Here is a 72089-nt window from a genome sequence, read left to right on the forward strand (position 1 = left end):
AAACTACAACAAAATAATAATAATAATAATAATAATAATAATAATAATAATAATAATAATAATAATAGTTTGAGCTATGTATTCTTCCTCTATAAATTATAAAATTAACAATGTTTTAATAAATACATTTGTACTATGATAAATTATGAATATAATTTTTTATTTTAATAATAAACTATAAAATTAAATTTATTAAATTAAAAAATATTCAAGTGGAAAATTGAAATTAATAAAATTTTAAATTAATAGTTTAATAATATTTAAAAGTACAATGGTAGATTTTAATAAAATCTTGTACTAATAATCTAATAAATTTTAATAAAATTTAATTTAATATATTAGCAATGTGGTTTTTCTTTATAAATTATAAAATTAAAAATGTTTTGATAAATGAATTTGTACTATGATAAACTATGAATTGAATTTTTGAAATATATATTTAAATATAAAATTATATTTATTAAATGATAAAAAAATTCATATAAGTCATTATTAACTCATTTATTATGTAAAGTTCAGGAAATTAATAATTTATTAATCTTTTTATTATATAACTTCTATGAATTAAAGGTATTGTAAAGTTTTTTAAATGAATTTATATTTAATATATTTAATATATTTTTTTATTACTTCTCTATTATACATTATTTATATAAAGGATCGTATCACATAAATTTATGAGTATAAAAATGTGACTACTAAAACTATATTAACTTTAATATTTAATTTAATATTTTAATGTATTATTTAAATTTAAATCTGAAATGTAGAAGAGAGATATTTAATTAGATTTTACATTAATAATTTAATAATATTTAAAAATACAATCGTAGATTTTAATATAATCTTGTACTAATAATCTAATAAATTTTAGTAAAAATAAATTTTTTATCTTGGCATATATGATTTTTCTTTATAATTTATATTATTCAAAATCTTATCACATAAATTTATGAGCCTAAAAATGTGACTACTGAAACTATATTAAATTTAATATTAAATTTATAATTTAAAATTTTAATGTATTATTTAAATTTAAATATGAAATATAAAAGAGAGAGATTTAATAAAATTTTACATTAATTATTATTATTGTAATTGAGTGATGGAGTAGTTATGGAATATGAACAAAATATTTAAAATTTGGTGCAACAAAAAATAAAAATTATTATTCATATAAAATTAATATTTGTATTAAACGATTATATTTAAAAAATCTTAATAATAATAATTTTTGTGTGATCCAAATCGTGAATATTTATAGAATAAATTTTAGTCCCGTATCAAAATTAATACTATGAAGTAAAGGAAAAATAATGACTTATAGGATTTTTATTTTTAATTTATTTTAATTAATATAATAATTTATTAATATTTTTAGTAGAATAACACTTAATAAATGTTGTAACTGGTATTTTTAATATTTAAATGTTTTTATTAAGAGGTTAAATGTAGTGCACTGACAGTGTAAAAAAGTTTTACATTGTCATCCAATACAAACAAATCTTTTTTCTATGTAATATAAATTTTTTAAAAATTAAAGTCTGATTTATCCTGATTCATGGTTGTGATTGGTTGACAGTGTAAAACTTTTTTCCACTGCCAGTGCATCAGCCATTTTCTCTTTTATTAATACAATTAATGAGTTATTGATTATAGTTTTTTTTAAAGAAAAATAATGGTTAAAGTTAAATTGAAAAATAACATAAAATATATATATTTAATTAAATTCAAAAAATATCTAAAGTGTTTATAATAAAATATGGGGAAAATAATGATTTATAGAATTTTATTTTTATTTTCTTTTGATTGTCATAATGATTTATTAAAAAAATTTAGTACAATAATACTAAATAAATATTGTACTTGATAATTTTCATATTCAAATATTGTAAAAAAATTCATTAAAATTTTATTATAAAAAAATTTGTGTACTCATTTATAAAACACGTAATTTTCTAAAAACGTATTTAAAATAGCATATCTTTTTTTATTTTTTTATTTTTGTCGAGTAGAAATTATAAACACATTTATTTTATTTGTAATGTTTATATATTATCATCAATATAGTATATCAATTACAATTTCTGTATTCATTAAAATTAAAAGAATTCTCATATTTGTGATTTTTATTTATTATTTAGAAAACTAAGTAATTTATAGTTTATGTAAAAAATTATATATTATTATTATTACTATTATTATTATTATTATTATTATTATTATTATTATTATTATTATTATTATTATTGTAGTAGTAGTTTGTTATATTATTATTATTATTATTATTGTTATTTTAATATTATTATTAGTTAGATATTACGTAGATTATTATTATTAACAATATTGATGGTTTAATTTTATTATTATTATTATATTATTTTTATTATTTATTTATTTTAATATAGAGTTTGTATAATTAGGGTTTGTATTTAGAATTATCATCGAATGACATGTGGCGATGATTGTTAGTAAGATGACATTTGGCGAGGATTATTATCAAGTTGACATGTGGCTAGGGTTGCCATCATGACTTCTTTACATTTATATTAAGTAGATTAAGTCGCAATTGGATTATAATTTCTTTGTTGTCAAACTTTTGTCTCGTTTTTTTGTAATCGAGATTGAGAATCCTTAATTCTCTTATTAATTTATCTAGCTTACAATAAAAAATTTTAAAAAAAAAGTGAGCATCAAAATATTAATAAAAAAAGAAATATATCAAATTTTTATTTGAAAGATCGAGAGAATTGGAAAAAATTAAGTGCTAAAAGAAACTTACTTTTCACAGACAACTAATGGAGTTGCTGTAAAACAACCATATGAAATTTCTATGCTACAAAAGATTATTTTGTTTACTATTGATAACTTCTATGGTTGTTGGGACAAATTAAAAGGATTTTCAAGAAAGATGAGAGAAGAAAAAGAGAAAAAAGAAAAAACTTTTAACTAATTTTGTAAAGTTGTTATTGTTATATTTTGACCGAATGATGTATTCGATCTATCGAATACAACTGACTCCTATTACTCTTTGACTTGCTACTTTGAAACAGTCTAATACTAACTTTTAAAATATCGAATTACAACTTCAAACGGTGGTTACATGTGTAAAATTAAAGTTCATTAAAAAATTATATATATATATATATATATATATATATATATATATATATATATATATATATATATATATATATATATATATATATATATATATATATATATATATATATATATATATATATATATATGTTGTATTCAAGTTTTTTTTCTATCTCTGGCTTGTACAGTATATGGACAGTGAGAATATTCCACAAGAGTATAAATTTAGCAGGATCTTGAGAATGATGTATATTTTGAAACATTAAACGAATTTTTAAAATTAGAAGGATCAATGGCACAAGCCAAAGACTCCAGTTTTGTAATTAATTTTTTGTTAAATAGCATGTACATAATTTTCAGCATTCCATTACTTTTCAGTTACTTATGTTTTGTATTTGATACATAGTTAAGAAAGTGTTAATTGTCATTCATCAGCAGCTCAATAGAAATACCCCACTTAGAGACTTATTTGACCTAAAATACATGATCAGAGTTTTTTCTGCATTTCAAATTCTACCTTTTGTTTGTTCTCATCTGCTTTTATTTTATTAGTAATTTGGCTCACAAATTAAAAAACTAAAGCAAAACATTAAGCATAGTGGCATTCAAACAAAGATTATCAAGCTTCACAGATATAAGATCCTTAACATAAAACCTGAGACAATTGAGTAAAGGCAAAGATCTTTAACATAAAAACCATATCAATTACATAAGTGGACTAAGAGAGTACAAGGTAAAATTCATATAGGCCGCCCTTCAAAACAAGAAGATAATTTACTAAATATTCCTCCATTAGGAAGAAGGGTTTTTTATCGTAATATATCATTACACGGTCTTCTGTTGTAACACCGGTCTCAATAATAGTCTCAGTACTTATATCAAACCAAGCTAGTTTGTTGTCGTTCTTTCTGATCAATATATCTCCCTTTTTCCCTATTCCAATCGGAGTCTTAAGAAAAGGCAAAGGCCCAATACTAAAAAGTTTAATCCATGATTCTTTTACACCAAGTTCACCCAAAATTACAATATCAAATGTATTTTTCTCTCCATAATTTGCTATAAAAGCAATAGATCCATTTAATACTGTCAGAATTTTCGGCGTTATCCTGTTGTTAATGTCCTCTAAGTAAGAGGGCACGAGTGTTGTAATGAAAGATTCTTTGCTAAAGTCAAACGACACCAAATATATATGTTTTTTCCTACTTTCCCACCAATGAGACACTCCATCCATGTACACTTCATTACAGCATCTGTATGGTGAGTAAGGATATTTATCACAAATTTTCCTCCAAGAGTTATTGTTTAGGCTAAATATCTCCCAGAAGGAGGGAATTCCGCCGTTACTTTCGGGAGGACAATGAATGAGTCTAATCATCTTATAGTCATCTTTAACATGATCATAACCAACTTGACAATAATTATACCTAATCTCTGGAAAATAACAATTAGAACTATCATAAATGATATTGAATTCCGTGGTAGTTGAGTTCCACGACGTTATTTTGTGAGAGTTGTCATAATGTCCTAAACAAAGAGTGCTATTAAAACTAATTGGACCCAAAATGTCAAAAGAATAGTTGTTTGGCCAATCTAATTTAACTATTTTCTCAAATCTCTCACCGGAAAGAGAGTACAATGCATATTCATCTTGGTCGTCGTCTATCACGTGTAGGAAAAGAGATATACCATCATAAAAAGAATGATCCTTAGATACAAAATAGTTGCGGAACATAGCCATAAAATAAGAGTTATCCAATAATAAAGACCATGGTTTGCATACGCATTCGAATCGCTTCAAAGATTTGAAAGAAAGTTTGGAGAGAATAGAGAAGATAATATCATCAGGTATATAATTGCTAACCTCAACAATTGAATCAGACAATGTTATATCCATCTCTGCCACGAAGGAACAATAAAGCGGCGCTGCACACTGCAAGGAAGGTTTCTAATCAAATTGGTTTTGGTATTGCTACTTTCATGCTCATATTTATGGAGAAATTTTCTATACATTAAAACAAAATAATCTGTTTTCAATTTAATCGTCTAAACTAAATCTAAATAATTTTCAATTTTTTGAAGCAAAGAATTGGTCTCTCGTTTATTCCAACAATTTTAAATTCAAGTGTACTATTGGAAAATATGATTAATAAATTATATATAAATTATAATAACATTTAATAACATTTAATATATAATATTCTGATATAACAAAAGAAATATATTATTATTAAAAATATTCAAATTTAAAAAGTAGTATGCTTCAATGTAAAATGCCTAAACCAAATCTAAATCTCACATAAATTAATGAAAAATATCCATCACGTACAAAATATCAACTCTTAAATGTAACTTTTTTATGAAATAATTTGTTTCTCATTTACTCCAATGGTTTAAAATCCAACTTTACTTTGTCTAAGGAAGGGACGACTCGAGAACACTTCTATATTGTAAAAAATGAGAACAATTAATGGATTAGATTATAATATCATTCAAAAACTAAAATTATCATATATTATTTAAAATCATTAATATAATCAAATATTAATCAAAATTACTGGTAAAATTAAAATATTCATATATTATTTTATATAAAAACAATTAATATGATTATTTGTCATTCAAAAGCATTTATATCTAAAATTTCTGTATCCATAAAAACTGTATGATTATTTATTAATTCTAAAATCTCATTTGTTGCCTATTGAAAAAATTATCATAACTAAATATTACAAATATATTTATAAATATGATTTTTCTGGTAGTTTAAATTAATATATAATTATATTAATATATACGTTTTAAATAAATCTAATATATTTATATAATAATAGAAGTAAATTTTTATAGATTGAAATATGATTATTTTAACAATAATGCATATTTATATAATTTTTTAAATGAAAAATGTCAACTATAAAATATATTATTAATTTAATTTGATAAATACTTGTGAATTTGAAAGGTGTCAATTTTTATTTAAAATTTAATATATAAATATGTATTATCATTGTATTAAAAAATTAAAACAATTATATATTAAATCGATAAAATATTCACAGACTAACATATATAAATTATTTTTAATGGATTACTATTATTTTCAAAACTAATTAAATATTTTATTTCTTAAGTTCCAAATATTAATAAGTTACATGGTGATGAATTAAAATATCTGATACTTTTGAAAATAATAATAATCTGTTAAAGATAATTTATTTCAATCTAAAAAAATTTACTTCTAATATAATATAAATATATTAGATTTATTTAAAACATAACGATTAATATAATTATATAATTATTTAAACTACTAGTAAAATTATATTAATAAACATATTTATTGTATTTAGTCATTATAATATATTCAATAGGCAATAAATATTGTTATATATTAACGTTTAGAATTAATAAATAATTATTTGTTTTTTTATACAAAAACTATAGATATAAATACTTTTGAATAGTATATAATCATACCAATTGTTTTTATACAAATATATTATATTAATATTTTAATTTCATTTTTTATTCTTATTCATATATGATTATATTAACAATTTTGATTAATACATGATAATTTTAATTTTTGAATACAACGATAATAAATATTTGAATTTTATTAATTAAATTAAAAATATCATCTATAAATTATTTCTAATTAATTATTATTATTTTTAAAAAGTATCAAATATTTTGTTTCTTAAAATATAATATGAATTGATTTTGGTAATGATTATCAAAGAGGATTATAGAATGAGATTGCAATCTAATCCATTCATTTTACTGAATCAAAATTTAATGGTTAGGAACAATTGTTCTCATTTCTCACAATAATCAAGTGTTATCTGTAACGTCCGGAAATTTGATTATCCGCTTAATCTAGACGTTCAGAGTGTTTAGTGAAGTTTTCGTATTTTGAGATGATTTAGTCGGTATTAGTTCAGGATAGCGGATTGATATTTAATCAAGAGTTTTTGATATTTTCAGCATTAGAAATATTATTGGAACAATATTTGAAGTTTTGGGAATTTTCTGAGTAATTAAGATTAGACCGGAAATATGATATATTGGTCCAATTTGGATTGCCGGTGTTATTTAAGAGCGTATTAGGAATTATTAAATTGAAGTCGGAAAATAATATTAAGAATAATATTATTTATAAGTCGGAATTATTACATTGATGGAATATTATTAAGTGACGTATTGGTTATTTTGGATTAATTATCTTATTGGGCCTAAGTTGGTTTGTGAAAAATAGTGTGAAGGCTAAGCCCAATTGCAAAGAATAAAATTAGGGTTTTAGAGATAGAAGAGGTGTGTTGTCATTTGAAGAGAAAGAGGCAAGTCTTGGAGAAGAGGAATGAGCTTGAAGATTTCCATTCATGGTACCAAATCGGAAGAGCAATTGGAGACCCATTGAGTTGTTTCAATTGATAAGGTAAGGGTGAGGTTCTCTTCTTATAATGGGGCTCATGAACAATTGTATGTGGGGAATTAGGTGTGTAGAGTTATTGCATTGATGTGTTTAATTGTTGCTGGAAAATTGAAAATCTATGAATTATGTAGTTTTTGCCGTTGCTTGTATGAGTTTGAGTAAATGCTGTGTGTTTCTATTGCTGTTGCTGCTATATTGAATCTGAAAAGACAATAAATTAGGAAAATGTGGTGACGGTGAGCCAACTGTGGGGACGGCGGCAGCTGGCATTCATATATGCTGCGACGCGGCGCACATATACTTCCAATCATCCTTATGCCACTTGCAATATATATAGACAAATTATAAACTAGAATAATATAGTATTAATTAATCAACAATAGTATTAAGTATTAGTAATGTAGTCAGTGACTCATTTTGGATAATGTGCTTCACGTTTTGGATTTTATTAAATAACAACATTAATTATATAATACAAAACAGTTCCGTTTGATCGAAATAGTCGAATTAAGTGGTATAATTAGTTGATCGGAATTTGATGAAAATTTATGTGGTAGCTAAGTTTAATTAGTACATTAACGTGGTGGTGTTATTTTGTTGAAATTGTGATATTAATCGGTCCATTAATTAATGATTGAATAATGTTCAATAAATTTAAATATAAATATTTGGTTTCTTGCTAATGAGTTGCAAAGACATGAGAGACACAACTACAATTGATAATTTAAAGAGATGGTTTATGTTTGTCTTTATAATTTAATAGTTGATTAAGTAAAGTAGTGAATTATGTGATTGAGCATTAGATGTTAGAAATAGAAATGAAATAGTGAATTGAATTCATATATTGAGACATTAATGAGTTGATTAAATTAGTAGTGAATTAATTTCAATTAGTCTATTTAATTGGAAAATACTTAGACTTAGATTAATTATTCGGTTGTCGGTAAATAACAGTATCTTGAGAATTTAACCGAATGAATCAAATAACCGGTTAAGAATAGACTTGTATCCGAACTAATCGGTTGAGTTAGGTTTTGTGACTTGGGAGTATAACCCAAAAATTCGTAAAGTCGTGAATATTAAAGATTTAGCCGGAAATTAGATAATTGGTAGTGACGCGTGATGTATCTGATTAATTAGAGAGTGTTAGGTGAATAATTTTGGTTAGTTGATAGTGTATTAGTGAGTTAATTAAAATAATAATTCATAGAGAATTATGAGGCTAATGTGAATTGACTTAATGTGTTGATTTGTGATGACGTGCCGACCATGATGATAATTGTGATTATCTTGTTTATATGAGAAGTTGTATAATTGCGATGATGTGTTGAAACATGACGATGTTTGTGATGATTGATAACACGTGATGTTGTATATATCTGTGATTATAATTTTGTGACTAAGTGAAGATGAATGATTAATTGTGACGTTGAATTACCTCTAATAATTGGTAATTATAAGTGACGTGGGCGTATGCCTAGTGATGATGTGTGATTGTGATGAGTATGTTGTGCATGTTTTTCTTTGTCGAGTCACGTTCATATGCATACTCTGTGACGGCCTGGATGGGCAAATTAATGACGAAGGCTTATGCCTTGTGCCTCAGATTCGGGCAATTGGTGACGGGGGCTGAAGCTCCGATTGGTACCACATGCATATACATGAGTCATGTCCCATGTGTCTTATGTGATTCGTAGTTTGTGATGTTTTGTGACTATATCGTGATTGTATTTCGTGACTTATTAAATGATGGAAGTATGTGAAGATGTGTATTGATGATTTTATGAATAGTATGATGATATCAATATTTGTGAATGCGATTAAGTGAATATGTCTGGTGTGACTTATATGTGATGTTTTGTGACTAGATGTATGACTTATATGCGGTGATGTTTGAGACTAAAATTGTAATTTATACTCGTGATGCATCATGATTTGACTTGCAAGTGAATGACTGATATGTTTATATATAATTGATGCGAATGTGAAGTAGTGTGACTTATGATGCGATGAGAAGTATGTGAGATTTGTGAATTAGTGAAAGTATGAAGTGTATGGCAATATTAATACTGGTGATGTGATAACTATATATGTCTGAATCCTAATATACAATTTATCATACGCTCACTTATATGATTTGATATCTCACCCTTTTCTCTTGTTCGCCGTTGCCGTTATATTGGTAACGTGCAGGTATTCAAGTATGAAGATTTAGTTATCGTTAATCGAGTCAGTTGTCGCTCTGATACGTAGCACTCGGGGGAACGATTTATGATGTTATGATGTTGTTGTTTATTGTTTTATCTTAGCTGAATAAGATGTTATTGATTTAAAGATTGAGAACTATGATTCCACCATGTTCTAATGAAAGAAGTTATTTTGTTTTGAAAAGTATTATATGCTGAGTATTTGTTGATTGATTAAAGAAAGTGCTATGTATCCGCTAAATGCGATGATGTGATTTATTGTTAAATGAATATGTGACGCCTCATTTGTTTGTCCAGAAATTTTTAAATACTCTGATATTTTCCGCATTATAATTGCCGGGTAGAAATGGGGTGTTACATTATCACTTGAATCGTCTCGTTTAAATATATATATATATATATATATATATATATATATATATATATATATATATATATATATATATATATATATATATATAATTAACTAATTAATATAGTCACTATAATAACAACTACTTTTAGAGAATAATAATTTCCAGTCATTTTAAATCAAGCTTTACCTTTTCAACAATATAAATTTTTTTCTTGGGAGTGGGGAAAGCCGAAGCCTAGAACAAAATAAAACACTAAAAGAAACTCACCCGAGAAACATAAATCCTTGTAACATCTCTCTCGAGTAACTCAACAAGACCAATACGATATAGTTTAGTAATATGATAATTATAATATCATGCAGTGACTTAATTTTAGAAAATAATAATAACATTTAACCGTTTAATTTTTAAGTAAAAGAGAACTTCAATAAAATGAAAACCAAAAGAACAATAATACGGAGACCAAATCAAGACCCTTACGAAGAAGATGAAAATTTAAGTCTAAGTCTAGAAGCATCTAATTTGTCTAACAAGAAATCATTAGCAATGTTAACATGAATATTATTCTACCATGTTTGATGAGTTTCTAATAGTTTGCATATCTTCCTCATAGTTTTTTACTCATTTTCTGTGACTATAGTTCCCAAGGCTAAGAAATCCAACTTTTTTAAGGTGATTTTAGACACATCTCTTTATAAATTGATTGTTAAAGTTCGGCCTCAGATTAGAAATTGGGAGCGGTTATAGACAAGTTGATTAGTCTTAACCAATTAACCTTTCTTAAAGGGAGAATTTCGATTGATGGTGTTGTAGCTGTCAATAAGGTGATTTTAGAAGGAGTGTCTCATTTTCCAGTAGATTCTTTTTGTAGTTGGTTTTAAAATAGAAATAGCATGATATGTGTTGCTTATTTGTTTATTTATTTTGATACATTTTTCTTATCGTGCTTGAGTCATTTTTATTGTTATTGGTCTTCATTTATTTTATTTTTTGAACTGTTTGGACTTAAGACATGTTGAAGTTCTATTATGCGTTGTTAAAAAATATCTTTTGCCGGTGGGCTCTTTGGAAATGATTACAAAATTTATAAATTATGTAATAAACTAAATTGTAAAATAAAAAAAATTGGCGGGCCGGTCCGCCAACCCGCCAACAGGTTAGTAAACGGGGGGCGCTTGACTTTTAAACTCGGATGTCTAAGTTGGCCCGCCCCGCCCCATCCCGCTTTTGGAGGGGCTTACACAGAGCGAGCCTCCCCTTTGTCTCCTCTACCCATGCCAATACCCATTTAGTGAGTTTTTATCCTACTCGTAGGTAATTTTTACTCATTTTATCAGTCATTGTAATTCAGATATGATTAAAGCAAAAGTCAAACACTTCTAAAAATTCAACGGTTATAATTAATTGACCGTGTGAAATAATATATTTACATTTAATTGTTGATGCATATCAAATAAATTCTATAAAACTAGAAAAATACTCGTCCGACGTGTTTTTTACGAATATAATTATATGTTAAGTTTTAGTAAAATATAAAAATAATACGTTTAATTGATTATAAAAAGATAATATAATATATTATACAACTGACATAGTTCAAATTAAATACATAAATAATAGAAACTTAATTCAAAATCAAACATTTTAATTATAATATTTTTTATAGATTAATCTCCTTCCTTCCGTACCAACTAATCCACCCGAGAGGGTTACTACCCCACATAGCCGCATTACTGTCCCACGTAGCCTCCAAAAGTTGGTTCTAGGCACCTTCGAACTCAGAACCTCAAGGGGAGCAAACCCTTGAGACCGAAGCATCCTCCCACTAGGCCAACCCTCTCAGGTTATTTGAATTGTAATTGAATGAACTGTTGTAATTAATATTATTTGAGGAGCATGTGAATTTCAAATTCAAATATTTAATTAGAGTTTCTTTTATATGCTAATATATATATATATATATATATATATATATATATATATATATATATATATATATATATATATATATATATATATATATATATATATATATATATATATATATATATATATATATATATATATATATATATATATATATATATATATATATATATATATATATATATATATCATTTTAGAAAGGTGTCTAAAATGCCTTTTTTTTTTCAATTAGTTTCACGATGCAATCCATTTAATGCATTATTTCTCATCTCCCAAAACCTAATAAATGTTTCATCAATGTCAAAGGTTGGACTTTGAAGGTAATGTCTTTCAAATTTTTGTATTTTCTATTTACTCTACATGTATAAATATGACCTATTTCTTCTCCAAATTTTCATGTCCGTCGAATCCTTCTCTCAGGTATTTCAATCTTTTGCAATGGCTGTTGCAAGACGTGACTTCGTTACTGAAATTACTTCGGCAAAAGAATCATAGGATGTTGTTGTTCAAGTGATTCGCTCATGGTTTGTGCCAGACATGAATTCAAAAAAAAAAATATTATGCGATGGAAATGGTTCTAATGGATGAGAAGGTTGTTGCTGTAGTTTCATTTTTTTCTATGATATTGTCGCACTGTAATTGCCCTCACGTCTTCTTATTTTAGCTTAATTTTGGTTTAATTTCGTTAAATTATCAACTTTTTTGATAACTCTCTAGAAATCCTGTTATGGTTCTTGAGTGTTGTGCGACTGTTTCACACAGTGGACGTCAGGTTAGTTAGTAGTTTTATGAACATTTTTGAGACTGTTGAAACTTGATTCAAATATTTTGATGCTCATGTTTTTTTAAATGTTGTTGTGTGCTTCTAAACCCTATTTTGTTATATAAATTTTATTCTGCAGAATACGTGTTGCAGCAGCTGCAACTATGGTTTTAAATTGCGGTCCGCAACCGCAATTGCACCCGCAATATTGCGGATGCGGTTGCCTCCGCAACCGCATCGGACCGCAATTGCGGTGTGATTTTCAAATCTCGCCTCCGGATGTATTCAGAATCCCATCGAACAATTTTCATCATGTTTTTTTAAGTATTTTCATCAAAAATCAATATATTAGATTTCTAAAACTCAATTTACTTTTTATATAATGAAAAAACATAAAATTAAGTGTTTTTCAATATAAAATTTCAAATACTTCCTTTAAAAAATTCACGTCGCAACGGCCGCAATGCGCATCGCAACAAGCGCAGTGACCGCAATCGCAACATCCGCAACCGCAATTTAAAACCATGGCTGCAACAGCTTCTTCGATGGCACAGACTCCATCAATTAGAAGAATTACGTCAAAAGGGAGCAGTGAGTGGTTTACCATTGTTGCAAAAACATGTCATGGATTGTGTCAAATATATTTTCTTTTTTGTGATAATTTTGATGTGATCATCATAAATTATTGTAGGTCTACTTCTTATATCCTTAGCTGAGTTTCTCAATATTATCTAGTGCAGTGAGAAGTTTTGGAAGTGAAATCAAACAAATTAACTCCGTGACAACAAGTTAGCTGGATGCAATAATTTGAACGACAAGCTCAGAGTGATAGATGCGACTATAGAGTGAGACACTTAATTCATATGTTATTGAAAAATTACAGAAAACATCATATGTCAATGACAAGTAATTCAACCTTTTATCATGTCATGCTGATTTTCGATTTTATGTTTTCAACTGCTAGATATGGCTTATGCTCATTTCAATCATGTAGGTGTAAGATTGATAACATTGAAGAGTTGTTGTTATTAGTTGCTATGATATTAGAACTTCTGAATCACAGGGCAATTGATAGATCACAAGGCAATTGTATAAAGGTGTAAAGTAGAAGAAAAGTTTATTATAGTTTTATTTTTGATACTAAATAAAGTTCAATATTTTTATTGTTACTTGCAGGGTGTAAATGAAAATTACAAATACAAGCAAGAATATGTATATTTCCAATCAATGAATCTTTTTCTACTTATGCATTACAGAAAGCAGCGATCTCAGAAAAAACTAAAGCATAAATTAAGCATTGATACTTCAAGTAGAATGAAATGAAATTCAAACAAAGATTTATCAAACTTCACAAATATAACCTATTTATACAAAAAATCTGAGGCAATTGAGTAAAGGCAAAAGATCATTCATACAATTGAAACTGAAATAAAAATCCTATCAATTTGCATACTTAAATGAACTAAGAGAGTAAGCCTTCAAAATAATATTGATAAAGCAAAAATTCTTATCATCAAACTGTTTCTTAATTTCGCTTAAGCTTGATAGTAACAAAGATATGGGCATCTGACAAGCCACTTTGCGTACAAGGTAAAATTCAAGTAGCCATAATCATATTGCTTCCGAGTGGTGAAAACAAGAAGAAAATTTACTATATATTCCTCCATTTGAAAGAAATCTTTTTTTATAGAATAATATCTTCCCATGAGATTTTGTCGTAACACCAATCTCATCAATAGTCCCGGTACTTATATCAAAACAAGCTAGTTTGTTGTCTTTCTTTCTGATCAATATATTTCCCTTCTTCCCTATTCCAATCGGAGTCTTAAGACAAGATAAAGGTCCAACAATAAAGAGTTTAATCCATGATTCTTTTACACCCAATTCACCCAAAATTGAAATATGAAATGTATTTGTCTCCTCAAAATTTACTATAAACGCAACAGATCCATTTAACACCGTCAAAATTCTCTTCCTCGTCCACTTGATCGAATTAAAAACAAAAACATCATCTGTGTAAGAGGGCATGAGTGTTGTAATGAAAGATTCTTTGCTGAAGTCAAATGACTCCAAATATGTAAATGTTTTCGTTTTTTCCCACCAATGAGACACTCCATCCACGTACACTTCTTCACCGCATATATACGAGTCAGGAAAAGAGTCATGGATTTTCCTCCAAGATTTATTGTTTAGGCTAAATATCTCCCAGAAGGAAGAAATCCCATGATTACTTGTTGGAAAATAATGAGTGCGCCTAATCATCTTATAGTCATCTTTAACATGATCATAACCAACTTGATATTGATCCGACCAAACGTTGGAATTTCTATAAGATTCAGCATAAATAATCTTGAATTCCGTGGTAGTCGGTTTCCATGCGATAAATTTTCGATCGTCACCAATGTAATGATATTGGAGAAAAAGAGTGCCGCTAAAACTAATCGGACCCAAAACGTCAAAAAAGTAGTTGTTTCTCCCATCTCTCAGAGAAAGCTTTGGCCAATCTAATTTAACCATATTCTCAAATCTCTCACCGGAAAGAGAGTATAATGCATTTTCGCCTTTCAAATGTAGGAGAAGAGACATATCATCATAAAAAGAATGATCCTTGGATAAGAAATAGTTGCGGTACATAGTCATGAAGCTAGGGCTATCAAATAATAGAGACCATGGTTTGCATACGCATTCGAATCGCTTCAAAGATTTGAGAGAAAGTTTGGAGAGAATAGAGAAGATAATATCATCAGGTATATGGTTGCTCACCTGAACATTTGAATCAGTCAGTGTTATATCCATCATCACCACGAAATAGCACCGACGCCGTAAAGGATCAAGAGAGTGGCGCTGCACACTGCAAGGAAGGTCTAATCAAATTAGTTAGGTATTTGAAATTTATATACACACCCAAAATATGATTCCATGCAATGCCTGGAAGGTTTCTAAAGAAAAAGGTTTAGGGCTATGCATTATAAAAAACAACAAAGTAACCACGTCACAATCATAGTAGAGTTATTTATTATAAGGAAATTTCTTTACCCACCTCCCTCTTTTCTTGACCACCTCTGGTGAAAAATCCAAAATACTCTTACTTCGGAAATACATTTTCGAAACGCTTATTTTTTTTTCAAAATTTGTCTTATTTCGGAAATGCACTTCCGAAAATACGAAAAAAAAAGATGTTTTCGGAGATGCATTTCCGAAAACACCCCTTTTTGGGATTTTCGGAAATGCATTTCCGAAAACACCTTTTTTTGGGAGGGGGTGTCTTCGGATATACACTTCCGGATTTGTTTTGGGAGGGGGTGTCTTCGGATATACACTTCTGAAATATTCTAAGACCAAATTGGTCTTGGAATGTTTCGGATATACACTTCCGAAAGAATTCAATAATTATTAAAAAATTAAAATCAAGGTGAATCAATACAATTAATAGGTATAAAATCAAGGTGAATCAATACAATTAATAGGTATAAAATTTCCTAAACAATTTTAAAGTTAAAAATTATTTTACTAATTTATATAAATCAAAAACATCTTAATTCCATAAGTAAATTTTGAATTATTTAAAATCAAATATAATATATAAATATAAATATAATATATATATTATAAATTAAAACACTCGTTGTTTTAATTTTTATAATTATTATATAAATGTATAAGTATATTTATAATTAATATATAATAATTATTATATAAATATATAATAATTTTTATAAATATATAATAATTATTATAATTATTATATAAATATATAAATATATAAATTAAAACACTCATTTTTTAAATTATTTTTGTAAATATATAAATATATAATAATTATTATAAATATATAAATAAAAAATTATAACTCATTTTGTAAGTGAAATTATTTTAATTATTTTAATTAAAATTATTTTAAATTTTAAAATATGAATCAAAATAGAAATATATAATAATTATTATTCATAACTCATAAATTATATCAAAATATATAATTATTATTATTCATTATTCATAAATTATATCAAATTTATGATAATTGAATTAATTAATATCCTAAAATTAATTTTTTGGATTTTTTTTGTTGTTTCGGAGATGCATCTCCGAATTAGTCAAAATCCCAATTTTTGGGATTTTTTCGGAAATGCACTTCCGAAGTCTGGAAAAATTTAGAAAAAAAAAATTTCGGAAATGCATTTTCGAAGCGGGGTAAAATGAGGTTTTCGCTGGGGGTGACCCCCATAGGGAGGTGGGTAAAGAAAAAATCTTATTATAAAACTTTAATATTTTTACATAATTTATGTGTTTTTCTTTTTGGCTTTATGAACTCAAGTTTTTAAGAGAATTGGACCCTAGTAATTGGATTCGAACTCTATATTCTTCAAACCTTCGTACCATGCGAGTCCAATTTTATAACTTTATTAATCAATATTTTATATTTCATTAACCAACTTTATATTATTACTAAAAACTATTTGCGTTTATTAACCAACTTCTTACCTTTATTTACCAACATTTTACTTTTTATTAATCAATTTTATTTACTATTAAAATTATTTTTGATATCTGAACATTTATTAACCAACTTCACCATTTCATTAACTAAACTTTTACTTTTCATTAACCAATTATGTTTTACTACTAAATTATTTTTAATATCTAAAAGTGATTAATCAACTTTATCACTTCATTAATCAATTTTTTATATTACATTATTCAACCTTGTTTTATCATTAAAAGTCACTGTTCACGAGTAATGTTCATAAATATATTATTTACTTTTAAAAATATATTGTTCTTTGTATAAATACGGTAAACAGCGCATATAGGATATGATGTAAGTGTTGGTGTCAAAATGGGGTGTCAGGACAGCGTTATTGTTTTTCCTTTTAAGTAAATAATTTGTCTCTCATTTATACCAACCATCTTAAATTCAAATGTACTTTTAAAAATATATGATTAATTAATTAATATAATAATTAGAATAAAATTTAATATAAGTGATATGATATTTAAAAGTAAAAATTTTATAAATAGTTTTTTGGAACCAAAATAACGTTAAAAAACAGTGAAAAATCAGGGGGGTAAATAAAAAAAAACAAGTTTACAGAGGGGTCCTAGGGGGGTAAGTCATAGAACTTTTCATATTTCAAGGGGGTAATCCAAAAAAAAAAATTAATAGGGGGTAAACTGAATCTTGCCTATATGGTAGGGGAAAATACCTATTATCCCTATAAATAAACATAAAAATAAAAATTATAATAAAAATAAAAAGTTTGCAGTGATTATAATCTTTATTAAATAAAAATAATAATTTAAAAGGTAAAGAGAAATTATAATAAATTGGCAGAAGCAATAGAAAAAAATCACAAAAAAGAAGCTGAAACACGCAAGAAAATTATAATTTTGAAATAATAAGATATAGCTGGGGATATTTCAGTAAATATATTAATTTATTAAATATCAACGGTCACATTCTATCCCCTCCCCTCTGAATCCCCCCGAAACAGGGATGCAAAATGTGTAATTTGGAGGGATTTTGCTCTCATTCTCCCCCCTTAAAAATTATACCAAACACATTTTATTATAAAAATTTATTTCCCCTCCCCTCCTCTCCCCTCCATTTATCTCGAACCAAACACACCCCTAAGAGACCCATAACCAAAGTGGAGGATAATTCATAATAAAATAATTTGATGAACAACTTAATAATCTAAGTTGAATGATATCCCATAAAAAAAATTGAATGATACCAAATATCTACTATTTTATATCATTTTATGTTTTTTCTTTCTTTTGCATTTAATAATTTGATGAGCAACTTAATACTCTAAGTTGAATGATACCAAACACCTATCATTTATATAATTTTTTTTTTACATTTTATTATTTTAAAATGAATTTTATATTCAGAGTATCAATATCTAACAAAATCATCTAGTACTAAAATAATGTTGATCTCTCTTTTCTTTAGTTGGTTTATGGCTTTCTGCAATGTAAGATTGAGTACCCCTCGTTCTGGTACCTTCGCTAACTAGTTAGAGGCAATCCCAAGATGGAAATCTACTTGAGAACCTCTGCTGAATTTGATCTAGCAGGGACTTAACTCTTGGTCCCATAGGTATGTTAGCTTTGGGAGGACAGTAATTCTCTTTAATTTTGTGCTTAAGCTACACTAGTTTTTTCCTCTCTTTTCTTTAACAAGCGCGTTCACTAGACCACCTACTCCCATTCACATGCCACTGTCCTCTCCCCCTAACACGAAGAACCATGACTATGTGGGCAACTGTATCCAACTGGAGTTCAATCTCAACAATTCTATAACAATCCTAGTTTCGTGTCCGACAGTATAGACTTGGGGGAAACTGTGTCGAATTGGCCAAACGGTCCAATAAAACTAGACCAATCCAAAATTGTCCTCGCTCAAAAATGATAAACTGGTAAACCCTCATTGTAGGAACAAACACTGAAACTTAGTTATGTGCCCATCTCAACTGTTAGAGTCAATCCAACAACCTCCCACATTCGACGCTGTAATCACCGAGAGCTATTTCAATTTACGTCCATATATAAGCGTTATTTTACACCATGCTAAACTAGGATTAATTCATTCTTGCAAGTTTCATCTTTCTGAAATCACTAACTTGAATGCTTAAGTGTTAACTTTGCAAGTACATCTGTCTCAATCTATAAGAAACTCCCATCACCGTATTAGGGAAATTCTACACTGTTCTTTACTATATCACGAAATTTCCTATTCTTTATCAGAATATAACCAAGCTCAGCCCAACTAACATCCCTTATACACCCTATGCACGAGTAAAAAAGATAAACACATTTGTCAAAAGAAGCACTTAGCTTGTCTCACTTCTCACAACAATTTTTACAAATTCAAAATCTAAATAAAAAAAAATATAGCCTAGGCGTTTCAAGCCTTAAAAGAAGGGTAGACAAGCGTGGAAAATTATTTGCGATTCAAAGCAAAAAAGAAAAAGAAAGAAATCTAAAAAGAAGCCGAAGCCACCTCCTAAGAAAAACCACCCCTAAGAGACCCTTAAGCAAAGTGGAGGATAATTTACAGTAAAATAATTTGATGAACAACTTAATACTCTAAGTTGAATGATACCCCGTCAAAAAAAATTTAAATGATACCAAATATCTACCATTTTATGTTTTTTTACATGTAATAATTTGATGAGCAACTTAATACTCTAAGTTGAATGATACCAAACATCTACCATTTATATAATTATTTTTACATTTTATTATTTTAAAATGAATTTTATATTCAGAATATCAATATCTAACGAAATTATCTAGTAACAAAACAAAGAGGAGAATCCACGTGCCTCAAGAGTAGGTTTAATGAACATAACTTTGAGAAAGCATATATGCTTTTGTTCCGATGACTTGTCTTCTCTACATATTTTTTTTAGGATACCTACTTTTAGGCCTTCTTTTTGAGAAACTTCATGGAGAAGATTAACACATCAAAAATTCATTTCAATATACAAAATTTTTGATGCATCACAACATATGAAGAATCAATTGAAGGAACATCTAGAAATTCATGCAAAGATTTATGCAGAGATTTATTCAAAGCTTTGTCCAAAGGATTCACATGAAGTAACTTCAAGGAGATCAACTAAAAAAATCAGAGGAAGAAAATCACATTGTTTCAAAGCTATACCTACAAAGAAAGCAATAATAAGATAACACCTTTGACCTATAAGCAAATGTTTAAATTAAGTGTCAAACTTAGTTAAAAAAAACTAGAAATTAGCAAGAAATATCGTTGACTTCAAATATCACATTAAATTCATTGAAAATAACAATAAAATTCTTGAAAATGAATTAAATTATATTACAAGTCAATTGTTAATGTGAAACATGTAATTCGTTAAAAAATGACGTTAGTAATTTACAAGAAACCCTAGATAAATTCATTAAGGACAAAGAAAATTTGGATTTAATTTTATCTAGTCATGTCATGATAAGAAGAAATCTAGTCATCCCATTTATAATTGTAATCATTGTCATAAGCATGACTATTTTGAACCATTCTACTTTTATAAAATGCATAATTTAAGATGGACTAAAGGGGATAGCTCAAGAACTCTTAAATCCATTAATGCAAGAAGACCCAAAAATATTTGAGTACCAAAACTAAAAATTTGATTTGTTTTACAAGTATACTTTACAGCTACAAGAACCTAAGATATTAGTCCAGACTGTGCAAAGCACAAGTTTAAAGGTTCCATAAAAAAATTGATTTTGATGATCTTGAAGGTCAAGAATGTCTTTGGAAAGTATATTTTGGTGAAAAAAAATTTAAACATTTCCCTAGATAATGAATAATGTTTTGGATCTCCTCTCGCATCAAGCTATTCAGAGATATGACCCTCCTTTTGTATTATACATTCACTTCAATATGGGAGAATTACAAAATTCTTTAAATTTTTAAGGTAATATACTTAATAGAAAATAAACTTGGAAAACCCCAGTTAATTCTCTAACAAGTGATTAATTATTTTTCTAGTCCATTTAATTTATCTCTAGTAATCATACATTATAAGAAATAATGTCCTTAAGGAAAGGGGTGCAAAGCTGATAAAAAGGGGGTGCAGCGAAAAGGGCAAGGCAATTGCGAATCCAATTGTGAATTATTGTGTCCAAGATTTTCAAACTATCCTCCCTCTCACGCTACTCCTTCAATCGAACTCACCGTTCGTTGAAGCTTTCACTCGACTGAATTCGTACTGCAAAAGTTTTCCGAATGAAACCTCCAAAGATTCTCAACCCAATTTACTGATACACAAACCTAAATTGGACGTTATTAACACAAATCTAGAAGACACTCAAACAACAAATTATTATGTGTAGTTTGTTTGTGTGTATGCATAGATGTGAGGCTGAAGATGAAGAGAAATCTTTGTATATTTATGGTTTCATCAAGTTTCAAATGATTCATGTATGAAGTATTTATATGTGTGCAAGTTGGTGGAAAAATGAGAATTTATTAGTTTGAAAAAGAATGATAGTTTTCAAAGAAAACGCAACATATGTAGACACATATAAGTCACGTGTCGACTAATGTTGGTGCATGTGTTGACCTATTCAAGGTCATGTGTCGAAACATATAAACAGAAGCTACATGCTTTAAAAATGAATAACATGTGTCAACTCATTCATCATATGTGTCGACACATAAATGAAAATTTTCTACTATGTATTGACGCATAGAAATAGAGGTTACATGCTTTAAAATACAAGCACATGTGTCGACACATGGACCTGTTTTTCATAAAAAAAATCACTTTTGATGCATGAAAACCTGTTTTCGAAGCATAGAATCTGTTTTCAATGCACAAAACCTTTTTAAATTCATTCTAAGTTTCCTAATGCAAAGGTGCATATAAAGACAAACATTTAATGAAAAAAGTTACTCACACAAGTAACCCTCTCTAACCATACTTCGCTAAATCTTCTTAAAAGTTGTTGATGAACTCAAAGATTTGTTCTCCATTCCAAACAAATTGCAAAATTTGGATGAGTATAGTAAATGTTTCAGTTGTTGAGACATTCTTATCCATGAGAATTTCGAGAATCAAAATGTTATAATTTAGTATGAAATGCAACTGTGACTATTGAAAAATTATATTGATTGAAGTTCATTAGACATAAATAAGAGTGATTTTGAAACAATAATATAAAAAAATTGAAACAAAAAGAATTTTCAAAGTTATAGTACATATAATTTGGTTGGCGACTGTTTGAAATATGTGGCTTTTAAGGAACGACATACTTTTTAGAAATGAAGATTAGAACGTTTTAGATGTGATTTGGAACGTTAATGCTTTGATTTGGAGATAATTTTTCATCGGAAATATTACTCATCTCAATTATAACTTTTACAAATTTTGCAAATATCCTTTGTTTTATTTATATTAAGTCGCAATTGGATTATAATTTCTTTGTTGCCAAACTTTTGTCTCATTTTTTGTAATCGAGATTGAGAATCCTTAATTCTCTTATTAATTTATCTTGCTTACAATAAAAATTATAATAAAAATTAAAAACAAAAAAAAGTGAGCATCAAAATATTAACAAAAAAGAAATATATCAAATTTTTATTTGAAAGATCGTGAGAATTGAAAAAAATTCAGTGCTAAAAGAAACTTACTTTTCAGAGACAACTAATGGAGTTGCTGTAAAACAACCATATGAAATTTCTATGCTACAAAAGATGATTTTGTTTACTATTGATAACTTCTTATGGTTGTTGGGACAAATTAAAAGGATTTTCAAGAAAGATGAGAGAAGAAAAAGAGAAAAAAGAAAAGAAAAAACTGTTAACTAATTTTGTAAAGTTGTTATTGTTATATTTTGACCGAATGATGTATTCGATCTGTCGAATACAACTGACTCCTATTACTCTTTGACTTGCTACTTTGAAACAGTCTAATACTAACTTTTAAAATATCGAATTACAACTTCAAACGGTGGTTACATGTGTAAAATAAAAAATTATATATATGTTGTATTCAAGTTTTTTTTTTCTATCTCTGGCTTGTACAGTATATGGACAGTGAGAATATTCCACAAGAGATACTTATCAAATATATTTTCCTACCCTATGTTTTTTTTTTCTATCAATGCGGCACAAGCCAGAGACTCCAGTTTTGTAATTAATTTTTTGTTAAATAGCATGTACATAATTTTCAGCATTCCATTACTTTTCAGTTACTAATGTTTTGTATTTGATATATAGTTAAGAAAGTGTTAATTGTCATTCATCAGCAGCTCAATAGAAATACCCCACTTAGAGACTTATTTGACCTTAAATACATGATCAGAGTTTTTTCTGCATTTCAAATTCTACCTTTTGTTTGTTCTCATCTGCTTTTATTTTATTAGTAATTTGGCTCACAAATTAAAAAACTAAAGCAAAACATTAAGCATAGTGGCATTCAAACAAAGATTATCAGGCTTCACAGATATAAGATCTTTAACATAAACCTGAGACAATTGAGTAAATGCAAAGATCTTTAACATAAAAACCATATCAATTTGCATACATAAGTGGACTAAGAAAGTACAAGGTAAAATTCATAGCGCTTCAAAACAAGAAGATAATTTACTATATATTCCTCCATTAGGAAGAAGGGTTTTTTTATCGTAATATATCACGACACGATCGTCTGTTGTAACACCGGTCTCAACAATAGTCTCAGTAGTTATATCAAACCAAGCTAGTTTGTTGTCTTTCTTTCTGATCAATATATCTACCTTCTTCCCTATTCCAATCGGAGTCTTAAGACAAGGTAAAGGTCCGATAGTAAAAAGTTTAATCCATGATTCTTTTACACCAAGTTCACCCAAAATTAAGATATCAAATGTATTTTTCTCTTCATAATCTACTATAAAAGCAATAGATCCATTTAATACTGTCAGAGTTTTTGGCGTTATCCTGTTGTTAACGTCCTCTAAGCAAGAGGGCACAGGTGTTGTAATGAAAGATTCTTTGCTGAAGTCAAACGACACCAAATATATATTGTTTTTCCTACTTTCCCACCAATGAGACACTCCATCCATGTACACTTCATTACAGCATCTGTATGGTGAGTAAGGATATTTATCACAAATTTTCCTCCAAGAGTTATTGTTTAGGCTAAATATCTCCCAGAAGGAGGAAATTCCACCGTTACTTGCAGGAGTACAATGGATGAGTCTAATCATCTTATAATCATCTTTAACATGATCATAACCAACTTGACAATGATTATAACTAAAATCTGGAAAACAAGAATTAGAACTATCGTAAATGATCTTGAATTCCGTGGTAGTTGAGTTCCACGACATTATTTTGTGAGAGTTGTCATAATGTCCTAAACAAAGAGTGCCATTAAAACTAATTGGACCCAAAATGTCAAAAGAATAGTTGTTTGGCCAATCTAATTTAACTATTTTCTCAAATCTCTCACCAGAAAGAGAGTACAATACATCTTCATCTTCTTCGTCGTCTACCAAGTGTAGGAAAAGAGATATACCATCATAAAAAGAATGATCCTTAGATATGAAATAGTTGCGGAACATAGTCATAAAATAAGAGTTATCAAATAATAGAGACCATGATTTGCATACGCATTCAAATCGCTTCAAAGATTTGAGAGAAAGTTTGGAGAGAATAGAGAAGACAATATCATCAGGTATATAATGGCTAACCTCAACATTTGAATCAGACAATGTTATATCCATCTCTGCCACGAAATAGCACCGTTGCCGCAAAGGAACAATAGAGCGGTGCTGCACACTGCAAGGAAGGTTTCTAATCAAATTGGTTAGGTTTTTTTTTCTATTAATATTGGGGCAAATTCTTTGGTACCCATGAGTTTAAGTTGGGTACCAGTACCCTTAGTGCAAATTGTATTTTAATTTTAATTTATTTTAAAATAAAATAAAATATAAGAGTGACTTGGCATTGAATTCCTCTATTTGATTGGTTGAAGGTACCGGTACCCAACTAAACTCAAGGGTACCGGAGTATTCACCTAATATTGGTATTGCTACTTTCATGCTCAGATTTATGGAGAAATTTTCTATACATTAAAACAAAATAATCTGTTTTCAATTTAATCGCCTAAACTAAATCTAAATAATTTTCAATTTTTTGAAGCAAAGAATTGGTCTCTCGTTTATTCCAACCATTTTAAATTCAAGTGTACTATTGGAAAATATGATTAATAAATTATCTATTAATTATAATAACATTTAATAGCTTATTTTTAGAAAATAAGAATAATAACCATGTGTTGTTTAAAATATTATAATTTCTATTAATTATTATTTTTTAATGTTATTTACTACTAAATCACATATAAACATAAGAATAATGTTATTTACTACTAAATCACACATAAATTAATGAAAAATATCCATTCACGTAGAAAATATGAATTCTTAATGTAATTTTTTTTTACGAAATAATTTGTCTCTCATTTACTCCAATTGTTTAAAATCAAACTTTACTTTGTCTAAGGAAATAATTAACTAATTAATATAGTCACTATAATAACGACTACTCCCTCCGTTTTGGTTGGTAATATTTTTTTTTGGTTGGCTATTTCCGGCTTTTGTAAATGGATTGAGGAACTCCTAATTCTTCCGTTAATGATATTTTGCTTTCTAAAAAAATGTCGTTTTAGACTTTTCACACATATTAAGAAAAATAATAATTGTTGTATGAAAATGAAAAATTATAAAGTTTTTTACAAAATTATCCTTCATTAATGACATGTGGAAGATAAATTTATATAATTGAAATGGAGAGAATAATAATTATTTAAGTATATAATATGAAAAATAGTATTAATTATTCATTGGAATTGTAAAACGACTTATATTAAAATACAAAATATTTTTCCAAAATGACTTATAATAAAAAACGGAGGGAGTATGTTTTAGAGAATAATAATTTCAAGTCATTTTAAATCAAAGTTTACCTTTTCTACGATCTAATTTTTTTCTTGGGAGTGGGGAAAGTTGAATTCTAAAACAGAAAAAAAAAAACACTAAAAAATAATCAACCGAAAAACATAATTCGTTGTAACACCTCTCTCAAGTAATCGAGCAAGACCAATACGATATAATTAAGTAATATGATAATTATAATATCATGCAGTGACTTATTTTTAGAAAATAATAATAACATTTAACCATTTAATTTTTTAAGCAAAAGAGAACTTCAATAAAATGAAAATCAAAAGAACAATAATAAGGAGACCAAATCAAGACCCCTAAGAAAAAGATGAAAATTTAAGTCTAAGTCTAGGAGCATCTAATTTGTCTAACAGGAAATCATTAGCAATGTTAACATGAATATTATTAATGTTGATCTCTCTTTTCTTCAGCTAGCTGAGGGTTTTCTGCATTATAAGATTGAGTCCCCTCGTTCCGGTACCTTGGCTAACTAGTTGGAAGCAATCCCAAGTTGGAAATCTATTGGGAACTTCTGCTGAATTTGGTCTAAAAGAGACTTAATTTCTTACACCCTATGCACGAGTAAAAAAGATAGACACATTTGTCAAAAGAAGCACTTAGCTTGTCTCACTTCTCACAGCATTTTTTTACAAATTCAAAATCTAAAGAAAAAAGATTGCCTATGCGTTTCAAGCCTAAAAAGATGGATAGACAAGTGTAGCAAATTATTTGCGGTTCAAAGCTTTGGTTACAAAAAAAGAAATTTAAAAAAGAAAAAGAAAGAAATTTAAAAAGAAGCCGAAGCCACCTCCAAAGAAAAGCTACCCCTAAGATACCCTCAAGCAAAGTGGAGGATAATTCACAGCAAAATAACTAATGAACAGCTTAATACCCTAAGTTGAATGATACCCCATAAAAATATATAATAAGTTGAATGATACCAAATATCTACCATTTATATCGTTTTATATTTTTTTATATTTAATAATTTGGTGAGCAACTTAATACTCTAAGTTGAATGATACCAAACATCTACCATTTATATAATTTTTTTTTACATTTAATTATTTTAAAATGGATTTTATATTCAGAGTATCAATATCTAACAAAATTATCTAGTACCAAAATAAAGAGGAGAGAATCCACATGTCTCAAGAGTATGTTTAATGAACATAACTTTGAGAAAGCATATGCTTTTGTTCCGATGACTTGTCTTCTCTACATATTTTTTTAGAATAGCTGCTTTTTGTCCAATTCATCAACCGCATAGAGAGAAAATAGTAATAACTATTTAAAATTTTCCAAATAATTATTGTGAAATTTAAAGGTTTAACCATACTAAAGAGATTGAGGTGTAGCAATAAAGAATAGTGACAAATAAGACTCAAGAACTGATATAAAAAAATGTGATTCAGTACTTGACTTCAAGGATAAAAATTTTTTGATAAATTTTTAGAAAGATCAAACAAAAAGATGAGGAAAAAAATTCAAATACATCTACATAATCTTCATTAAAAGAATTTTACAAAGAACACAAGATGTATCTCTTTTGAAAGAGTTATCAATGTGAATGAAAGATCTTCTGTATAAACATCTTCTGAGAAAACTTTTGGAAAAGCTTCATGGAAAAGATCAACACATCAAAAGTTCATTCCAACATACAAAAATTTTGATGCATCATATGAAGAAGCTGTAACAACATATGAAGAATCAATTGAAGAAACCTCTAGAAATTCATGCGGAGATTTATTCAAAGCTTTGTCCAAAAGTTCATTAAAGAAATCACATGAAATTTCTTCGAGGAGATCAACTAAAAAAGAAAATGGAGAAAATCTCATTTGTTTCAAAGCTATACCGACAAAGAAAGCAATAATAAGATAACACCTAAGACCTATAAGCAAATATTTAAGTTAAGTGTTAAACTTAGTAAAAACAAACCAAAATTAGAAAGAAATATCATTGACTTCAAAGATCACATTAAATTCATTGAAAATAACAATGAAATCCTTGAAAATGAAATAGACTATATTACAAGTGAATTGTTAATGTGAGACCCGTAATTCGTTAAAAAATGAAGTTAGTCATTTACATGAAACCCTAGGTAAGTTCACTAAGGACAAAGAGAATTTAGATTTAATTTTATCTAGTCATGTAATGACAAGAAGAAATTCAGTCGTCCCATTTATAATTGTAATCATTATCATAAGCATGATTATTTAAAATTATTATGTTTTTTTAAAATGCATAATTTAAGATGGTCTAAAGGGGATATGTTATTTTGGGCTAGATTATCGAAGGCTCAAAACGGGAGACTGCCAGAATCCTACTTGGTAGGATAGAGTCAGCAAGTGACTTCTATCTTGGATGGACTGTCCGTAGGGCTCAGAGTGGTTAAAGACCGATTCCTCTGCTAGACTGTTGACCATGTGCTCTACGAGGGTTATGTGGGATGAAGTCACAACGGCAAGCAAGTCGTCGTTCCTTTTGGTCCCAGATGTCAAATTGGGTCTGGCCGAGGATGGGCATGCTCGAGCCCACTCCAGAATACTTAGATAATGAGTTATCTTGTAATTGATTAATTATATTATTTATCTAAGCTTTATTAAATTTATGCCAAAGACAAATGCAATGCAAACCATTGATATTTAGCATTCAAATATGCAACAAAACTTTGAATTTGATTTTCACTCAAGTTCAAAATAATTCAGATGAAGACTCAATTTTTTTAATTTGAATATTAAAACAATATATATATATATATATATATATATATATATATATATATATATATATATATATATATATATATATATATATATATATATATATATATATATATATATATATATATATATATATATATATATATATATATATATATATGGCATCAATTAAGTTTCTCACCGGGAAGATTCAAAATCATACCATTAAATTTAATCAATGGTTTAAATTCAATAGGAGTAAAAGTGAGAACATAAATACATTTTCACACACAATTTTATTTCCATATTATTTTTTTAACAAATTTTCTTTTTATTCTATTATACTAGAAAACGGGTGTGGTTGGATGAATTTAATTTTGTTTTTCTTTTTAACGCCATAATGCCTCGTTCTACGCATTGATACTTTGCAACCAAAGGATAAACATGATTGTCTCTGGTTTTTGTATTATGTGAAATGAAAGTTTCATTTTTTTTTTTTTAAATTCTTTAATAAAATATGGTTGTTTGTTGGGACTGCACCCTTATTATCATATTTGAAAATGTGTTTTTGGGTTGTCTTGTTATTAAAATTTGTTGAAATTGTAAAGATGAAAGTTCATGTTTTTTCTTTAATTCTTAAAGAAAATATTAGTTGTTGTGTTTGCAAAAATTGAAGGAACAAGATGTTAAGCATCTCCAATGCAATAAATATTTTTGATTGCTGTGTTATATTTTGTGGGTTCAAAGTGCCACATTGCATCTAAGAAATTCATAAGTGTAATTTTTATCAATTCTACTTCAATGGTGATTATAAATAAGTAATCTCAAATTGACCCATAAATTTATATTATTTTATTTATATTAAAATAAAAATAATTTTTTATGTGTAAAAAATAATTCACTTTTTCATGAGAAATAATATTTTAATGATAAGCAATGTATTCTTGTGTTTGCTTATTTATTGCTTATTTGAGTCTAATTTCTTATTTTTAAGCAATCTAGAGTGTCATCTAAGCAAACTCCAACATCAAATTGAAATAAATAACATTGTTTATGGTTAGGCTTTCAAGAAACAACCATGCATTGAAGATGCTCTAAGAAACATCATATTTTTTTAGCAAAATTTCTTTGATAAAATATTCTTTTAACTATGTACATGATATTGTAATAGCACGTATAACAGAATTTCATGGAATAGGATTGTATATATTGTAGAATGTGATGAAAATGATGAAGGTTAGGGAGAAGCAATTTTTCTTTAAAAAATTAACGTGAAAATAGAAAGATGTGGAGATAAAATTGAGTGGGAATGTATAGACATTCTCAATTTTATCTCTATCAAATTTGAACATAGATCATACCTAATAATATAATTTTAAGATATTGAGAGATTTAATTGAATCCTTATTTTAGACTTTTATATATATATATATATATATATATATATATATATATATATATATATATATATATATATATATATATATATATATATATATATATATATATATATATAAGGAGCGATATATTTACTCCAATAGTAAGGGTAGAATACTTACTCTAAATCTTAACCATTAATTTTTAAGTGATCATTTAATCTAATTATTTTTATAAATATTTTTCTTTATAAAAAAGTAATTAAAACGGTTAGATTAATGATGATCAATGGTTAAGATTTAGAATAAGTCTTCAACACTTATTATTGGAATAAATATATCATATCACCTCCGATATTTTTACAATCAATAAGAAAAGTGTGCGTTTTAGAGGAAATACAAAATTATTGTCGATGAGATGATGAGTAAAATTTTTCTTCTTTATTCAAATCTCAACCAAAGAAAAAGTATCACACTTTTCATGACACCTTTCTTTCTCTCCCATAGCAAACCGCGAAAAAAAACGTTTTTTCCAATCGAAATAAAATCACTTCTTCATAGTTGTGACGCCTAGATAGCAATAATGGATTATTCATCGTCTCAATGTCATTAGATATGGAGCGACACCTAACTAATCCACTTCAGCCTTCATCTAGCGTACACAAGTCTAAAACACTTTAGTAGCACTGCACAATAGAAAATTAGACAAGAACAAAAAAAAATATTGTTGCATTTTTAAATTAAATGATCTAAAAAATTAAAAAACTTAAGTCAATTGTGCTGTTCAAAATTAATCAATTGTTAAGTACAACATGTCCCATACCATCATCTGAAAATCAGAGAGTTGAAGGAATTAAAGAAGGAAGAACAATTTATCTGCAGCTTTATGCTCACTTTAATTATATATTTGCAAAGACCATGCTGTCACTGAAATTACGTTCCATTCTTTTGACTAATAAAAGAAGAAATAATAGAAGATTTCACAAATATACATTATTCTATCACTGTTTCTTGATGTACTATTGTCTTGTATCATATAATTGTAAAGTAAAAGATGTGATTTAGAGAAAGGTGACAAGGGAAGAAATTCTTTTTCTGGCTACGTGGGGAGTACAATGATATGAATAATAATAATAATAAAAATTAAGAAGAAAAGTTTAATTCAAAAAGGTTTGGTAGTAGAAAAAGAATATAAATAGAGAGAGCGATAATTAAATTAGTGGAGATGGCAGAGTAAGGTTAAAGAAAGAAAGAAAAGTGATAAAAAGCAAAGCTAAGCTGCCCATGCTCTGATCTCATATTTTTCTCCATCATCTTTTCGTCTGATGTGAACTATTGTGGGGCTGAATCAAAATATTTATATCACTGACTTTGTCGAATGAAGACAGTTATATATCATATATAATTAATATGTAAAAATATATATAAGTATTCAAATTTAAAATCTTTAATTAAATAAAAAGAGATTCATATCATGTCATGTCATTTAAGTATTCTTGAATATAATTTAAATAGTGTATAAATTAAAGTTTACATAAGTGTTAGTTGTATCATGTTTATTTAGGGTGGGAATATTTCATCGGGTGGTATCTCATCTTCAATATCTTCAATATGTATATGATACACTCTTTGTTGGGCGAAAGCATGAGAATACAACGGTCTAGAATGAAGGGTTAAATAGACCTCTTAAAAAAAATTGATCAATTAAAAAATTATTTATTTCAAAAAGATAAGAGTTTAATTGTTTTTGCTGCGAAAAAAAGTGCGTATAAAATACATGCTTTTTGACAGAATAAACAACACTCAATTAATCGATATACAAAATTGAAACAAATGAAACAAGTAACCAAAGAAATCGATACACTTTATTTAATTAAAGTCGTTTATATGAGTTGTGTAAACAAATAATTTCAATATAATGATAATTCTAGAATTATTGTTTCAAGATTTAATCAACAATTAGAAGAACGATTTAAATTCCCAATCTAAAGAAACCTGCACTTATGAACGAAATCATTATTAAGACAATAAACCTAACGATATGAAATTCTAAGAAAGCAATAAATCTAATCATACAAATCTAATTAAGATTAAATTAGAGAGAGAAGAAAATGGTACAACGTATGTATAATGGTTTCCAATTGAAATTTTGTTGTTCTACCTCTATGATTTTGATAAATTTTACAGAGTTGTTTATTATAATCATAGTTTGAATAATGTTCGGGATTTTTTTATATTTGAATCCTCGTTAACTTGTATACAATATATGATACCGAGCACTTGGGAATTCTTTAGTTGAAATTGACTTAAATCTTCGAGCTCAAAGAATGATAGTCCATGTCTTTGTTTTGCAACAATCTTTACTTGATCTTACCCGTATCTTGAGCTTTGACCTGTCTGGAGATGATTAAAACTTCAACTTTTTTTGTAAACTTCCGCACAACTCTACCAAAGTAATTCTATAGAGAAGAATCTCCTTCTTTTTCGCTTGATTTATCAATCCTAGACACAACCACCCACACAATTGCAAAACCCTGAAATCCTCAACAAATCTTCAAAGAAAATGTTACTCACAATAACAATACACCTCACATATCTTACACCCTAAGATGATAGCTATATCCAAACGAATAATGAATGATATAAGAGATTGAAGATGATAAGATTTTGTTTTCAAAACTAAAAAAAAATTCAAAACTCTTTTGAAAATTGAGACAAAAAGTGTGTTGTAAATTCTAAATAAAAATGATGCTTATGTTTTTCAAGATTATGAATGGTTTTTGAGAAAATGGTTTATAAATGTGCTAGAGATCTAGCACAAAAATGAGATAAAAAAGATATTTAATTCGAGTCATAAGAAAAGAGTACGAGATGCGTTAAGAGATAAAGTGATTTAAATAAAGGCCAGAAAACTAAGAAAAAATGACTATGTGGTTTGAGTCATGCTTTCTATGATTCGAGTCAATAAAACCTCTGATTTGAATCACATTCATAAAACTAGAATGCAAAAGCCGCTAAGTGTGTTTGATTCGAGTGAAGCACTATGTGATTCCAATCAAACCTCTTTGATTCGAGTCATGAGATGTTGTGGTTCGAATCACACTAATAGAAGCAAATTGTGTTTTTCAGAAATATAGTTGATTCGAGTCGAGATATCTGCTATTCGAATCATGACAATATAAAAGCAATCATTGGGCATTATGTAACTCTGATTTGAATCATGCAAGCTTGTGATTCAAACCCCACTTCCAGCAAGTTAATTTTTACAAAACACATTGTTTTCAAAATCAAAACTTGTCATGACTTGAACCATTCTCACATGTGGTTCATAATTCGAAACTTCGACAAATTTACTATAACATATTCCTTAGGCTATAATCAAACATTTTGATTTATGCATGCGTAAAAATGGATTAAGAACTCAATTTTAAGATGCGCAATCATGTGAGGAGACTCAATAATGATAGAAGTCAAACCAAAAGGTAAATGCCAATCAACAAAACATAAACCCTTAGGATGCAGAGGCAACTTCACTCCTTATCGCGGATCTTAATCTTGCAAATATGTGGAGTATTAAGGCGATCATAAGAGGTTTAAAGATGACTTTGAGGCTTCAAGTTAACTTCTTTAAGAGTAGTCTTATTGAGGTTAACGTGGACCTCATCTTTCTAACCTCTGTAGGTGATTTCCTTAACTTTAAGATTAAAACCCTTCCTTTTAAGAACCTTGATTTGTGGTAGGTTATACTCCTAGGTTTGGATATATTTAGGACCCTTTAGTTAATTTGTTGTCTAGGAGGCTCAATTCTTAGAAACACATATATGTTAGTTTCGGTGGCCAGGTGGTTCTTCTTAATTTTGTCTTTAATGTTATTCCTACAACCCTCTTGTTATTTTTAAAGATTCTTGTAAAGGTATAGAAGAATCTTGTTAGGTTACAAAGAAAGATTATTCCAAGAGGGTAAAGGGGGGATCTAAGATTTCCTAGATTAAATGGGATATTATTTGTAATTCTAAGAGTAAAAAGGGGTTATGAGTTAGGGACCTTCAGCTGGTTAATCTAGACATTTTGGTTGAATGGAGATAGAGGTTACTTATAGGTACTTCACGTGTGTGGTGGATATTCTTGTATCTAGGTATGGTGTTTCTATCGTTTCCTCTCTTCGAGGGGCGAAATTGGGGTTCTGATATAAATCTAATTTGGTGAAAGATGTGTCTCTCATGGGGTCTAAAGAGGATGTCCCTTCTAATAGATTTGCTAAAGGTATCCTTAGGAAAGTTGGGTCAGCCCTTCATCCTTCCTTTTGGAAGAATCCTTGGTTAGGAATCATTACTTTAAAGATTAAGTTCTTTGTTCTATTTTCTAACTCCATTCAGGTAGATTAGCTGGTGGGAGTGATTAGTCTAATTGATAACAAGTATATGGTTTGTGATCTCACATCGATGAGACCTTTATTTCTTATAGAGTTTATGTTTGAAAATATTAGCTCTACACCGAGACATTGTTCTCTCTCAAGAAAAAGAAAAGTTGATTTATAAGAGTACAAGAGATGGTTTTTCATCTGTTGGTTCTGGTCATCATGTCCATTTGGCTAGTTCCTTCTTGTCTCTTACAGATAAGAATTTGACATTTCCCTTTTTTGGGTTAATTGTGCACCTTTTAAAGTGGTAGTCTTCTCGTTACAGCTTATGCATGATAGATTCAATTCTAGAGAGAACCTGTCTAAAAGTTAAGTAATTTTTTATCTTAGTGGGATCTCTTGTCCTATATGTAGGGATTCAGTTGAGTCAATTTCCCTTATTTTTGTCACTTATGAGTTAGTTGTGCATGTGTGATATACGATCTTCTAGTGGCTGGGTTGGTATGTGGTTCTTCCTAGTGACCATATGCTTGTTTTTTAGTGTTTCCTTTCATTAGGTGGTAGGGTCAAGTCTAGGGGTGATTTTGTTATGATCTTCTAGTGATTTTGTTATGATATGGCTCTACTTTCATTATGTGGAAATCCCCTTTATGATGTTATTTTTAACGGTCTTTCAAAAATTGTAAAAAAAGTGGAAGAGAAAAAAAATTAGCATGAAAATGGTCTCTAAGTAGATCATGGAGTGAACTCATGCACTTACTCTTATAGACTTCAGAACCATATCTTCTACCTTAACAAATAGTGAATTGAGTGTTTGCATTGGTTATGAGGTAGGTATTGCTTTGTGGTTTTGTTTTCTATTGGTAGATTTTGATATGTTAATGGTGTTTATGGCAGTATGAGCTCTAACTTGAATCTTACAGGGTTGTCTTTAGCTGCATGAGCACCTTTTCTTGCCTCCTTTGATTGTTTTGTTGTTTTGTTAGTTGTGGTGTCTTTATTCTTATTAGGTTTTTATTTGGATCCTTGGTAGTCCTTTAGGCACTTCTTAAGTTTTGAAAATATTTGTACGTTGGTGCTTTTATCACCTATTTAGTAATATATTAATTTGTCATCATAAAAAACAAACTTCGTTCGTGCCCATTTGATATTTTTCTTTAACCACGCTCAATTAGTACATAGATAAACGAATGAAAGGTAACTCTCTATCATATATTAACATTTTAAAAATAGACATGTCGTGGTGTCCAAGACATATCGATATGCGACACTTATAAAATATTTGAGCGATACATGTCAAAAAATTCAAACAAGTCCTTTAAAGATAATTATATTATTTGTTTTTTACATTCTTTGAAACGATGTTTAACATTTATATAACACTCATATGACACTATCAAACAATTTAGACAAATTTTTCAAAAGTATTTCATTTTTTCTTTATTTCAACGCAATTAATATAATTTTTGAACAAGTCTCACACATCTAAAAATGTTAAACATGTATTGAAGCAATGTTGATCAATAAATGATTAAAAGTATTGATTTTAATGATAAAACTAATATCATTTAGTAAATATATGAACAAAAAAATGATAAAACTAATACTATCATTTAGTAAAATACCCTTATTTATTGTAGTTAATAGAGTTGTTGAATAAAGTGAAAGTTAATAAATAAGGGTATATTAATAAAAAAAATCATAATTAATATTGCACTAGTATCGTAAAGAGACGATTATTTTGAGATATAAAAAAGTATAGATGTGAACCAATCGTTTGGACTCGAGTGGCAAACGAATCTCTGCAAAGAACGATAGGATCTTATGTTTTTAACATTATAGGTGTCAGGATCTCATGTTACATCTTGGAGTTCGTGTAAGAGGATTTGCTTCAAAGAAAGCTTTTAGTATTGAGTACAATTATTTATAAAAACTACTCCCTCCGTCTCATAATAAATGTCTTATTTGAGCAATGCGCGGTTTTTAAGAAAATAATTGGATGTGTTGGTTTTAGTAAAAAAGTTAATGTCATTTACTAGAATACCCCTATTAATAGTAGCTGAATAACGTGAAAGTTAATAAATATGGGTATAATAGTGGAAAAATAATAATGATTGATGCATTGGAATTGTAAATGGAAAATTAATTTGAGACAAAAAAATGTAAATGAGATACTTATTATGAGACAGATGGAGTATTAGGCAATAAAATCATGCTTTAGACAATTAATCAAAGAAAGTTATCTTTATGATGTAACATGGTCCGAAAAAATGTGTTAATTGATTTGAACTAAAGTTTCATGCACTCTAGGATGATGTGATGTGGCGAATCAATATGTATTTTGATGTGTGTTTGTACTTTGATATGGTCTGCAGATTCTATATGTGGCTATGGGTTTGTGGAAGAGAAACAAATCTGCATATGACTGAATCTTTATTCATTGATTAAACAAGCACCAAAAGTAGAAAAGGCCATATTGACCAAATTAAAGTTGCGTTGAAACAACTTTTATTTTCTCTTGAAATGAACAAGGACAAAACAGAAATTTTAATCATTAACTTTTAAAAACAGATGTCTTAATCTGCTCACATTTTATCTAACTAGATCAGAAATCAAATTAGTTAAGATGTTTTAGATTGGGTTGGATAATCAATTCTCTTAGTTTTGATGGAATAACAACTTGCAACATGTGTTCGAAGAAATTATAAAGTTGAAATAATAAATACAATGGTTGGATACAAAGTTTGACTAAATATATTTATGTCTTTGATTATAGAGCAACAATAATTTCATATCACTTGCTTGTTTGTACCTAAATACATGACATTTCATATGAATCATGATCAAGAATATCTACCTTAAAGAATATCAATCTCTAAGAAATTAGAGAAAAAACTCTAAATTATGAATGTTTTAGAATATTATATGTTCAAATAAAAATAACTTTATATTACTAAAATTTAACATGGTGCGCTATACTTAATTATTTGTCAAATAAATGACATTTAGAATGTTGCAATGTAACTTAACTTTTAATTGCTCACCGCCGAGCTTTTTTGCTAAATTTGAAAGCCGTAAAGCTTTTTTAACAATCTCGGCTACCACCATGTACCCTGCTTTAATTGTAGACTACCATTATAAATTAATGGATAATTTTCAGCAAATAGTTCATCTCGCAAGAGAAAATACATAAATTTAAGATTTTCTATTATCCATATTTCAAGTATAGTCTGAATCAACATATTATACAATCTAAGGATCACTATGTCCACTTCTAAATATGATAATTTTGTATCAATCACATACCTAAAAATGATAATATTACAAGTATAGTCTGAATTAACATATTATACAATCTAAGGATCACCATGTCCACTTCTAAATATGTTAATTTTGTATCAATCACATACCTAAAAATCTGCTTAACTGCATCCTAATTGTGCATACCAACTTTGTACACTAAAACAAAATAAGGAAATGAATATAAAAGACAATGAACACGATTAATCTTTATTAACATAGTTCAGTCAATGGTGCCTACCTATGCGACTATAGAGCTATAGTTCCGTTTTATTTTTGTGATAAAATTAGGGTTACAATTATATATATATATATATATATATATATATATATATATATATATATATATATATATATATATATATATATATATATATATATATATATTATGACCCAATTTATAATATGAGGAGAGATATATTTACTCCCAGAGTAAGTGTAGAAGACTTACTCCAAATCTTAACCATTAATTTTCATTAATCTAACGAATATATTTCTCCTTCAATAAAAATTTTGAGTTCCGCCAAATTAATGGAATTTTATGTTAGGAATAAAAACAAACATTCTAAAACTCTCCCACATAAATCCCTCTATTTTTTCCCACTTAATTCTTCCTTTGTTTTCAAAGCCTTCTCCTCGCTCCCCTCCAAACTCCCAAACAAAGTCTCAATGTCTACATATATATGAGTAATTTTTGACAATCTCCATTTTGGCAAATATCAAACCTATATGAAGACTTTTTGCATGACAATCAAATCCTCAAAACTAAGGACGTACACCTCTTACATACATTAAGCAACATGTAACAAGTCCAAGTAATGCTTAAAATTGTCATTGATAACTGGTTTGGTCAACATATTATTTGCACTCTCTGAAGTATGAACCTTTTTAATAAATATCTATCTAGATGCAAGTAACTCAACGATCTTGTGCAACCTCACATCAATAGGCATAGTCCTAGCATAACACACCTGATTGCTTCTGAAATAAATGGTACTTAGACTATCACAATGCAAATGAACTCCACCTTGCTCAACACACAATTCTATCACAAATCCTATAAGCCATATGACTTCTTTGGAAACTTCAACTCTCGTCCTATACTCTACTTCATTTGCCGACATGGCCTTATAAGTTGAATGAATGATTTCCAACAAATAGATCATCCTTTTAATGTAAATAATCCCTTATTGTAGACCTTCCATCATTCATATAACAAGTATAGTATGAATAAACATATTATACAAATAAAGGATCACCCATTTGTCTGCTAAACACACTATCGTGACCCATTGCCCCTTTCAAGTACTTGAAAATCCTCTTGACTGTTTCCCAATGACGATTGTCCAATTTTGACATAAAGTTACAAACTTAACTTACAACTTGTGTCAAATCTATTATATTGCAAACCATAACATATATTAAACAACCAATAATACTAACATTAGGAAGCTATGACATATAGTTAGCTTATGTATATGTCTTTGAACACTGATCGTGTGAAAGATTAACTTGATTTACCAATGAAGAAATCACAACCTTCAAATTACTCATGTCAAATTTTCCTAGCACATTTAACATAGATTTTCTGAGAGAGCCATAATTTTTTAGAACTCTTTGTTGGGGTTGGTTAAAAATATACATGTTAAAAAAGTCCCACGTCACTTAGTTTTGTGAAGGAAGATGGAGTTTAAGGCTATATAAAGGATTCGAGATCTTTGTTACAAGATGCACCAGTCAAAAACACTTTAAGTTTGTATTTGACTTTCCTTCTTCTCTTATACTCTTGTATTAGAGTGTTATGAGATGTAGTTAAATATTTATTTTAGAGGGAGTGGGTGTATTGGGGACCTGTGGTAGTTAAGGTTATATTATGTGTTGTAACCATTTTCACAAAGTATTATTCTCTGGTTGTTACTTGACAACGGCCATTGTTTTTTCTCCAATTTTAGAGTTTCCATGTTAATCACTTATGTTGTTATTATGTTCTTTTTTTTATTCTCGATGATTTTTTTTCTTAAGAATTGATATCAAGGCTTTTGGTTCGATACGAGGATAAGAGTTCTTAGTATGCTTTGTGGTTGAAGCTTTGTCTGATCTTTCAAATCAGAAAAGAAATGTGGTGTTGTGAAAGAGGTTTTGAGTTGTAGTCATAAGTTCCATTGTGCAGTTTGGGCTAGAGAAAATTGATCGAAGAATTGTTTTTTACCTGTGAAAATTTTAAGTCAAAGATGTATTAAAATAGTAAAGGTTACATGAGCATTAGTTGATATTGATGCAATCTATAGTATGAGAGTATGCCAATGGTTGATGAGCTTCATACCAACGTGGAAGTTGCACCATAAAGTTTCAACCTACTTTTCAACATGTGAAAATCCTTGAAGAGGTTTATCTTCAAGTGAAGTATACTCTTCTTTTGATGGAGTATAATAATTTTTAAAACTATGATTGTTAGTGAAGACAATGTGAAATATCTTGGAGTAGTGTAGCTTCAAGTGACTATACTCTTTATGGTGGAGTACAATTATCGATGAAGATAATGAAATTTAATGTATTATTTTCAATTAAGGTGAAGATTGTTGGGGCTGGTTAAAAATATCCATGTGGAAGAAGTCTTGCATCGTTTAGTTTTGTGAAGGAAGAATGAGTCTAATGCTATAAAAGGATTCAAGTTCTTTGTTACAATATGTATCAGTCAAACACATTTTAAGCTTGTATTTGACTTTGTTTATGCTCTTATACTTTTTGTATTAGAATGTTGTGACATGTAGTTAAATATTTGTTTTAGAGAATGTGGATGTACTGGGGGTCAGAGATAGTTAAGGGTGTATTATGTGTTATAATAATTTTCACGTAGTGTTATTCTTTGGATGTCATTCGACAATGGCCGTGATTTTTTCTCCAATTTTGGAGTGTCTACATTATGTTCTTGTGTTGTTATTGTATTTATCTTTTTTATCTATGATTTGTTTTATTTCAAACACTCATATCCCTGTGAATTTACATACCAAAATCTTCTTAGCATCACCTAAATCTTTTATCTCAAACTCCTTTTTCAACATGATTTTGAGTTCATTTACGTCATGTAAATGATTAGCAAGAATCAACATATAATCATACACTAACAAAAAAGTAAAAGAAACATCTTCAAGGTTCCTTACATAAACACAAAAGTCAAACTCACACCTTATGTAGTCAATTTGAAGCATGTATGAATCAAAACGTTTGTACCATTGCTTTCAAAAATGCTTTAAACCATACAAAGACCTCTAATTAAATTAATGATTTTTAACAAATAGTTCATCTCAAAAGAGTATATACATAAATTGTAGATATTCTATCATCCATATTACCGACATAATTTGAATCAATATATTCTACAATTGAAGCTATGTCTGCTATGTTGATTTTCTCTGCTAAAAAATTTGTAAAAAGTTTAGCATTTAGTTAGAGACATCTTTCCTTTCACTTAAAGACATGTTAATTCTTTTTTTTCTGTTTGTTATTTTACTGTAGTATCTTTCAAACTAGATAGTGTCTCTAGATATTATATTCAACATACAATTTTTAAAAAAATTTAAAAATTTGTATTGTACATTTCATTCTCTACAAATATTTGATTTTTCTGTCCATTTCATTCTCTACACTTACTTTGTACTACTGCAAATTTCTATTTAAAATAATACATCTAAACCTTTAAAAAAAAATTTAGATGTAAGTGGTCTCGCTGTGAGAGACATGAAATCAAGCACATTATTAGATTTCCCCCCTACACGTGTAAATGACAATCATATCCTCATGTAGAAGCAACTAACAAGCTGGGATGGTATGGCTATTTAAACTAATCCAAGAACTAAATTGAAATGTGGAATGGAATCGAATTAAAGTTAAAATAACTAAATTGTTGTGTTTGGTTAGTGAAGCAAATTATAATACACAAATAGATTTAGAATTAAACCGAAACTGAAATTGAACAAAAATGAAACTGAACTAGATCAAATTGAAAAATGAAAAATAGTTAAAAATATGTTAATTTTTTTTTTAAATTAAAAAATAATTTAACAATTCAATTATATAATAAACGGTTTGGTTTAAAAAAATTGTCTAAATATTCAATATTATTCGGAATTTCGAAACAATATATCAAACTAATAATTTGATTCGGCTTGGTTTTCCCACAAACTATAATTAAACAGCTCTATGTAAGGAGCACCCAACCCAATTATACGGATTATGATTATGAACTAAACACCCAGAAGCAAGAGAAAAGTTGAGGGCTTAGGCCCGATAATAAGGCTTGCACGGTTGCACATATTTTAATCTTCTTTTAGCTTTTTTCATTTTTCTTATATGTTTCAAGTCAACAAAAGAAAGAAGAAGAAACAAGAAAAGAAATATTATTTGTGGTCATACTAGGTCAAAATAAGGTCAAGGGAACAACAACAATTGGATGATGACATGATCCAATCTTTACTATATTATATTTTTGGTTATAACCTTAAAATAATATAATGAGATATGAATTAAATGATAAAATTATCATGTCATTGCAATTGCATATATTTTTAAATTTTTTTTTAATATTTTTAAATTTTAAATATTTAAATAAAATGCAAACAAAACACACGAATAAAATATTATAATTTAAAATTTACTAACACTATTAAATTAAAAGTAACAAATTTGTTATCATATATATTAGATAATTTTAATAAATATATAATGTTTGTTATATATAAATGATAAACTAACCTTGAAAAATAATATAATTCATTAAAATCTATAAATTAATATTCACTTTTTTAAATGTTTATAAATGTTTAAAAAAAAATTAATGTTATTAAATAAACTAGTAAAACAATTAATTTTTTAACTTAAAATAAAATTATTTTTATTAATATTTTACTAGAAACTATGTTTATACTATCTCCGTCCCTAATTATAAGACTCTTTTGAATTTTTTGTTGTCCCCCCTTTTATAAGATCATCTTCAACTTTCAAAGTACATTAATTATTTTTTTTCAAACATATCCTTAACTATATAATATCTTTTTCTACAATTGGTAATAAATACTCTTATTTAAATATTAATTATTTCTCTCAGATAAATTTATAAAATTATATAAATAATCAATTATTTTAATATTTTAACCAACTTTCTTAATTCGCATAATTGTCTCTATAAGATCTTAAATTTTATAAAAATAAGGGTCTTGCTAAGAAATTTTTTTAAACATATTAAATACAGCAAATAATCTTTATACAAGTGAATATTTCAATTTCCGATACATTTTTAATGCATTAAATACATATATTTTTTAAAAAAATTATCACTTTATGTCCCAAAAATACTTATTAGCATTTTCCTTTTTATATATGTTGCTTGTTTCTCACGTAGCTAAAGTTCAGGATACAAAATTTAACTAGGGAGGCAATAGATGATATAAACACTGGGAATGAAGACATGATATTGCATAATTTTCCTATTTTTTATTTTATTATTTCCAGACTTTAGTCTTTGCTTAAGGCTATGTTTGCAAGTTTGGATGGGAAGGGAGGGGAGGGCTTTGAAAAATAGAAAGAATTTGGTGAAAAAGATAAAAAGATTTTGGGTATGAGGGTTTTGGAGGGTTTGAGTTTATTCATAACACTAAAAACCCCATAAAATGGGGAACTCAAAAATTGTATTGAAAGAGGGTTTTGAAGGGCTTACATAAATTTTCGAAATATCTTTTAGGTTGTTGTAGTATTCTGAAAATTAAAAATTTAGTAATGATAATGACTCTTTTATCATTCTAAAGAAAATCATTTTTTCAAAAAATGTCAAATATTTTCCTATATTTTTTTAAAATTTCATTTTTGGAAGTCTTCCCCTCCCCTCCCCTCCAAACTCCCAAACATAACCTAAGAGATTGGAAGGGAAGAATTTGAGAAGAGAGCGTGAACAAAACAACAACAAAAAAGGATAATAGCATTTTTGTCCTCTTTCATATACACAATTTCTGCTTTTTTTTTTTTAAATTAACTTTTCTACAATATGAAGATTTTGCTTCTTTAAAGAAAAATGACACACTCTATATATTCATATTTTAAAAAAAAAAATAACAAATTAAAATTAATTTTTAATAACATAAAAAATTGCATTTAAATTCAGAAATAAATAATTTATTAAATATTAAATAATACTTACAAAATAAAATAATATTTATTTGTCATATTATAAAATTTTCATTTAATATTATATTATTGTTAAACAATAATATTATATTATTATATAAGTATTATTTAATAAATTATTTATTTTTTAATTTAAATGTAAATTTTTTTAATGTTATTACAAATTAATTTTAATTTGTTATTAATTTTTTTAAAACATGTTATTCAAAAAATGAATGAAAGTTATTGAATGTGTTTAAATATGAATATGTATTTAAATGTTTTCAAAAATTAAAATAGAAAATTAATTAAAATAATTTTAATAGTTGTTAATATTAAAATAATTAAAACAGAAAATGAATAACAAATTAAAATTAATGTTAATAACATTAAAAAATTACTAAAATAAATAGTTTATTAAATAATATTTAAGAATAATATAATAGTTTAAACAAAAAATATAATGGAAATATGAAAAGGACTTCTCCAAAATGACTAAACCATTGTGTCAACTGTTGTAGCATGATGTGCCATATGCTTTTAGTGAAGAGTGTGAAAAAGGTTTTCAACTGGCTGAAACATGCGTTAATTTTAGCACATGTTGTAAAAACTCATGATTGTACTAAGCCATTTAAGCTTATGTATGATGTTACTGACCTTGTTATTGGAGTTGTGTTGGGACAAAGGCACAACAAAGTGTTCCACAACATTTACTATTCAAGTATAACACTCATGGAAGCTCAAATCTACTACACCGCTATTGAGAAAAAGTTGTTGGCAGTTGTGTTTTCATTTGACAAATTCATATCATACTTAGTGGAAATAAAGGTGATAGTATATACTAATCATGCAACAATTAAGTACTTCATTGCAAAAAAATGATAAAAAGCCAAGGTTGATAAGATCAGTGCTATTATTGTAAGAATTTGATTTGAAAATCAGATAAAAAAGGAGTAGAAAATTTAGTTGCTGATCATTTGTCAAGACTCCCTGATAAAGTCTAAAGGCATGACATGAAGGGCATCAAGAAAAGCTTTCCTGATGAGACCTTGCTTCTAATCACTTCTGGCAGGATACCCTGGTATGCAGACATTGTAAACTATTTGGTCAGTGGGAATGTCCCACCAGAATTCAACTCTCAGCATAGAAAGAGGTTTTTCCATGCATATAACCAAGAGTTATTTCTGGGACGAACCCTTTCTTTAGAAGCGTCGTGTGAATCAATTATTGATGAGTTGTGTTGATCAACAAGAGGCCCGCCAAATCTTGACAGTTTTCCATGATACGCCTTATGGTGGACACTTTCGAGGAACCAAAACTGATGCAAAGGTATTACAATCAGGATATTTCTGGACCTTTTATTTAGAGATGCTCATGAATTAGTTAAGGTTTGTGATAGATCCCGAAAAGTGGAAAATATCTCTATGAGACAAGAAATGCCACTCCACAATATTTTAGAAATTAAACTTTTTGATGTGTGGGACATAGATTTTATGGGGCCATTTCCACAATATTTTGGCAATCCTTACATCCATGTTATTATGGACTATGTGTCCAAATGGATAGAGGCATTACAACACACACTAATGATGTCAAGGTTATGACCAAACTTTTAATCAAATACATCTTTTCTAGACATGGCACACCTAGATAAATCATCAGTGATGAAGGTACCCATTTTTTTGATAAATTGTTTGAAAATATAATGGCAAAATATGAGGTGAAACACAAGGATGATACAACCTATCATCCTCAAAGTATTGGGCAAGCCGATTTATCTAATAGGGAGATTAAGGTGATTTTAGAAAAGGTGGTTAACCCTTCAAGGAATGATTGGTCCAAAAATCTTGATGATTTTTTGTGGGTCTATAGAACTTCTTATAAAATCCCTTTAGGAATGTTTCCCTATAAACTTGTTTATGGAAAGGATTGTCACTTTCCCATTGAGTTAGAACTCAAAGCATTTTGGGCTATAAAAATTTGAATTTTAACTTCCCATTTATTGGACAAGCGAGAATGCTTCAACTCAATGAGCTGGAGGAACATAGTTTATTCTCCTATGAGAATGTTGAGTTATACAAAGAAAATACTAAAAAATGGCTCGCCATGAAGTTTCAAAAAAGATAATTGGTAAAAGGCCAACAAGTTCTTTTGTTTTACTCATGATTGAAACTATTCCCTGAAAAGCTTAAGTTAAGATGGTCAGGTCACTTTAAGCTTTTGAAAATTTATCCACATGGGTTTATAGACCTCTTGAATAATAAAACAAGGGAGGAGTTTAAGGTTAATGGAAAAAGAGTCAAAACTTACTTTGGTTATCCCTCAAACAACACAAGGGTCGCCATGAATTTGAATGATTGAGTTCATTTTGTTGAAAGTCAGACAAAAAGACTTTAAAATAGTGCTACTGGGAGGTAGCTCGACTTAATAAATTTTTGTCTTTGGTTATTTTTTTTAGAGGATGAAGTGGAGAATTTGTGAAAACTAACACCCTCTGAAGAGTTATGTCGTGTTTGTGACTTCTTATGAAAAAGGGAAAAGTGAAGTTGCATCAAAATGAGAAATTAAAAAAGAGATAGAAAAAGAAAATAGTAAATATGGATAAAAAATAAAAATATGGGGGGAGAGAAAGCCAAAAAATACAACACATGATGCCACATGTGTAACGTCATAAAGGTTATCTAAGTGGCAGTGCAATAACTACCTATTTGTACCTATTTACTGCTTTGGTAACTACATCAAATTACTAAACAATAACTCTTAAATGGTTAAAACCTTACCATTCCACCATTTTTAATGCCATGGTTATTCAGTTGAGAAGTTTGTTACGTTATCGACAACTTCTTGTTCTTCGATACACATTGAAAAGAACACGGGGTGTGTAATTACTGTTTTAGGTTATCGATAAAGTAATTAGAGAGAAAGTAAAGGTGGCTGAGAATGAAATGACTTGGTCTTTTTTTTATCACCATTTGACTTTGATGTTGTTCATACTAAATTGCGATCTATGAAATTATTATTTCGAATAAAATAAATAAAATAAAAATATTTTAAATTAGAAAATATAAAATATTTTCACACGTTGAGTAGTAGATTTGTTTTTCTTACAAAACACACCATTTTTATTTTAAGTTGAAAAAGGAATTTTGGGGTGAGAGAGGCTCGAACTCTCGACCTCAGGATTACTCTTAGCTATGAGACCTACGCGCTAGCCAACTGCGCCACCACCCCATTGTGTTGTACATCATTAATATAAGGTACTTGATATAATCTCTATTTTTTATTCATATTTTACATTATCAATTTTAAATATTATAATATTTGAGAATTATTCAGAAATAATATCACAACGGTTGTTAATTCAATCCTTATTATAATTAGAATAATAAAATCCAAAAATGGCGTTGTAAGAGTCGAATCTAGGACCTTTCCATTAATTCACAACGCTTGTTTGCAAAAACTGTAGTTATAAATAATGCAATATCTCATTTATAACAATGGTCATACGCCCATTATGGTAGCCGACATACATACAATCACACGCTACCTAACAACGTATGCGCTACCTGTATTATATGTATTTCGCAAATGTTATTGTGTATGTTTTCCATAGTAATGTGTATTGATGTAGTTAGTTTAGTTGCTATATAAAAAAATAAAAAGAAAAATGACTAACTTCATTCCTAAAATAGCATAATTTCTAAGAGCATAGAAGACTTATAACTGGACAGTTGACAATGCACCTACTTGTAATTTGGTGATAACCCATATCGCGCCAAAAGTAGCCAGGAAAGTAGTTAGCCTCTTAATGAGTTTAAATTGTTTTAGATTATGGAATAAAAGTCATTGTAGGGTTGAGTTTAGGGGAGGAATTTACTATTGTGTAAGGCTAGCACAAAGGATACACCACATTTATAATTAAACACTGAAAAGTGTGTAAAATGAATGAAGTAAGTCAATGTGCACTTAAAATAAGTTCTTTGACTGAAATTGGAGGAACAATGGATATCTTCACTATTGGTAACAGGTTGGACTCATCACAAATGAGATCCAGTCTGGTGAAAAGGCGAAGCATATAACTAGACTTATGAATAATAATAATAAAATGCACGTGGAAGCTTCAAGTTCAAAATGAGTTAAAGTTAAGAGAAAATAGTTAATCCCCTTTCTAAAACTAAAAAAAATGAAATCTTGGACCATAGGATAAGATAACCAAACAAGGATTTAGGTAGGCTATCTTAAATGAAGATTTCTGGCATTACGGGAAGCATCAAGAAGCATACACACACACGCGCGTACTAACCGAACTAAATTGTAAATAGACTGAGTTGTGCCAATTGTTGGATGTGGTCCCCTTACATGAATTCTTAGTTGAAGAAGATATGAGCGGCTAGAACAGGGGATGGAGGAAGGTAAAAAATTTCTTTTATGATATTATCTGTCGTATCACCTAAGGTTGGATAATGATTCAAGTTTGATGGTGTGATATATCACATTTTGTAAGTTATTGTAAACCTTAATACTTGAATTCATATTATTACTTCAATTATTTAATAACTTAATTTATAGCATTTTACTTTTTTTTTAGTAGTTTATAAAGAGTACAATAGGTGTTCTTTATACATTTCTTACATGTGTAGAGTTAACTTCCGATGAGTCCTAGCACGACACTTATGGAACAAATTCTTAACCCCAACTAAAAGCAGAACTATGAAGCAATGGAAGTCACAAAGAGTATACATTCATAGTCTAGGGCTTACGTGGCATCAATATGCAGAATGAATGGCGTTTAAATCAAATATGAAAAGGTATAAGATCAAGATGCTAGAGTAAAAAACTCTCCACCAAAGTTCACCCACTATAGTGCCATGCTGCTCAAAAGGAAAAATACAAAACAGTGTCGCCTGAATGCTTGCGCCACTAGCCTTCCACAAGACACTTTCTCTCACACATGCTGATTGTACCTGGATCAACATTGGTACAAAATGGAAGAATTGGAGGAAATTATGTTGATTAAAAAATATTCAAAATACCATGATCCAAGAAAATACGTCCCTAGTTTAGCGTGACTATAAAAGGACCTGGAGGAAATGAAAAGGAGGTTTAGCATTTTTAGAGAAAGAAACACTTCGTGAAAATGAATGAAGAAAGTGAGCTGAACAAGTGTATGCTACTAGTATCTGGTGTGATAAAGGTCGTCTCTTGCGGATTAACAATAGCAGGGAGACAGAGAAGTTACTCTGAGGTTTTCATTTCTTTATTATTATGTGTTTAAGAATGCATAGCTTAGGAACCATTATTGATGTATAAGATACAATCGTCGTGAGTTAAACCCTTTTATGTTAAGCAATGTGAAGTTAATATAAAATACTTGTTTTTGTTAAATGATGGGTTATTAGTGTTTTGTTTTATCATGTGTTAAAATGTCATGAATTTGTTTCTTTAAATGATCAAGATAGGAAAAGATACAAGTTTGTTGTTGTGAGAGATCCAGTAACAAATGAATTTCATGATAAAAGTGATTGAAAATAATATATAGAGATATTCACTAGATTAGCTACTTTAGAGATAAAGAGCTACAATCATAGAGGGCGTTCAAAATAAAATCAGACATGCATTAAAGTTACAAGTGATACTTGGAGATTGTTCTCTTTCTTTACTGTATATGTTTATGATGTTGTAGAGATACACCATAAGATCACTTTCTGACCTCTTATGGCACGACATAACACATCATGTACGAACTACTAACAAGTTATAATAACAGATCATTGCCCAACATGCTCTCTATTATTGAACTCATTCACTCTTATTAACTGTTTTTTCCATTACTTATTCTAAAACTGAACTTGTGACATCCATAAATTATTTTTATTCTCGCTCATGCTCATTTACAAAATATAGTTTCACAAAATCAGTCTAAGTTATTTCTCACTCATTGTGGTTTCGACGTCCTTATTATTCTATCACTTGCTACTTTAAACATACATGCATACTTGCATATGACATAACACGTTTTCAAGATCCCACCAAAGAGAGATAGATCGAAAATCACCTAAATGTGAGGGGGACGAATCAACCTTGGGGATTAAGGTGATAAAGAAAGAAGATAAACTACGAGGAAATGAGGCAGACTGGTGAAATTGATCAAACATAACACTAACATCCTCATCGAGAAGGGAAAAACCTCTTGAAAAGGAAAAGTTGAACCTATGAGCTTTTATTCCCATCCCTCAAAGCAACCAACCGATCAATCTCTGAAGGAAGGAAGGAAGGAAGGAAGGGAGTTATGATACTATCATTATCCTCCTCAGAGAGAGAACCAATATAGACCTCATATAATCGAGGCCGATCATAATGAGATTCTATAAAGTGATTAGATAAGTAATCAACCACCACTTGATGGATATCAAAAACCCCCTCAACCAAGTATTTCCAATCTTTATAGCTAAAATATCACTCATTCTATTCCTTCTCTTAACACACTCATAGTCTGGTATTAACAACTCTCAGTTGGTTTTAGATTGTTTTGGTGGTAAAATCTTTTGGCCAGATGGGGGGGTCTCCGTAGTTAAAATTCAATATTTTATTTGGAGGATGTAAAACTCTAGTATGTCTGTAAGAAAGTTCGTGCACAAAACCAATGAAAAACTAACACAAGATCATATTGGGGAGAGAAGTAGGTCACGTTATTAGATTGGACCTCTATATATCGCTGGTGATTTATTCTTTTTCATTATCTCTTTACATTTCAGTTATTTACTTCCGATGCATTTTCATCTCTCTGATTTTCAATTTTCCGTTGCTTTTATCTTGTTTTTTTTACAAACATATTTTAAACTCTGATTTTGTTAAAGATTTTGATTTGAAAATGGTTTTTCAAAACCACACAATTCACCCTTCTTTTGTTTGGAGTCACTTGTCCAACATATACTTCTAAGAGTTCTTACACAAAATATTACAAATGAGTTAAGACAATAGTTACCAAAGTTTCCAAAAATAAACTTTATTTTCTTTCCAAGTGTTTCACAAGCTCTCCAACTCTCTATATATGAATCACACAGGCGCAAAGTGTTTACAATTTTTTACCAATTCCCCTTAGATAGCTCTAAGAGTTTCCCAAATTCCAAAAACACATTCTTTAAAATTTATTATTGTCTCTCTAAAATTACCATTAGGATTTCCAAACTCGTCTCTCTATCTTTTTAATTCAAAAGTTCCTAAGGTTGTTAAGACAAGAATGTAAAAAATACATATGTATATTTATAATGATTGAAACTCAATGGATCCATAACAAGTATAAAACACAACCTATTAACAAAATGATCCATTTAGTGGAACGAAGAAGCCCAAAACATATGGAACGAGAAAACCAAACAGGACGACCGAAAAAGTGAACTATCAAGGATCCAAATTGTCGCCTGACTGCCGGAGCTTTGCCATTCCGCCACCAATGTCTGATTTTTGGCGGCTTTCTTTCGCCCCTGCCTGCCACCTATTGGCGGAGCCAGGAATTTTAGGCAGTCTGGGCAAAAACTTTACACCATTGATTATTCATCTGTTTTAATTTTCACACCATATTTTTACTGATTTTGCCCCTAATTTTGTCCCTGGTTTTGACAAAAAAATTGACTATTAAATTGGAGAGAGTACAAAGAAAATAAGGATTGAGCCCAGGCGCGTACCCGGACTTGCTGGGCCTTAGAACCGCCCCTGCACCTCAGTCGAAACCCCTACTTGCGGTTCCAACACCTTCTGCAAACCTCCTAACTACATTTTGGCTTCTACACTTAAAATAAAATTTTGTTTATCACTTAAAGTTATAAGACATATTTCAACATTTTCCCATGGTTTGAGAGCCATTCTCTTATTAGATTTGGTTGAGTTCAAAACAGCATACGGTTAAACATAGCCTTAATTAACTTGATTCTTTTAAGTCGGTAACACAAAACAATAAACAACACAAACTCACCAAGAACCACATATATATGTAATGAGACAATAGTAGAGTATCCTTCCATGGTTCTAAACATGTGGGGTGTAAATAAAGAAAGAACTCAAGCGTGGGTGCTATGATTTCAAATATCAGAACTTTGTTGAAGCCTTGGGATCTAAGGGACATACAATATAATATTTTTAATCATAACATATGGAGACTCTAATCGTTTTCCTGTAATTGCCTCATCAGGACACATAGCTGGAGAGAGTAATAATAATAACAATAATAATAATCAAGCAGAAAATTGAAAAGAAAGAAAAAAAGTGGACTCAATAAAGGACAAAATTATATAATTCTTTATGCACATATATTTATTTATAGACTCAAAGCTGCAAGAGAGAAAAAGGAGTGAAAAAAGTGAAGTAGGCCTGAAAGGAAATAAAATAATTAAAAGTGTTTTTCTAGAGAGAGAAAGGTATATAGTATGGGTATATAGATTGAAATATATATGAAATATACTAGTCATCATTCTCTTACTTCCTTTTCAAGGATACTTTAAAGATGAAGAAAGAGTAAAGATGAAACCCAAGAAAAAAGTGGGGGCAAACAACCGAGGTATGTGGGTGTCACCTGGAACTGTGTTCCTTTCATTACAGTAGAGAGATTCCATTCCATTTACTAAACCATCCTTATTGTTTGTTACTCATCATCTTGGGATTTTCAATCAACCCTTTATTTAACAAGCTATATAGAACAAACAAGCATAATTATAAATTTATGATTATGGAATCTAGAAATCTCCATCATCTCCAAGACCAACAACCTCCTCCTCTTTCTTCTTTATCTTCTTCTATTCCATCATCTTATGCTGTTGGAGGAGGAACCACCACCATCCACTCATGGACCCCAACACACATCACTTTGTAAGTCCTTTGAGTTTTCATTTTTTTCTAGGGTTTCATTTGTTGACTAGGGTTTAAATTAATTTGTCTTATTTATGTAGGAATAATGCGGAAGGTAACTTCAACTCAACCCTCCATGAAGTTAATCCGAGATACTCGAGATCAAGCGCGATGATTCAAGATTTAGGTTATCATCATCAATGGACTAGTGATGATGTTAACAGAAACCATGAGTCAGATTCTATTAAGGAAGAGATTTCTTTTACTAATTTCCCTAAATTTACTGAAATGCTTAATTACACTCCTCCTAATTCAAGCATGGAGAACTATGGAGTACTCGATGATTCGTCCGCTACGATACATATGAAGAATAGTACTAATGATGAACACAAGGATATGAATGCTCTCATGCTCAAGAATCTTTACACTGGTGGAGAGTTCTATAATGCTCAAAATTATCCTAACATTGGTAGCCAGATTCACCCTAGTATAAATATCTCGAACATGAATCCGTACTCGTCTTCGTCTTCAACCACAACTTTGGATATGAACATGCAGTCATTAGATCTATTAACTAGTTCACAAGATCATCATCTTGGTAGATTTACAACTAATGATCATGAAAACCTTTCTTTTCATCTTCATCCGATGCAAAACCAACTCGCGAACCGATCCTCTTCTAGTAACTCCATTAATGTGAGTTTTTCTAATTCCTTTAATTTCTTCTTTTCAACTTCTTTAAAGTATTTTTCTCTATGCCATACGTGCATGTAAGATTGATATTCGAAAAAATATTATATTATTTTACTTATTTTGCAGAACAATATAAGAGAGAATTAAGAATGATCTTATAGGAATATACTAGTAATTATAATGAAGTTGACTAACTAGAGCAAGCAGATAAGTTATCTTTTGATGAAAAAAAGTTACTCTTTGCAATGATTTTTTTTTATTAATTAACTTGTGGCAAAACATTTTCTCTTTTTGACATGATGCACATATCTTTAATCAGAATATTATCATCTTTTCTCCTTTTCTTTTGGTTTCTTTTTTGAAGAAGACTGGGCCACTTGAATTATATTGGACTAATAATCTTTACTCTTTTTTTGTCGCAAAATTAAAGAAGCCGTCGCTACTCAACAATGGTGGTGGAGAAACTAAGAGAGTGATGCAATCGAAGACTTCTCAATCTGAAACCGCGTTGAAGAAATCACGATCTTCATCGGAATCTAAACCTTCGTGTGCACCCTTTAAGGTACCTTACTTTTTATGGAAGAAAAAACATATAATTAGAGTGCTAATTACTGGTGTTGCATTAATTAATGTTTTTTTTGGAAATTAATACTTCAGGTTAGGAAAGAGAAATTAGGCGATAGGATTGCGGCTCTTCAACAGTTAGTGGCTCCTTTTGGAAAGGTAAAATACTGAGTAAACATTTCTAAAATTTGTGGCATAACATGACTTTGAGACTCATATAATTGGAATGAAAAGAGTAATTTATTTATTAGTGAATCATATATATTCATCTATGTTTTTTTAGTATGTGTTGGTTGGAAAGTATATATATGTTGAATTTGATGTTGCAGACTGACACTGCATCTGTACTCATGGAAGCTATTGGATACATTAAATTCCTTCAAGGCCAAGTCGAGGTATATATTTTCCACATGCTCATAGTATATTCTAAGCAATTTATTTGAATATCAAGCAGGATCGTCTTTGAAGACATGCAAGGTAGATAACTCTGCCTGACTCAAAATTTGTCACGGTTAAAATGTGACTAAATAGAATTTTATAAAATATTGTCACGATAAAATCGTGGTTAAGTAGCACAATATTTGTTTTGCCATGGTTAATCTACGACTAGTCTACATAGAGTTTAAAAAAAACTTGAGACAACTCTGATACAAATACCTTAAACAAAATTGTATACCTCTTAATTCTTACAAATTAATAACTCTTCTTCATGCAGACACTGAGTGTTCCTTATATGAAGTCAAGTCAAAACCAAAACAATAGATTGATGCAAGGGGTAAGAATTCAATTCAATTCTTTGTAGCACTGACACTTCTGATGAAAGGTGTATCCAGTGTCTTACGTGATATCAACTCATAATTATATTCAATTCATACTTTTTTTTTCAAATTTTTATGCGTGTCTACGTGTACGTGTCAGGGTCATGCGTTGTACGGTATCCGTGTCATAGATTGCTATATATAGATTATTTTCATTGGCTTACTTAAGAAAATTTACGTTTCCCTAATTTTGAATACTAATTGGCTTCATATTCATAATATCAGGATTCAGCCATAGGCGACATAAATGGAGAACCTAAGCAATATCTGAGAAGTCGAGGCCTGTGTCTCGTGCCATTGTCATGCATGTCATACATAGCCGGCGATGGCAGCACAGAGGTGTGGCAACAACGCCCGAACTTTGGTGGACCGGCTTGATTATTGATAGTAATAATAATATCAAATAATCATTCAAATGGAACTTTGGTGTATCCATGTTTAATGGAGCAAACTTGATCTTCCTTCGTAAGAATCAATGATGGCCAAGTTTGATCCATTAAATTAAACATCTTGTATCGTTAATTAAATTGTACGTACATTTTGCCACCCGTTGCTTATTAGGGTTAACAAACCTTTATCTTCTAAGTTCTAATATGCCTCTATAAGCAAATGGATTATATAGGTCAGACAAATCCAGCTTGAAAATAAAATCATTAAAACATGAGGATATAAGGCTTTGGTAAAAAGAAAAATGCAATCTAAGAATGATTGGGAAGTGGCAGCTACTTCATGATTTTGGCTCTTTTCATGCTTTGAATTATAAAGGTAGGTTTTTTTTTTTCCAAACACCAAACATTCAATTATGTTTCAAACCTAAATAACTTCTAAATTTTTATTTTTATTTTCGAAAAATTATTTGGTTGTTTGCTACAAATGAACTTTGGTTAACGATAAAATATTTTGAGTTTAATGGAGATGCATGTAAAATAGTTTTACACTGTCATCCAACATGAATAATTACCTTAGTAGAATATATCTTAATAGAAAGAAAATATTAATGTTAGGAGTTGTTAAGTGATTAAATCTCACATCTATTATGAATGAGTCAATATTGTGACTCATATATTTAATTTCTTAAAGTTTAAGGTGGAGATGTAGCGTTTTTCTCTTTTGTGATCCTGGTCCTGAAGCATTTGCCCACCTCTCGATTTATCTGTACTCCTCAACAAGCAAGCAAGCCAATTGTTGGGATAACATATATAGAGAAAATAAAGAAACCTAATACAATAACCACACAAGAATGTAACATATAAATTTGAAATAGGGAGAAAAAACTAGTGTTCTCTAATGTCAACTAAAAAAATACTATGTGAAAATTCTCAGGACACATCAACTATCCTCAACTGCCCCTAACCCCATTACACCCAATCCATAGAGATTGGTTTGTTGGCGAAGGCTTGGATCTTGAGTATGCTCATCTCAAAGTCTCAGGTTGAATCCCGTTAGATGCTAACAATTCATGTGTTATCCTCTCAAGTTCAAATTCTGTTCAGTGCTAACAATTCATATGCTGGGCAGGTACATACAGAGCGTTGCTCTGACTTAAAATGAGACATCCGCAAATTAAAGCTGAGATTGATCCCGATGGATTAGTCGATCACAAAGTCGAATACCAAGCTTTAAAAAAAGAAACCCCGATACACCCACACTATCAAAAGCAAATATTTAACTCACCATTCACAACATTCAAACACAAGACTATATAAGAGAAAAGAAAAGTCATATTCAAATTTAAAATGCTTATGATTGATATATTTTATAACAAACCTTTATCTTCTAATATGCCTCTATAAGCAAATGGTTTATATAGGTCAGACAAATCCAGCTTGAAAATAAAATCATTGAAACATGAGGATATAAGGCTTTGGTAAAAAAAAAAAAAAATGCAATCTAAGAATGATTAGGAAGTGGCAGCAACTTCATGATTTTGGCTCTTTTCATGCTTTGAATTATAAAGGTAGGTTTTTTTACCAAACACCAAACATTCAATTATGTTTCAAACCTAAATAAGTTTTAAATTTTTATTTTTATTTTCGAAAAATTATTTGGTTGTTTGCTACAAATGAACTTTGGTTAAGGATAAAATATTTTGAGTTTAATGGAGATGCATACGTAAAATAGTTTTACACTGTCATCCAACATGAATGGTTATCTTTGTAGAATAAATCTTAATAGAAAGAAAATATTAATGTTAGGAGTTGTTAAGTGATTAAATCTCACATCTATTATGAATGAGTCAATATTGTGACTCATATATATTTAATTTCTTAAAGTTTAAGGTGGAGATGTAGCGTTTTTCTCTTTTGTGATCCTGATTCTAAATCATTTGGCCACCTCTCGACCTCGCAATTTACATGTACTCCTCAACAAGCAAGCCAGCCAATTCTTGGGATAATATATAGAGAAAATAAAGAAACCTAATACAATAACCACACAAGAATATAGCCTAGAAATTTGAAATATGGAGAAAAAATTAGTGTTCTCTAATGTCAACTAAAAAAATACTATTTGAAAATTCTCAGGACACAACAACTATCCTCGACCGCCCCTAACCACAATACACCCAATCCATAGAGATTGGTTTGTTGGCGAAGGCTTGGATCCTGAGTATGCTCCTCTCAAAGTCTCAGGTCGAATCCTGTTAGATGCTAACAATTCATGTGTTATCCTCTCAGGTTCAAATTCTGCTCAGTGCTAACAATTCATGTGTTGGACATGTCCATGCAGAGTTTTGCTCTGACTTAAAAAGAGACATCCGCAAATTAACGGTGAGATTGATCCCTTTGGATTATTCGATCACAAAGTCGGATACTAAACTTTAAAAAAAGAAACCCCAATACACCCACACTATCAAAAGCAAATATTTAACTCACCTTTCACAATATTCAAACACAAGACTATATAAGAGAAAAGAATTGTCATATTCAAATTTAAAATGCTTATGATTGATATATTTTATAACGAAATAACTATATAGTTCATTTTTATAGCATTTTCCTCCCTTTTGTTTATAGTTTTAGCTAATGTGAGACTTTTTCAACTAATGCCAATAATATTTATTTTCATTGTCATCATTGACAAGCATGGTTAAAAAGAACTATCATAATCCATCACTTGAAGATAAACCACTCACAAAATTTCTACATATATAAAATCAGCCTTAAAACCTTTGTTACAACTTTTGAGTTGGGAGGAGGTCCTTCAACCACCGACACAATCTCGCAGAATACCTTGCGTCAATGTAAATAAATGATCATGCATTAACCCTCAATCTATAGATCATCCATTTCCATGGCACCAGAATGTCATGAGAATAAAGTTCTCAATTTTTTTAGAATGTATCATCATCTCGTAAAGTGAAGAGCACATTGCTACCATTTGACTCATCAGAGTCATTTTTTAAAGTTACTCCATTGAGACACTTATAATTTAGATGCTTATTCAATCCTTCTATGTTTGATGGACAAATAATTCACTATTAAAAAGATAAATTTATAGCTTCTTTATATCTCAAGGTGTAGATGGAGAAACATATAGCTCCTTACTCATTCAAAACTTCTATGTTTGATGCGAAAAAATCGACTATTAGAAAGATAAACTTGTAGCTTCTTAATATCTCAAAATGTAAATCCTTAGGATGTAGTACAAGATAGTAGTGGTACAAGATAGCACGTGTAAATATTGGTGGTGTATTGCTAACAAGAAAGGAATTGAGTGATTAGTAGAAAAAGAGCTACGGAATGCATGACAATGCTAAAAACTTTATGTTGACTTCAAAATTATCTTCAAGGAAATTGAAAACAAATCCTAACAAAGAAAAAGTAGCTATAACTCTTTATGTGTCAATTATGAAGACAACAAGTAAGTCAAAGAATCTAAAGAAGATATTTTAGTAAGGAAATATGAAGTATTTCAAATGGAAGAACATGAAAACATGGAATCCTTGTTTTCTAGATTACATATTTTAATAACAAGACTCAAAGTTATGAACAAAATTCTTGTTTTATGGATTACATATTTTAATAACAAGACTCAAAGTTATGAACAAAAGCTAATATTGATCATGTCAATAAAATTCTAAAGAGTCTTTTAAAAAATTGAAGACCAAAGGTTACTACTATTTGTAGCAACCTGCCCTAAAAATTAGACTTTTAGAGTCGCCACCTATTCTACCAGGGCGAATAGGAAACCCTACGCAGTTAAGAGATCGGGGTAAGATTATTATAATCAGGTCGAGGGAAGGTGTTAGGCACCCTCAACCCTTTCCTAAGGTTTGTATCTAAGGTTAAGGCTTATGGCTAAAATATTTAGGATAATAGCTAAAGAAGTGAAAAGAGCAAAATTGAGATTTTAAGTGAATTGAGATTTTAGGGAGGGGGGACTCGCCTTGGTTATCCAAGTGCCTACGTATCTCCTTAGGGAGAATCAGAGTCAACGTAGTTCGGGCACAGGGTTGTACGCCTTTGAATTTTAATTTGATTTGATATGGTTTGGAGGCTTTTTGAATGGCCTATCGTAGTTTTTGAAATGCGAAGTTCGAAGGTATTTTGAATTACCTTATCGTAGATTTGAAAATCGCAGAGATGGAAATCTGTAGTGTCGTAGTTTAGTGTGTTTTGAAGGTTTTGGGCATACAACCCTGATTTAATATGTCACCGTTAGTTGCAATGACCAATAGGTTTGATCATTATAGTTAACGGATTAATGGGGTATTGCTGGTTACTCTGACCGATAGATTCGATCGTCGCGGGCAGCAAATAAAATGTATTTAAAATTTTGTATATTTTCTATCTCTTGTCTAATGCGACTAATAGATTTAGTCGGGTCGAGAAGAGAACTAAACAAAGGATCAATTAACATTATTTCTCGTCAATGCGACTAATAGCTTTAGTCGGATCGAGGAGAAAATTATATTAATCCCGAATCAATTGAATAAGAATTAACGTATTTTTGTCAAATGGCAGTGGGATTGGGCAAACCCTAATGCATATAACCTTTCTAGGTTTTTTGTGATTTTTGTAATTAAAATAATTAAATCAATTAAATCGAATAGTCGAAATAATCGAATAATCGGGAGAAACCCTCAACCCTAGTCATTAGGCTAATCCTGTTTTCATTATTCTAACCCTAATAAATTAATTTATTTAAACATATTTATCTAATGTTTAATCTAAATAAATAATAAAACAAAATAAATAATAAAATAAATATATATAAAGAAACCTGGCAGTACTCCAGTGTGGTGCGGCTCTTGACTCCATGATGCACCTTCAGCTTTTTGTGCATTAGATCCATCTCCAGAGTCATCCAAGGGCTATTGGCTGAGGGTGTATCGTGAGCTTGATGATAATGCGCGCGCTGGATTCATAAATTGATCATAAGAAAACAAACTTAAGAAAATAATAAAACAAATGGCATAACCTGGGGCTCGAGCCCAGGTCTTCTGGATTACAAACCATGCGCCAATGCCAACTGTGTTGTCTTTCCACGTTGATTAAAAGTTAAGCATAGTGTTATATATATAAAACTAAAATTAAAATGTTAGTTCAAACCCAATTTCCACGCGTGGGCCCCTCTTGCTTCGTAACCAGTCAATCATGAGTGGCGAGAGAACTTGATCCCTTTGACTGTCCAACCAGAAACCCAGGAACTGCCACGCAAGCTTTGACCTCCACCCTGGTTTTTTCAGATCACCGCACACGGCGGTCTCCACCTCCTTCTCCGATTGGCTTGATAACCACACCTGCAAAATATTGAGAATAACATTCTAAGATTAACCCTACCCCCCCCCCCTAAACCAAGGCCTGCGAATCTGATGGTGGCCTCCGTTTTGGCTGAAACGCTCTACAAATAGAGATACGAAGACACGGGAGCTTCGTGCCCTAACCATGGCACTCTCCTATTCCTGCGGCAAACTTCGAAAGCGATGGCTCTAAATAACTCCAAACATTAACAATAACATATATGTATGCATAGAAATCGATTAATGTGCCATGAAAAGAAAAACGCGAATTCAAGAAGTTTTGCAAACCGGTGTGATTGAGAGATGGTGTTCTGGTATGTTTTACCCTTCAATGAACGATTGGATCTCCTCCTGGGAGTTTCAGGACTACGTTTGGATACTTATCTTGGCTTCCAACCCCCTAGAGAATCGGTTTCTTGCCTTGCCCTAGAACTTGACAATTTTGAAAGTATCCTTGTATTCTTTTGCGCAGCCCCCTCTCATTTTTGTATGACCTTCTAATATATCCTCCATGAATTAGGTCAACTATTTTTTTATAAGAAATCTTGCATTGATATCAATATCTTTGATTGGAAATTAACTTTTAAAACTTCTATTTTTGGAACACATCTTCCCAATTCTCAAGCCAACGAATTTCACTTGATTAATCATAATATTATACCCAATCTTTGGTTGCCAAATTAGCCAAATTACATCCTTTTATATTTCTTACTATCTAAGTTATTAATTTTGACTTTTAGTGAATAAAAATCAAGAAAAATAAATAAAGAAAATGGATGAGTGGGCTTAGAGGTTATGGACCATGCTAGAAATAAGTTTTTAGAACATGAACATATTGGCCCATTTGGAAGAAATTCTCAATATCCCTTTCATGTATTTGCTCAAAAATTAGTCAACCTCAATAAGTCATAACTTTCTTGATTTTAATCCCCTGGAGGTGATTCTTGGCTCTTTAGACAGCTTAATGTGTCCTTTAAAGGATCTTTTTGGCTTCATCTCAATTGAGTCTTCTATGGTCAAGTTATGAGCTTTTGAAAAAGGTGACTCTTGGTTGACCTTTTTGGAGGACCTGTAACGTATTGGACTATATCTCTTGAATGAAGCATTTCTAGCCTTGGCCTGTGAGAGACAAAGTTGTAAAGAATCAAATTTCCTTCAAAATAGGCTTTGGTTGAGAAATTTTTGATGCTCCATGTGAAAGTTATGACCAGTCAAAGTTGAGTTGACTTTCTCCTATAAAAAACCCTAATTTGAACCTTTTGAATTTGTTCATTTCTGAGTTTTTTTATTAATGGATCATGGTCAACCTTTGATCAGATGATGGATATAACCTCAAATACTTGATGTTTACCAAAAGTCAGGAGTTTTGACTGTACTTTGACCATAGTTGACTTTTAGGTCAAACTAGTCGACTGTGGATCACCTGAGCATTTGAATGAGAAATCCTCGGGACTGAAGCTTGATAATTGACATGGAAATACCTTGAGACATATGAGACACCTTGAGATCCATTTGAGGCTTTGAATATTCAAACTCTTTTGATAAAAATGCAAACCCTAATTTAAGAGGCCTTCGATTAGGAGAGAGTAACTTGAATAAACCCTTGAACCTTGAATCATTGAAGATGAAAAGAGGAGGGCAAATTTTGGGGTATGACACTATTCAAGAAGCATAAGTTTTGAACATGTTAGCTCTTGAAGACATCATAAGAGTCATCCATGGTCATGGGATTAAACTCAAAGAAGATGAACCTAGGAGGCAAACTTAATATATTGCTCCTGAGTCAAAAAGAAAAGGTTTGAGTCAAAAGTTTCCCAAGCTGAAAAATAAGAGGATAAAGATTTTGAGAGTTGAATGAAGCATCATATTTTGATGAGAATTCTCTTGTGCCATACCACAATTTTTAACCCTAAGATTCCACCTATCATTAATTTGCATTTGAATAAGATTACAAGCATGCTTCTCTCCTATCTCATTGATCTTTGGGTTAACCTTTTGGGGAAGATCACCAATCACCACTATGTTTCCTTTTGAATCTTTATTTGCATGTGTTAATCATCTAACTTTCACTAACCTTTATTCAAAATACAAAAACATGTTTGTTTGTTGCTTTCGTTTTCTCCTACAGTGCAAGGTAGGGTTGGAAATCAAAAGGAAAGAGAGTTTATACTACTTAAGAAGATCTTATTCCATGTTCAAAGATGTTCAAATACTCCAAGTAACTTGGCTTGTAGTTGAAGTTTTCCCATATATCAAGCATTCTTCCCAAATTAGGGTTTTGTTCTTCAAAGTCAAAGTTGTGGTCAACTCTTGGTCAAATGGATTTTTCTTCAAGGAGTGACCTATAATATTAGGCCATTATCATGCCAAGCTTCATTCAAAATCATTGGATCAAGAGAAGTTCAAGATTGAGGTTTATTTGTACAAGTGATTCAAGTTTAGTTCATGGTTTGTTTCCATGTCTTTCCCAAGCATTTTCTCAAGTAATCATCAAAATTAATTCAAGGCCCATCAATTTTTATTCATATGGAATTAATTTGGTGTTCATGGAGCCTTAGAAGGCATGAAAACATCAAAAATCTCAAGTTGGTACAAGGTGGTTTGACCTAAAATCAAGTATGGCACACCATTTGGTCAAAAGGGCGTAACTTTCACAATTTTTGAAATTTACGGGCGCTTCTTGAGGCCAAGTGTCCCTCTTGATGTCCTCTACAACTTTAATTCAGAGGCCTAACATCAATTCAGCCTCTAAGCATCTCAAATTTTGGATTCGATTTTAGGTCATTTATGCACATTTTCAAGTTCATGACATGTTTGACCTAATGCTAGACCTGGTTTTCAGTGGCACTACCCAATTTTCTCAAGCATTCCATTTTGAACTCAAGCACTCTTTCAAATCCATTATTTTTTTCATTGCATTCTCCTCCATGAAAGAATAATTTAGCTCAAGAAAGGCCTCAAAACGCACGAGCAAATTTCATTTGACCTCAGCGTGAACATGGTGATATAAACTCTGTTTCGCACTGTGACCTATAATTATCAATCAGGTGTAATTCAACTCGGGAACCTCCCAAATCATGTGCAAATTTGCTCCTTACCACAAAACACATTTCACCACTACACAAAACGACTTGAATAGATCCAAAACTCACACATTTCAAGCTCATTTTCACACGGATTGGATCTAGAATTTTCTCAACTTGGTTCACACGATTGGGATCTTATTTGGCACGTATGATGAGCTCACTCCCTCTCCTGTAAATAGAGCATCATTTCTACTTTGTTGGCAAGCTTTGAAAGCCACACAAACTCTGCCTCCACCACTCTCAAAAATCTCCAAAAACCAGAAGTTGGTTCTTCATTTTAAGCTTGTTTTAACCCTAATTCTTTGCCAAAAAACCTTCATCGGTATCATATGAAATTGTTTGAACCATTACAGAAGTTGGAAACAACTTGCAAGCACCAACTCGATTACAACATTTTTCAGACCTTGAAGCTCACTTCGACCAGGTAGATATGAGTTTCATTTCAACAAAATAAAGTTACCACTCTCTTCGTCTTGATTTTCTGATGAAAATACCTTACTCACTTTCCATTTATTCATTGTGTTAAGCATTTAATTTTACTTAGAAGTTTCTAGGGTTCATACGTTTTTCTGCAAATACTCTTTGCTCAAATCAAATAAATTTTTCTTGAGCAAAGAGACGTGAACGATGATGTGAGTTGAAGCTCAACCATGTGTTGTTAGAGCTTAAAATAACAACTTCATAATCTGCACAAATTGAAATCTGAAGATTCAAGACAAAGGTCTTCGCACGTAAGAGTGGGAAATTTGAACACATGGAAATTTAATCGTGTGTACAATATGCCTATTTGTAATGCACTTTGAAAACTCTACTGTAAATAATCTAAACTAATATGCAAGAGATCCTATGTACGAAGCTTCACAACCTTTCATATCTATAAAGATATAAAACTTATTAAGATATTGAAGTTACTCTCTTCATATTTATTCATTTGACCATTTACTTAATCTATTATAAATTTCAATTTTTTAAATTTTATTGTAGTAGTCATTTTATTACAATTATATATGTCACTTTTTTTTACCATATTAAGAAGTTTAATAATATTACAATGTTGTTCTAAAAAAATTGAAAAAATTCGACCCACAAAAATAGAAAATTTCTTTGGCCACCTCCCAACCTTTTAGTCCACCACTGGTGAAAAACCCAGACTACCCCTGACTTCGAAAATGCATTTCCGAAATGCAAGAAAAAGGTGTTTTCGGAGATGCATCTCCGAAAGCACCTTTTTTTTTAAATAATTGTCTTATTTCGGAAGTTCATTTCCGAAAACAGCATTTCGGAAATGAACTTCCGAAATAATGCGCGTTTTGCAGATTAAGCAAAACACTCCCCCTCCCTCATTCATTTACCCTAATTCAACATCAAACACAACCAAAGGAGAAATTTTGTGCAAACACACTTCCAAGGCTACATCAAAGCTCCAATCACATTGCTATACTACATTCAAAAGCCCTCAAATCACTCAATTTGTAAGTTTTGAATTTGTTAGATCCATTATTCAAATGCATGTTATTTAGGTTTTCAATTGCATAAATGATATATGGGTAGGTTGTTAGTAGTATTTAGGTTGTTTAGAAGCATTTTGAGTTGTTTTTAAGTCAGGTTTTGGGGTCTGCCATGGAAGTTGCAGAAAATTTCATCGCAGGGGTGTTTCGGAAGTTCATTTCCGAAAACACCTCCATCCCAGTTTCGGAAATGAACTTCCGAATTGTATCAGAAGTTTAATTTTTTTAGTTTTTTTTTGTGTGGCATATTATTTGATTTCAATTGTTTACAGGAACATGTCAGGCAACCAACCAGCACGCATCAGACAGGGTAGGGAGACCCAGACAACGTCGGCTAAACGCGAGCGGGCGGCGGCGCAGCTGGCGTCGACACAGGGACGGGGGCAGGGCCGGGGACGACGTGTGCGAGTTCCCGTGGGCGAAGGAGAGGGTACATCTGCTTCAGGATCTAGGAGTCGGCTGGCTCGGATATCTTCTTCCCGCCAGCGAGAGGAGGAGGAGGAGGAGGAGGAGGAGGTGGCGGCAGTGCCCTACCACGAGCCGGAGGGGGTACCGGATGTTGACCCTCCAGCCGGGGAGGAGGATGAGCAGGAGGACAGCTATCCGGGAGGGCCCTTTGACACTTCCGTGCTGATTAACTACCACGATCACGTTGCTCGGCGTATCTGGGAGGGAGAGGTATCTTTTATAATTTAACCGTTTATTTGTCACCATTTTTTATAATTTAACCGTTTATTTGTCGCTTATTTAATATATGTCGCTTATTTGTTTTTTTTGTAACAGGAGAGAGAGCCGTTGAAAATGGTGAACCACGCCCGGAAGATTTTCAGTCTGTTTAAACCAGCAGCTGAGTGGTTTAACGACCATGTGCAAGGTTCAAGGTTTAGCGGGCTCTGCATGACAGGGTACACCACCATCAGCACCGGCATGCAGGGGGCATTTTTGGAGCGCTGGCACAAGGAGACGTCCTCTTTCCATTTGCCAGTTGGGGAGATGACGATCACCTTGCATGACGTGCAGTGTCTTTTCCACCTGCCGATTAGGGGGCCGCTGTTGCACCACTCCCGGATCCAGAGGGTCGAGGCCATTGAGTGGATGATGCTCTATTTGGGCATGGAGCACGAGGTTGCTCACTTTGAGTGCGTCGCGACATCTGGGCCTCATGTCCGGTTCACCACACTGAGCTGCTATTTTGAGCACCACCTGGACGCGGCGGCCGAGGCTGAGGAGGCGGGTGACGAGCTATTCACACACTATCAACGCGGCTGCGCTCTCCGGTGTTGGTACATGCATGTGGTAGGCGTTGCATGCTTTGTGGACAAGAGTGCAAGGTACGTCGACGTGACCTACCTCCGCTACTTCATGGACCTGGATACCGTTCACCAGTGGAACTGGGGGGCAGCTACTCTGGCATACCTCTACTAGAAGCTGAATGAGGCCTCCATCTGGAGGACGAGGCAGTTGGTCGGATCCTGCACACTACTTACGGTACGTTTTATTTTAATACATTATCGTATTTATTTATTTATTTATGTTTCGTATTTATTTTTAATACATTATCGTGTTTCTGTTTCAGAGCTGGATCATCTCCTACTTCTCCCGCATCCACGGCTTTCACATCAATCCTGCGTACGTGGACGCCATGCCCAGGGCCGCCAGATACGTTCTCCAGAGGGGGAACGATGCGATGGGACCATGCCGTGGATACCTGGACCGCACGATGCACGACGACGTCACCTGGAGGCCGTTCAGCGACTACGCTCAGATTGTCCCCTTTGACGGCATTGCTCTATATTCAGGCTGGCTGGCATGCGGGACCGGCATCATGGTCCGGTATCTCCCTGAGCGGTGCATGCGTCAGTTCGGATTCGTGCAGCGGATACCCAGGTCACCCTTTGAGGCTGCTCCCGACACAGTGACTCGAGTGCAGCTCACTGCCATATGGGAGGGCTGGCAGCATCATGTGGTACCGCAGGAGTACCGTCTCACTCGGGTCACACAGGACTGGCACAGTGAGGAGGGATACGTCACATGGTTCTATCGGGTGTCACATCCTCTGCTGAGACCCGACATTCCCGGTGCTCCTAGGCCAGCACACGAGGAGATCCTGGAGAACCAGCAGGCCGAGGATGACCACGCCATTGATCTCATGCCGATCTGCCAGCGGATAGAGATGCTTGAGCGGGACGCGTTGGATCGAGGTGTCGTTCAGCAGGGCGGTCCAGAGGCAGTCGCCGTGATGGAGATGATCGTCACTGATGCGAGCCGTGAGGCGACATACAGGCGGCAGAGGAGGTCCCAGGGAGAGAGGGTTAGGCACACCCAGTAGTGGTCGGGTTTATTTATTTTTTGTTTTCGGATTGTATCTTTCGCACAGTATTATTATTATTTTTGGCTTGTATATATTATTTGGATTTGATTTATCATATTAGTATTTTCAGTTTATCTGTTGCTTATTTTATTTGGCGTTTGCGTTTAATTAAAAATGCGAGACTGTTAAGAAAAAACATAAAAAAAACACAGTTTCTGCATAATTCGGAAGTTCATTTCCGAAACCCCCCAAAATCTGAATAAATGTGTTTTCGGAAGTACATCTCCGAACACACCCCCCATGAGGTGTTTTCGGAAGTTCATCTCCGAAGACACCCCCCATGAGGTGTTTTCGGAGATGCACTTTCGAATTGTGAAAAAAATTTAAAAAAATCAATGCTTCGGAAGTTCATTTCTGAAGCAGGGGTATTTTGGGTTTTTCGCTGGGGGTGACCCCCATAGGGAGGTGGCTAAAGAAAAAACCCAAAAATATTCCTTCTCACTTCACTAATAAATCTAATTAGTTTTCTCGGTATCTTATACAATATACTATAATTAAAATCACATCAATAAAATATTTGATAGATAAGTATTGTATCCAACCTTTTTAATCAATAATTAAAAATATTTATTTCCATTAAGGAGGAAATTGTATATCTATACTGATAACAACATCTTTGTTTTAGATTGTATAATTTTATACTCCAAGAAATTCTAAATATTATAAACAAAAGATACAAGAATAAAAAAAATAGAAGAACATGCTTTAAGATTTTTTAAATTATAAATATTGTAATTTTATTAAATTATAATTTCAAAATATTTAAGATAAAAAACTTTTTTAAATCTTCCAGCATATCGCGCGGGTCAACATCTAATATTAGTGAAACTTATAATCTAAAAAGCTATTTCAGTATAGTCCCGTGCTAAATCCTTCTTTTTAACATAAAGAATAAATAAATTATGTCCCTATTTATTTAAGAGTAATTTTAAATATAGTTTAAAATGATGGATAAACATAATAGAATTGATTGAAATAGATTGAATTAAAATTAAATAGTTTTTTATTGTTTATATATATATATATATATATATATATATATATATATATATATATATATATATATATATATATATATATATATATATATATATATATATATATATATATATATATATAGGGGATGTATCAAGTAGGAGGAATTTTTAAATAAGAGATAAGAGCATCCAATCCTAACCATTGGATTAATCAAGAGAGAGAAATTAAATTATTTATTAAAATATTAATATAATTATTATTTCTCTCTCTTGATTAATCAAATGGTTAGCATTGAATGCTCTTATCTCTTATTTAAAAACCCTCCTACTTGATACATTCCCTATATATATATATATATATATATATATATATATATATATATATATATATATATATATATATATATATATATTATTGCTTGAAAATAAATGAAGTATAATGAATTAGATCTATTTTTACCCTTATTTTAAGAATACTTTTTTTTTTTTGGAGTTACAACATTTATTTATTATATAATAATTATTTCTAATGTCTCTACGTCAACAAGCAATTGCGTATTTTTAAATGGTAAGTCTTGTTAAATTATTTTTACTTCCATTTTTTTCTAATTCAGCAAAGTTTTACTTTCATGGAAGTTGAGTGGTGATGGATCATTATGTGGACAAAGTTTTTTTTTTTTTTTTCATTAGTACTATTACAAAAGGAAGAAATTCTTGAACAAAGAAAAACAAAAGAAAGAAATTTGCATATCTTGTTTAGGCCCATAACATTTATATTTTATTTTTGAAATTTCTTTTTCCACCATGTTATTTTCTTTCACCCTCTTGAAAGTTTAAAAATGTTTTTGAAATTTTTTAGAGATATATCTTTGAACGCGCCTTTAGTTTATTTTTGTCAAAAGTTGGCTCAGAGATGCATTTATGAAAATTTTCAATGTGATTTCGGAGATGCATATTCGATAACATACCTTACCCCATCTACTACATGTTTTTCATTGAAATTGGCGTTTCTGGGGACTCTGTCGATTTTAACCAATATGAGAGTCATAGGAATTGTATCACCGCGTTCTGTTAGTTGCGTTCCCGCGTTTGTGACTTTTACGCAACCTAGCATAAAAACTCGGTTTTCTAGAAAATAAACTTTAAATCAAAATTTTACTGTGTCATTTTATCAAAAAAAAATCAGGGACCAAATTCCTTCTTTTTCTATTTTTTTATTTATTTTCTGTTTTCATATTTTTGAAAAAATCTGGAAAATTTGTAGACACTTCATTTGATTTTATTTGATTTTTCGTTGTATTTAGATTTTTATAATTTTATTTTAATCATTTTTCTATTTTTCAATTGTTTTCCTCAATAGAAAAATTGTTGATATTACATATTTGTTGCATTGTTGATGTATGGCTAATAGGTGTGCCTATTCGGATACATCAAATACTAAATTTAAAAAAACACAACAGAGAACTTTTCGAATATGCATATCTGAATGTACTTTTTTTAGTAAAAAAATAAAGTTTATTCAGGTATATATTCAAAAATATCTTTTTTTGAAAAAAAAATAAGATTTATCATCTCCAAAATTAAATATAAAATAAATTTTAAAAATAATGAGTGCGTTCTGAGATATATTTTTTATACCTTTTTATAAAAAGGTGGCACTTAGGCCCATTTAATTGGTCATAGAGATTAATAATTACACAAAACAAATTATTTTTAATTTTTAAATTTAAATCTAAACATAATCATTTTTTCATGATATAAATAAATATAAAAAAATCAACTAAGCGCAAGACATACTTAAGAGGAAACTCAATTGTTTACAAAGTAACAGAGCCATAAGAAATAAAAAATAATATTTTTTTTCCAAAAATGTGCAACTGTCTCGGAGCTCAGCACCGTTGGAGGGTTAACCTTCCAAGTCCATCCTGCGCCACTGTCTCAGAGCTATGCATTGCCGATTCAAATTATTCAGAACAGTCAACTGTATGTAATTCTGGTTTTTGAGTAGAACAAATGATAAGAATTCCCGTATAGGTATGGCGAAGGTGGGTATACGACAACAGTTGACTCTAGAAGAATTAAGAAAAAGAACATATTTTCCACCGGCATATCACTCTTTATCTAAAAAGGAGAAAAAAATTATTGCGAGTGTTTTTATGGCATCAAAGTTCCCCCAAGGGCAATCTCAAGCATCAAGAAACTTGTATCAATGTAAGATATCAAGTTAATTGGCTTAAAATCTTACGCAGTTTTGGAGCAATAAGGAGAAAATTCTACAGAAGATCGCTAAGCGAAGCTGTAGCATGCTAGGAGCTTCGCTAAGCGAGATTTCCTTTACTGTACTAGATATTTTAGGAATAAGAGTAGCTCGCTTAGCCCAATGAGCTCGCTAAGCGAGCCTGCGCAGACTTTTCTTTATATTCTTTCATTTGTAACATTTCTAGGCTTTGGGGATTTTTGCTCCCAAACTTCATCACTCTCATTCTTAGTTTGGAAACAACTTTGGATGATTGGAGGTGGATTGATCGTCGAACGGAGTTGGAGAACCGGGAGCTTTTCGGTTCATTTCTCTTCCTCTTTTTGTTTTCTCTTATAGTTGGGTTGTGTGTATGTATTTTCTTTGAACTTTTGTTGCCAATGGTGTTATATAAAAATTGCTTTATAAATCTGTGTTGATTATTGTCTTAGATTTTTGCTCTGTGCTCGGGATTTGGGTTGCTTTAGAGATAAACTTCTTGAATCCTTATCTAGGGTGATTATTTGTTAATTTTTGAACTCTAGAGATAGACTTAGAGTTGACATTCACTTGTGTATCTGTCCTTAATGATTTTCGTGTTTGAGCGGCGCACGAAAGATCGCTAACGCGAGAATACGGATGCTCTCGCGACTTTGCGTTAGAGATAACCTTGGTTGTGAGTTGGTCTCGTAGGTGCTTCAGAGATAAACACTGATGTGGGAAATACGTGATGACATTGATGAGTATCGTAGGTTGAGTATAACTAGTTGATAAGTTTAAGTTTGTAAGAAGTAGATTGCATGCAATGCTTGATAAATCTTATCTTTCCGAAGAATGAATTCTTTTGTGTTGACATTTACTTTTCTATTTTTATAATTTTGTTCATTCAAACCCGAGTTCTAAACTATAAAAATAGTTGAATGGCATTCTACCCCATTCTCTGTGGACACGGTAATTCTCGGATAAATATTTTCAAATCTTTTGTTGCTTGCGGCTGTGCATGCTTCAACAGATATACGAAGAATCACCACTCTCCAAAAGCTTCGATCATTAAAAGGTACATCACAGAAAGAACATGTTGAGTTTTGTTCAAACTATTTGTGAGAAG

At 30.3% G+C, this 72089-nt stretch overlaps 4 protein-coding genes and 1 non-coding gene across 6 annotated transcripts; 1 reads left to right on the top strand and 4 right to left on the bottom strand.

The window, feature by feature from the left end:
• Window positions 1-3678: 3678 nt before the first annotated feature.
• On the bottom strand, window positions 3679-4996 carry LOC131657491 (putative F-box protein At3g16210). Its single transcript, XM_058926881.1, has 2 exons — window positions 3987-4996; window positions 3679-3757 (listed from the first exon to the last, which is right to left on the bottom strand). Exons 1-2 carry the CDS (start codon window positions 4994-4996, stop codon window positions 3679-3681), a joined length of 1089 nt encoding a protein of 362 aa, XP_058782864.1.
• Window positions 4997-14400: 9404 nt separating this feature from the next.
• LOC131657492 (putative F-box protein At3g16210) lies at window positions 14401-15585 on the bottom strand. Its single transcript, XM_058926882.1, has one exon. The coding sequence runs from the start codon at window positions 15583-15585 to the stop codon at window positions 14401-14403; it is 1185 nt and encodes a 394-aa protein (XP_058782865.1).
• An 8127-nt stretch (window positions 15586-23712) lies between these two features.
• LOC131657493 (putative F-box protein At3g16210) lies at window positions 23713-25029 on the bottom strand. The gene is made up of 2 exons (XM_058926883.1): window positions 23962-25029; window positions 23713-23790 (listed from the first exon to the last, which is right to left on the bottom strand). The coding sequence occupies exons 1-2, from the start codon at window positions 25027-25029 to the stop codon at window positions 23713-23715; spliced, it is 1146 nt and encodes a 381-aa protein (XP_058782866.1).
• Window positions 25030-47291: 22262 nt separating this feature from the next.
• On the bottom strand, window positions 47292-47375 carry TRNAM-CAU (transfer RNA methionine (anticodon CAU)). Its single transcript is given in 2 exon segments — window positions 47292-47327; window positions 47338-47375. It is a non-coding gene; the product is annotated as a tRNA-Met (tRNA).
• A 5256-nt stretch (window positions 47376-52631) lies between these two features.
• LOC131654840 (transcription factor bHLH110-like) lies at window positions 52632-55645 on the top strand. Of its 2 annotated transcripts, none has more exons than XM_058924767.1 (7): window positions 52632-53006; window positions 53087-53681; window positions 54109-54240; window positions 54336-54401; window positions 54572-54637; window positions 54958-55017; window positions 55286-55645. In XM_058924767.1, exons 1-7 carry the CDS (start codon window positions 52861-52863, stop codon window positions 55436-55438), a joined length of 1218 nt encoding a protein of 405 aa, XP_058780750.1. In that variant the 5' UTR covers window positions 52632-52860; the 3' UTR covers window positions 55439-55645. The 2 variants fall into 2 exon arrangements, with proteins under 2 accessions (XP_058780750.1, XP_058780751.1); XM_058924768.1 differs by having other exon boundaries at window positions 54112-54240.
• Window positions 55646-72089: the final 16444 nt, after the last annotated feature.

This window comes from Vicia villosa, linkage group LG3 (assembly GCF_029867415.1).
Source record: "Vicia villosa cultivar HV-30 ecotype Madison, WI linkage group LG3, Vvil1.0, whole genome shotgun sequence".
NCBI classification, from domain to species: domain Eukaryota; kingdom Viridiplantae; phylum Streptophyta; class Magnoliopsida; order Fabales; family Fabaceae; genus Vicia; species Vicia villosa.

What these genes read in the sequence shown, in the direction of transcription:
- LOC131657491 (XM_058926881.1), bottom strand. Translation starts at nt 4,996, where the DNA reads ATGGATATAACATTGTCTGATTCAATTGTTGAGGTTAGCAATTATATA. An exon ending in AACGACAACAAACTAGCTTG is followed by an intron (nt 3,758 to 3,986) that starts GTTTGATATAAG and finishes CAATTGTCTCAG; the next exon opens with GTTTTATGTTAAGGATCTTA.
- LOC131657492 (XM_058926882.1), bottom strand. Translation starts at nt 15,585, where the DNA reads ATGGATATAACACTGACTGATTCAAATGTTCAGGTGAGCAACCATATA.
- LOC131657493 (XM_058926883.1), bottom strand. Translation starts at nt 25,029, where the DNA reads ATGGATATAACATTGTCTGATTCAAATGTTGAGGTTAGCCATTATATA. An exon ending in TTACAACAGACGATCGTGTC is followed by an intron (nt 23,791 to 23,961) that starts GTGATATATTAC and finishes CAATTGTCTCAG; the next exon opens with GTTTATGTTAAAGATCTTAT.
- LOC131654840 (XM_058924767.1), top strand. Translation starts at nt 52,861, where the DNA reads ATGATTATGGAATCTAGAAATCTCCATCATCTCCAAGACCAACAACCT. An exon ending in ACCCCAACACACATCACTTT is followed by an intron (nt 53,007 to 53,086) that starts GTAAGTCCTTTG and finishes TTATTTATGTAG; the next exon opens with GAATAATGCGGAAGGTAACT. An exon ending in CTTCTAGTAACTCCATTAAT is followed by an intron (nt 53,682 to 54,108) that starts GTGAGTTTTTCT and finishes GCAAAATTAAAG; the next exon opens with AAGCCGTCGCTACTCAACAA.